At 37.5% G+C, this 72,089-nt stretch overlaps 1 protein-coding gene and 1 pseudogene across 1 annotated transcript; both read right to left on the bottom strand.

The window, feature by feature from the left end:
* Positions 1-17,387: 17,387 nt before the first annotated feature.
* LOC148210277 (uncharacterized) lies at positions 17,388-49,291 on the bottom strand (annotated as a pseudogene).
* A 4,820-nt stretch (positions 49,292-54,111) lies between these two features.
* LOC111025464 (F-box protein CPR1-like) lies at positions 54,112-55,328 on the bottom strand. The gene has a single exon (XM_022303326.2). The coding sequence runs from the start codon at positions 55,326-55,328 to the stop codon at positions 54,132-54,134; it is 1,197 nt and encodes a 398-aa protein (XP_022159018.1). The 3' UTR covers positions 54,112-54,131.
* Positions 55,329-72,089: the final 16,761 nt, after the last annotated feature.

The raw sequence follows: 72,089 nt of genomic DNA, 5'->3' as shown, positions 1-72,089 counted from the left end.
GTCATATCTGTGGATACTAAAATATTCTACAGTGAAAAAAGTTCAAATGCGGGTTTTTAGTAGAGTAACTCGTAGTTAACATATTTTGATTAAGGTGGTTAATGAGTTTAACCAATTAATCTCGCAACGTTGGAGATTATGATCTATAGGTCCATTAGGTCCCCTTGCTAGCTGCTAAAGGGTAGTTAAGATCATTAAATATTTGAAGGAATTTGAATTGTTCAAATTAAACGGAATTTTAGTTAATTGTGTATGACACAATTTAATATAATGCATGATGATACATTATAAAATTATATATTATGACAGTTTAATATGAATTAGGTTCATATTAAATACTATATGTTAAAGGTTAATGTGAATTAGATCCATATTAAATACTATAGGTTAAAGTTTAATGTAAATTATGTGAATTAGATTCTTATTAAATACTATAAGTTAGGAGGGAAATGTAAATTTGAATATGATTCAAATATTTATTGGTTTAATTAAATATTATTTATTTAATTAATTAATTAAATAATATTTAATTAATTAAATAAGATTTAATTAATTATTTATTAAATTAAGATGGTTTTAATTTAATTAATTATTTAATTTATTTATTAAATTAAATTAAATTAATATGTTTTTGTTAATTATGGTTTTTACAATAATTAACAAACCCACCACTTCACAATATTTTTGTTGGGAAATGATGAGGTGGAGCTCTTTCCTTCCCCTCATTGCTTTTAAAAACACAGGGATTTCCTTTTCTTGGGGTTGGTTGTTCAATTTCCGTGTACATCAAATCTCTCTCGCTCTCTCAATCTCAAGTTTAATTCCCTTTTTTGTTTTCGTTCTTGATCCTGGAGTTTAGCAAGGTTGCTAAGTGGCAATGTCTAACATTTGGTTCATGTGTTTTGGTCCATTGTTTTGTGCCAAAACAAATTTCATGCACGAGGAAGGAGGGTTGTCAACAATATACAAATGTAAGTTGTTTTATTCTTCCTCCCAAGAGACTTAACCTCCATTTGTAATAGAATCGTTCTGTTATTGAAAACTGGTATTGTATCTTTTATAAACCGAGTTGAATCACAAGCTATCAACCGCTTCCGCTGGGGATTTGATCCCTTTAATTACTATCAGCCAAATCGTAACTCAATTTCGTTTAGGACAAAACGATACTAGTTTTTGGTGGGTTAATTTGATGCATTTGATGTATGTTGGTTTGCTAGTAGACGGTTTCGGTTTTTCGCATTTAGATTTACAATTCATGTTCGTATGATCAATGTAAGGCCCTGTTGTTTTGAGCATTTTGTTGTAAATTGAGTATGTACTGATACGAATCCATTTGTGACCAATTACATATATCAAAGGAGCAATTATTACAAGAAAGGCAAGGAAGATTCAAGAGGCTTTCACACTGCACCTTCAAAAGCTTGTTAATGCACAAGAACCAACAAAGAGTTTTGAGCCCGAATTTATTCATAATGTTACTTCAATTAGTCAAGAAGAGAATGGAGCAAAGATGGCACGGGGAAAGTTGTCTATTTTGAGAGATGGCACGAGGACAAAAAAAGTGTGCAGATTCGTGAACAGGTGCCTTTGCAGATTGCACCTCTTTGGAGCTTGTGAAGTCAAAAGTTGTCAAACCATATCCAAATGTGAAGCGCCTCCTACAACACATAGATAAGACCATTTGAAGCATGACTACGTTTTCTGATCCGCATTTAAGTGTCTAGAATGATGTGCAATCAAGTTTTAATTTGCATGTCTTATTTTCTACAATTTGCATTAAGTAGTATTTTGAAAAACTTTTGGTGTTCTTATGTTGAACGACCATTTGGCCTATTTAAAGGCTTGTACTGCTCTTGTTATGGATAACTTGAGACTAAAACATATTGAAATTCAAGAACTTTTGTTCCTTAACACTTTTGGTGTTGCTTCTTTCAAATCTTGCTTTAGGTTTGATGTTAAACCGATTCTGATATGAACCAAAGTGTCTTAGTCTTCAAAGAGTTAAAGAAAGTTGTTGGAGAATCCTATGTCCAAGTTGACAACAAATTGGAGTTGCATTAAATGCACCTCCACCATAAAACCAAGAGTTTGTAACCCTTCAAGAGTGAATGAACTGGAGTTTGAACTACTTTCAAGTACTTTGAAGTCTTGTTCATTTAATGCATCTTGAGTTCAACTTAGACTTCTATTAATGCAACTTGAGTTTGTAGTAAATGAAGTTGGACTTGTTCTTGACTTCATTCAATGCCACTTGAGGTTGCCATAAATGACACTAGAGTTCATTTAATGCAACTCCAATTTGTTGTCAACTTGGACATAGGATTCTCCAACAACTTCCTTTAACTCTTTGAAGACTAAGACACTTTGGTTCATATCATCCTCCCTTTCTTCAAAAGGATTCGTCCTCGAATCAAAAGGATCTCCTATATCAAATGGACGAAAATCAGCAGCATTGAATATGTAATCTTCATCAAACTCGCCGTGTAGAGCACTCTTAAAATCATCAAAAGTCAAGTGTATATCTCTACATGAGTTCCTCCTCAACTTCTTGCCAACAAAAAATCGATCCTTCCAATAGTGTTTCCAAACCCAATAAGCCGGTTTGAACATTGTATGCTTCCTGCCATGAATGAATTTAGAAACAAATTTTGACTTTTGCTTCTCACGAGATGCTTCAGCCTTGTAAACCACATGTTGGCTGCCATTGTGTACTTTGGCAGCATTCTTTGGTTCAATCTTCTCAATGAGTGTTCTAGCCTCCTGTAAAAACTCAAGGGAAACACTAGACCAACATGGTTTAAGCTCTCCCGTTAGATAACAAACACCTTTGTACAAAAGATCAAGAATGTTTTGTTTGGAAAATGAAACATAGTTGACATGACAAACTTTTTCAAACAAGCTTACATTCTTGGCTTTTCTCTCATTTTTCTCTTTAGGCCATAGACTAATCTCATGCTTTTCTCTCACACAAGATTCTTTTTCAAACAATTCACATGCTTTTGTCTCGACCTCATTCGCCTTTTTCCTTAACTCACACACAACATCATATACATCTTGAGGAGTAGGTGTTACAATAGTAGAAGTGTTACAATCAAACAATTCATTGCAATCTAGTTGCCTACTAAATAAAACACTATCAGCATGTGGCACTAGGTCACAAACTATGTCTTCTTGAATTGGATCACTTTCTACCTCAACAATAGGCTTAACGTTAGTTGGTAAACTAAAATTCTCTAAACATAAATGAATCTTAGAAAATGGTTTAGGTTTAGTATACCTTGTAGACTTCCTTTGGAGATGTTTCTCAATCTTTATGGCTATTTGCACCATCCCTTCTAAATCCTCATAAAATTGAAGATCAAGTCGTTTGGCAATTTCCTTCTTGAGTCCTCTTAAGAAACGAGCCATTGTAACTTCCTCATCCTCATAAAGATCAAGCTCCTCAAGCAACATTTGCATCTCCATGTAGTAAGCCTCCACACTATTGCTACCTTGTCTCAAAGATCTCAACTTATAGAAACACTTGGGAACAAAATGCTCTCTCATTAAATGCTTGAGAACATACCATGAGTTTATTGGACACTCAAAGTTCTTCCTCCTACTCAAAAACAATTTATCCCACCAAGTAATTGCATAATCTCGAAGTTGAGCAACAATGAGTTTTACCTTTACTTCCTCACTTAATGGGTAGTAATCAAAGACACGTTCAACTTGCTGTTCCCATTGAATGTATTCCTTCGGGTTTGTACTTCCATGGAACATAGGAAGTTTAGCCTTGATGCTTCTCAATATAGGATCAACTTTATGAACTCCTCCTAGATTTCTCCTTTGGACAGCATTGCAACATCCACCATGTTCCCTTCCTTCGACCTCCAAATACTCCTTATGGTGCATTGACTTATTCCTCCTCTTTTGCTTCAGATGGGTTGGTTGTCTTTCAATAGATTTGAGTCTCGAGGCCAACCTTTGAAACGTCTTTGTCAAATGCTCCATGTTGTGGAAAAATTTTGCATAATTCTCTTGCTGAGACATGGCTGCAAAAGAAAGCAAAGTAACAAAGAAAAATGGACCTCACAAGCACTCCCTCACGTGTTTACACTCGTAAAGGTATAGTCACTCGTGCTTACACGCAAAAACATCACTCTCAAGAAACTCACAATCTCATTCACATATGCCAATGAGCAAAGTTTGCAACTCAAGTGGTTAGACATAACACACAAAGAAACACTCAAATAACTTGACTATGGAGTAAATTCAAAACTCAAATTAGCAACAAGCTAAAGAAGAAAGTGACAGAATTGGAACATGATCATTAAGATGGAACAAGAAGTTCAAAAGACCAGAAAATGTAACTCTTGAACAATTACGCTATTTTGAGAATTTATGGAGTTTAATTTAGCCTTGACAACAGATATGAGTTACCCAAGAAAAACATCATGAGAATTGAAAAACAAATTGCTGGAAATTAATTGAGACAATTGTAACCGCCAAAAATTTAATGAGTAACGGTTAGTTGTGGAAATAAATCAAAACACAATTGATATGATTTATTACCAACAGCTAGATTAACAAAAATAGGCAATTTCAACAGCACAATTCAGATCTAGCATGATTTGGAAGTAAAAATGAAAAGAACAAAGAATAACACATGCTCTCGGGTATAGCAGTTTTCCAGAATAGAATGTCAATTTTTGAAGTTTTCACCCAGAAGCAAATTGAATCACAAGATATGAAATAAGACAAAGTTGTAGATAAGACAGAGATCTACAAACTTATAGAAGACAACACGACGAAAAGAAGAATGGAAATGACACTTTTTTGTATTTTAGATACGTGGACAGAATGTAACGAGATGAACAATAAGAACAAAAATTTCAAAACAAAGAACAAGAAGAGCAATACGAAAACGGAAACATATATCCGATCTAGAGCCTAGTGCTCTGATACCAAATGATAAGAAAACAATAGCCAATTGGATCTAAGAACCCTTATGGTTATGCAAACCCCTAGATCACAAGTGCTAAAACCCGCAAATCAAGATGATGTCAACCCAAGGAAGAAGTTAGAACGGATTTACCTTGATGATCAATATCAAGAGTAGAGAAAACTTGTTTCTAAACTCAAGATTCGAACCACTCCACAAGATAGCTTGATCAAGGCTACTTGAATGATTCTAGCATGCAATTCTAAAACACAAGAAATGCAAAGGAAAAGCTCATGGCTCAATAAGCTTAAATTTCATTATCTCAAAACTCAAATCTCAAATCTCTCTCTTTTCCAAGGGAACAAGCTAGGCTATTTATAGCCTCCAAAACAACCCTTCAAGTAACCTAAAAGAATTGTAAAGGTTGTAACTCCCTACTACATCAATACCATAACCACCACTAACACAAATAAAACTTAAAACACATAAATGAAATGTTTAAAACTGAAAATACAATTAAACATGCTTTAAATCCGAGAATGAAACTCCTCCACCATAAAACCAAGAGTTTGTAACCCTTCAAGAGTGAATGAACTGGAGTTTGAACTACTTTCAAGTACTTTGAAGTCTTGTTCATTTAATGCATCTTGAGTTCAACATAGACTTCTATTAATGCAACTTGAGTTTGTAGTAAATGAAGTTGGACTTGTTCTTGACTTCATTCAATGCCACTTGAGGATGCCATAAATGACACTAGAGTGCATTTAATGCAACTCCAATTTGTTGTCAACTTGGACATAGGATTCTCCAACAACTTCCTTTAACTCTTTGAAGACTAAGACTGATATGAACCAAGAAGCTACCTTTGTTATGCCTCATGGACCGATTACAAGACCGAGAGCTAGGAAACTTCAACAAGCTTTGCTACTTCGTGTCCAAGCGTTCTTGAACTCGACAAGAGAAAAAAAGGAAGATGTGCAAGAAGTTGGAACTATGCACTTCAATTTGGTGCAAGTTATGCATTTTTAAGTGTTTTTTTAAGGCAAGTCAAAGTCCACTTGGTTAAGGTCAAAGTCAACTCCATCAAGACAAGTCAAAGTCAACTCATTCAATTCAAAAACCAAGTCAAACACTCACATCCATCATTATGGACGAGATTGCACTTATTTTGGTTGGCTTTCCATGTTCTTGACCTTTTCATTTCTTGTAAGTTATGTCTTTTCATTTACAAGTATTTTCATTTCTTGTAAGTTACAAGTCTTTTCATTTGCTTAAGACTTTTCATATGGCTTGCTAGGATGGCTATATATAGCCTTGAGATGTCTTGTTGTAAACACAATTTGAAGTTGAATGAAAAGTGAGTTTTCTCATTAGCTTGGTTGAGAGCTTTATCTCCCATTTCTTGTGCAATTTCTTGTGTCTTTAGAATTTGCATGTTAGGATCATTCAAGCGGTGTTGATCATACCTCTTGTGGAGTGATTCGAATCACGAGTTTAGAAACAAGTTTTCTCTACTCTTGATATTGATCATCAAGGTAATCCGTTCTAAAACTTTTCCTTGGGTTGATTCCATACTTGTTTTCGGGGTTTTTGGGATTGAGTTCTATGGGTCTTGTTCGTTAGCAAGGTTCTTAGATCCAACTCTCAAGGGTTTCTTAACAAAGACACTTTGGTTCATATCATCACTTGTTCTTGACTTCATTCAATGCCACTTGAGGTTGCCATAAATGACACTAGAGTGCATTTAATGCAACTCCAATTTGTTGTCAACTTGGACATAGGATTCTCCAACAACTTCCTTTAACTCTTTGAAGACTAAGACACTTTGGTTCATATCAGATTCATTGGATTAGTCTCGATCAAGCTAATTCTGGAGTGAGTCGTCTTAGGATCTAGGAGTGTCTATCGTAGATTCTAAGTCCGATCTAAGAGTGATTCATCTTCTAACCTTACTCTTGGTTGGAATCATTCGGTAAGTTAGTCGTTTTTGTGAATGTTTGCAAGGATCCTAGAAGGACCTCTAGCTTTGTAAACACGAGCAACCTTGGTGCTTATCATGTACGATCCAGGTCGTTCGTGGAAAACATCGATGCGAAGAAGGACTTGAATTCGAAGCTTTTTGGAGCTTTCACTCTGTTGGAGAATGAAACAGAGCAGTAGACCCGCGTCGGGAGCGCCATGGCAGTATGCTGCAGTGCTGCGACATTGTCCCTGGCGTTTTTCGACCCCCGTTCGTGCGTTATAGGCTACGTACAAATTTTTTTGTTTTTTTTTAATTAAAGTAAAATTAGTTTATATTCATTTAATTGTAACATAGGATACCAAAAACCGGTCTACTTAGCTATTTATTTTATTGCATTATGAATGTAGTTATTTTATGAATTATATGTTGCATAAAGTATGCCATATAGTTTTAAAATCCTACCATAGGTTAAGCATGATCATGCATCATATGTATATAATAGTTATAATGTATGATATCATGTTTTATTTTCATAATTGATTAATATAAATGTTTTATTAATTAGATGATAATAAAGTTTCATTCAACATGACATTACTTTGGTTAATATAATTGTTATATTAATGCATTATTATAAGTTTAATTTCTTGAATTTTATAAGAGTTATTAAATTTTGGTGGAAAGGAATTAAAATCTATAATAAAAAAATTGCATGCAAACATATGGTCTAAGTTAATTAATTTTAAGGAGGTTTAAAATGAATTAGATCTTATGTTATATATTCTAATATGATTAGGGGTAGTCTTTTATTTTCTATTAACTAGGTTTAAAATGAAATAATAAAAGACTGAATCTAAAATATTGCATATAAAGGAAACCCTATCTAAGGAAGGTTCTGTCTAGGTTGAGGTATTTAAGCTGACCGTTAGAGAATGTCTCCACCTAGGAACCGAACTAGGTGGTTGAGTCAATCAATGTTTTATATGCATGCAATAATGTCACTAGTTTATTAAAATGTTTGATAAACTAAAACATTAATGTACAACTTCCAATATAAATAGTTAATTTCGGCCAACTAAAAATCCACTTAGTTAATTTCACTTAGCTGGATTTTACCTAAGTAATATACCCTACTCGTATAATACTAAGTGCGAGCAAAAAAGAATGTGTAATATACCATGTATATTTTTTTATATATACTAGGTATATATAACATGTTTTTTCTCTCACATTTATCCTTAATATTCACTTCGTGAGTTCCATGCTCGGCCTAGTGTCGCCTTGGGCGCGGCCTCCCTACAGAAGATGTTTGCATTGTTCAATATCGAGGTGAATGGAGATAATATTCATATTAAGTGGGAGAAAGATGTGTGACAACACATCCTTCGGTCTCCATCATTAGTTTGCACCGTGAGATTTCATACATGACATGTATGTCATCCTGGTGCGATCATCCCTATGAGGGTCCATTCTTAGGTTTTGCTCCAATATTTTCCTTCCTTACGGCGGGATTATTGGAGCAGGTTTTGAGATCTGAAAATGGTGGGTCGACTTTCCTGACCCAACAAACCGTGACTAAAGATTATAGGAATAAGTATTATTCTAGTGTAAGATTTAGGTGAGAACGTCTCAATTTAGTGACGAAATAGTTGTCTGCCATACGGTGGCTATTGCTATAAATCACTGAAACATCGTGGCAAAACAGTTTTGTTAGGGTGCTTAATTATTTTGCTAAATATTGATTGGGTTTAAAGGTTAATGCATGAAACTTATATAGGTATGTTTTTTCTTCTCAGCATATCAATTTCTATAATTGCTTTGTTTGCCGCTGAAAAACTTAACGGCGAGAACTACAAACAATGGAAATCGAAAGCATGATACTGGTGATAGATAATATTAGGTTTGTTTTGCAAGAGGATTGTCCTCAAGCTTTTGAGCCTAACGCCACTCTAGAGATGCGCAATGTTTATGACCGATGGATCATGGTCAATGAAAAGGCTAAGGTCTACATCTTGGCGAGCATATCTGATGTGCTTGCTAAGAAGCACGAGGACACGGTTACCGCTAAGGAGATCATGGACTCGCTGCAGAGCATGATTGGACAACCGTCCTCACCGGCTCGACATAAAGCTCGAAGTTCATTTACAACTCCTGCATGAAGGAGGGTTCCTCAGTGCGAGAACACGTTTTCAACCCGGTGGTTTACTTCAACGTGGCAGAGTTAAACGGGATCGTCATAATAGAGCAGAGTTAGATCAGCTTCATTATGGAATCTATTCCGAAGAGATTCCTGCCATTCCACAGCAATGAGGTTATGAATAAGCTGGAATACACTCTTACCACGCTTTTAAATGAGCAGCAGACGTATCAGTCTCTTACGAAAAATAATGAAGGGGAGGCAAACGTTGCCAACTCTAAGAGCTTCTACCAAGGTTTATCCTCTGGAACCAAGTCTGCACCATCTTCTTCTGAAAGTAATACTTTGAAGAAGAAGAAGGCTGCTAGTAAGGGGCCTAAACCTGATTTCGTTGTTGTTGTTGCAAAGAAAGGCAAGGCCATTGTTGCAGATAAAAGAAAGTGTTTTCACTGCAACGTGGACGGACATTGGAAGCGCAGTTGCCCGAAATATCTAGCCGAGAAGAAGAAAGCCAACGACGGCAAATATGATTTACTTGTTTTGTTAACATGTTTAGTGGAGAACGATGACTCTGCCTGGATATTAGATTCAGGAGTCACTAATCACGTTTGTTCTTCGTTTCAGAGAATTAGTTCATGGAGGCAGCTTGAAGCCGTAGAGATGACTCTCATGGTTGGAATGGGAGAGATCGTCTCAGCTGTGGGCGAGCCCAAGTTGTTTACCAACAATAATTTGTATATATTATTAGATAATGTGTACGTAGTTCCAAAAATCAAAAGAAACTTAATTTTAATTTCTTGTTTGTTGGAACATATGTATTCCATTTTCTTTAAATTGAATGAAGCGTTCATTTATAGAAATGATGTGAATATTTGTTCTACTAAACTTAAAAACAACTTGTACGTGCTAAGACCAACAATTATCACAACAGTTTTAAATATTGAGTTGTTTAAAAAATGCTAAAACACAAACAAAAAGGCGAAAAGTTTCTCCTCAATAAAATATCTATCTTTAGCACTTAAGATTAGGTCACATTAATCTCAATAGGATTGGGAGGTTGGTTAGGAATGACCTTCTAAGCGAGTTAGAAGATGACTCTTTACCACCATGTGAACCTTGTCTTGAAGACAAGATGGCTAAAAGACCTTTTACTGGAAAATGTTACAGAGTGAAAGAGCCCTTAGAACTTATACATTCACACCTTTGTTGTCTGATGAATGTTAAAGCTAGATGAGGGTATGAGTACTTCATCTCTTTTATAGATAATTATTAAGGGTATGGTTATCTATACCTAATGTAACACAACTATGAATTCCTTGAAAAGTTCAAGGCGTACAAGATTGGAGTTGAAAATCAATTTGGTAAAACCATTAAAACACTTCGATCTGGTCGGGGTGGAGAGTGTATGGACTTGAGATTCCAAGACTATATGATAGAAAATGAAATCATGTAGCAACTCTAAGCCCCTGGTACACCTCAACAAAACGATGTATCAAAAATGAGAAACACAACCCTTTAGACATGGTTCGATAACTGATGAGCTATGCTCAGTTGCCTAACTAGTTTTAGGGTTATGTAGTGGAGGTTGCGGTTTACATTTTTAACGTAGTTCCATTGAAGAGTGTTTCTGAAACACCCTTTGAACCAGGGATGAGTCGTAAAGCTAGTTTACGTCACTTTTGCATTTAAGGATGTCTAGCACACGTGCCTATGATAACCGAAATAAATTGGAGCATCGTTCAAAAGTATGCCTATGAGTAGGGTACCCAAATGAGAAGCGGTCCTCAAGAAAACAAAGTGTTTGTATCGATAAATGCCGTGTTCTTGGAAAAATACCACGTTGAGATCATAAACTACAAAGTAAGATAGTTTTAAACGAGATTTCCGAGGAGGCTACAAACACGTCAACAGGAGTTATTGATCAAGCTGGCACTTCAACGAGAGTTATTGATGAAGCTAGTACATTACGTCAGTCACATCCACCTCAAGAATTGAGGGTGCCTCGACGTAATGGGAGAATTGTGTCACAACTTAACCGTGATGTGGGTTTAACTGAAACCTAAGTTGTCATACCTGATGACAGCGTCGAGGATCCATTGACCTACAAACCGGCAATAGAATATGCTGACAAGGACAAATGGGACAAATCCATGGACCTGAAATGGAGTATATGCACTTCAATTTTGTTTGGGAACTTGTTAAACAACCCGGCGGGGTAAGACCCATAGTATGCAACTAAATCTATAAGAAAAAACGAGACGCTGAAGGAAAGCTAAAGACCGATAACGCGAAGCTTGTGGCAAAAGGCTACACACAAAGGGGAATGGTGGACTATGAACAAACTTTTTCCCCTGTAGCTATGCTCAAGTCTATAAGAATACTTTTGTCCATTGCCACATATTATGACTGTGAGATTTGGCAAATGGACGTTAAGGCTGCCTTTCTAAATGGCAATCTTGAAGAAAGTATTTATATGTCTCAACCTGAACGGTTCATAGCACAAGGTCAATAGCAAAAGGTTTGCAAGCTTAAACGGTTCATAGATAGACTGAAACAAGCATCACAATCTTCAAACATAAGGTTCGATACTACAATCAAATCTTATGGTTTTTATCAAAATGTTGATGAGGCTTGTGTATACAAGAATATCGTTAACAACACAATAACCTTCTTATTACTGTATGTCGATGATATCCTACTCATTGGGAATGATGTAAGATACCTCACTGACATAAAGAAGTGGCTAGCTATTGAGTTCCAAATGAAAGATATGGGGGAAGCTCAGTATGTTCTTGGCATCCAATCTAAAGGATCGCAAGAACAAAATGCTAGCCTTGTCTCAAGCAACTTATATCGACAAGATGCTTATTCGATATTCGATACAGAATTACAAGAAAAAGTTATTGCCTTTCAAGCATGCAATTGAACTATATAAGAAACAATGTCCTAAGACACCTCAAGAAGTTGACGATATGAGACGTATACCCTATGCTTTAGTAGTGGGCAGCCTGATGTACGCTATGCTTTGTACCAGGCCTGACATTTGCGATGCAGTAGGGATGGTCGGTAGGTATCAATCCAACCAAGCATATGATCACTAGACTGCTGTTAATGGAATCCTCAAGTATATGAGGAGAACAAGAGACTACAATATCGTGTATGTCTCCAAGGATTTGATCCTTACAGGATACACTGACTTTGACTTCCAAACAAACAAGGATTGTAGGAAATTGCCGTCGGGGTCAATATTCACTCTTAACGAGGGAGCAATAGTTCGGTGAAGCATGAAACAAGAATGCATCGCTGACTCCACCATGGAGGCAGAGTACATTGTAGCTTGTGAAACAGCAAAAGAAGTGGTCTGGCTTAGGAAGTTCTTGATCGATTTGGAAGTCGTTCCAACATGAACTTGCCCATCACTCATTATTTTGATAACAGTGGTGATGTAGCAAATTATAAACAACCTCGAAGCCACTAGAGAAACAAGGAAGTACCACCTAATACGGGAGATAGTGCAACAAGAAAATGTGATCGTCATGAATATCGCTTCGGAGCACAACATTTGATAAGCGCCAAGGTTGCTCGGGTTTACAAAGCTAGAGGTCCTTCTAGGATCCTTGCAAACATTCACAAAAACGACTAACTTACCGAATGATTCCAACCAAGAGTAAGGTTAGAAGATGAATCACTCTTAGATCGGACTTAGAATCTACGATGGTCACTCCTAGATCCTAAGACGACTCACTCCAGAATTAGCTTGATCGAGACTAATCCAATGAATCGGTTTAACATCAAACCTAAAGCAAGATTTGAAAGAAACAACACCAAAAGTGTTAAGGAACAAAAGTTCTTGAATTTCAATATGTTTTTTTAATATTTCAAAACAAGGTGATTACAAGCCTTTAAATAGGCCAAAGGGTCGTTCAACATGAGGAACACCAAAAGTCTTTCAAATCCTATTTAATGCAAATTGTAGAAAATAAGACATGCAAATTAAAACATGATTGCACATCAAACTAGACAACTAAATGTGAATCCAAAAACGTAAAATTGCTTTAAATTGTCTTGGAAATCACATGTAGGAGGCGCTTTACGTTTGGATGAGATTTGACAAGCTTTGACATCACAAACTCCCAAGAGGTGCAATCTGCAAAGGCACCTGTTCACCAATCTGCACACTTTTTTTGTCCTCCGTGCCATCTCTCAAAATAGACAACTTTTCCCGTGCCATCTTTGCTCCATTCTCTTCTTGACTCATTAAATTAACATTGTAAAGAATTTTTGCCTCAGAAATCTTTGTCTCCTCATGTGCATTAGCTAGCCTTTGAAGATGTATTATGAAAACCTCTTGAATCTTCTTTGCTTTGCTTCTTGTAATTGGTCCCCCGGGTACAGTCAATGGATCCGTGGTTGGATTTGCATCAACATTTCTGATCCTTTTACAAAGGCACTCATGGCTAGAGTGTTTGAGGGCCATCTAGAGAGTCTAGGTGTACGAGCATTGTACGATTAGTCTAAGGCAAATGGGAGAAATATAAACGGTATAGTGTATGCCCTAGTTTATTTTATTTTCCATTTGCTTTATGATTATGTACACCCCACTCGAGTTTAGTTCAAGTAGGAGTTTGTTGGGTGTGTTACCCTGATCACGTAGGTTGTATTTATGTATAAACAATTTTATATTCAATAAAGTTATATTCAATAAATTTGTTGTTGAATTCACACCATTGCATTGTCGAAATCCAATAAACTAAACATTCAATGTTATTATCATGTAACAGGGACATTATATATACTAGGTATATATTTGATATACCCTCGATATACAAGTGGATAATGTCTCGGGAATAACAAAAAGGGTCTATGGTATATGGGTAAGATTGAGTACTTTACCCTGGAAACATTTTGGATACGGCCCACTTTGTAAAGTTACAGACGAGCCGATCCAGGTCATTAATATGGAGACATGCGAGTGGGGGTATCCAATACAATGAGTTTGTATAAGGTTGGACCACGAAATAGCTAATCTTTAAATGTAACATCGTTGACTAACCGAATACTATTTCATAGGATGACCAGGCAATTTATTCTCAATCCTGAGTGAGTTGTGGACTCCTGCCCGTGAGGGCTCGTCCTTTGATCTGTATGGGTGAGTGTGGATCGAGTCGCCGACTCAACATTCCCACCATTTTGGGGACGAGACCGAGTGGGAAGCTAGGAACATAACTACACAAGATGAAATTCACTCATCTCCAACTTTAGGGGACTTGATGAGTGTTCCCTTTAGTGCTGACTCTAGGACTTGAATAAGGAGCCTTACCCTCTCACTGGCCCGAGAAGGACTTCTAGTTATTGGTCTGACTACAACCGAACTATTCATTAGAGGACAATGATATTTAAGGATTAAAATGTAACTCGGGGATAAAAAAATAATTTGAGACAGCTTGAGTTACGAGCACTCGTGAAGGATTGAGTTGCCATTAATGGTTGTGTATCCGTGTACACACAAATATTATGCATTGAGAAGAGTGCAAATGCGGGTCTTTAGTGGAGTCACCCGTAGTTAACAAACGTTAATTAACTCGTTCAATGAGTTTGACCGATTATTCTCATATCGTTGAAGCTTATGATCTGTAGGTCCATTAGGTCCTCTTGCTAGCTCACAATGGGTAAAAGGAGGATCGAGAATTATGAAATGATTTAAAATGTTCAAATTTTATAAGGGAATATATATACAATATATTGATACATTATATATAAGTATGATTTTGGATGAAGATTCAAAACTAATACTATATATTATGAGAGAAATATTTGAATAGGATTCAAATAATGAATATGAATTGGATTCATATTAAAACTATGGGTTATATAAGATAGAGTTTTTTTAATATGATTCAAATATATAGTTTTAATTAAATATGTGATATTTAATTAGAAAATAGATAATTAATTGTTAATTATTTATGTATTTATCTAATTAATATTTGAATTTTATTAATTTATTATTAATTAGATTAATAATTAGTAATCAAATGTAGGGAACCCTGTCTATGGAAGGTTTTGTCTAGGTTGACGTACTTAAGCTGACCGTAAAGGAACATCTCTAACTGGGAACCAACCTGGGGGTTGAATGAGTCCATATTGTATGCATGCAATAACGTCATTAGTTTATTAAAATGTTTGATTAATTAAAACTATATTGTACAACTTCAATTATAAATAGTTATATTGGACCGACTAAAAATTCACTTAGTTAATTTCACTTAGCAGAGATTTAACTAAGTAATATACCATAGTCTTAAAATACTAAGTGGAAGAAAAAGAGAATGTGCTATATACCACGTATATTTTTTATATACAAGGTATATATGACATTTTTTTCCTCCCCCGTTTCTCCTTAATGTTCACACTGTGAGTTACATGCTCAGCCTCGTGTCGCCCTACGTACCAAGATGAATGGAGATAATATTCATAGTAAGTAGGAGAAGGACGTGTGACAACATATCCTACAGTCTTCACCATCGGTTTGCACCGTCATATTTAATGCATGACATGCATGTTGTCCTAATGCGGCCATCCCTACGGAGGGTCTAATGTATGGAATCAAAACCAAAGAAAACTCCATAAATGTATAAGGATTTCTTCAGTTTTTGCTCTAATGTTTTCCTTCCCTACGGCGGGATTAGTGGAGCGGATCTCTAAGGTCCGAAAATGGTGGGTCACACTTATGGGGAGTTGTTAAGCTAGTTAACAATTCCCTGACCGAATAAACGATGACTAAAGATATAGGAATACGAGTTATTCTGGTGTAAGATTTAGTTGAGAACGTCTCAATTCAATGAAGGGTAGCTGTCTGCCCTACGGTAATTGTTGCTATAAACCACTCAAACATCATTGCAAAACAATTTTGTTAGAGTGTTGAATTACTTTTGCTAAAATTTGATTGGGTTAAAATGATAATGCATGAAACTAATATAGGTTTGTTTTTATTTTTAGCATGCTTACTTTTATTATGGCCTTATTAGCCGCATAAAAACTTAATGGCAAAAACTACAAACAATGAAAATCGAACCTAAACATTATACTAGTGATATATCATCTTACGTTCGTCTTGCAAGAAGATTGTCCTCAAGCTCCTGCGTCTAACGCCACTGTGGTGGTGCGCAACGTCTATGATCGATGGATCAAGGTTAATGACAAGGCCAAGGTCTACATCTTGGCGAGCATTTCTGATGTGCTTACTTAGAAGGACGAGGACACGGTCACCGCTAAGGATATCATGGACTCGCTGCAGAGCATGTTTGGACAATCGTCCTCACGGCTCGGCATGAAGACCTTAAGTTCATTTTTAACCCTTTCATGAAGGAGGGCTCCTCAGTGCGAGAACACGTTCTCAACCTGATGGTACACTTCAACGTGGCAAAGTCAAACGGGGCCGTCATAGACGAACAAAGTTAGGTCAGCTTCATTCTGGAATCTCTTCCGAAGAGTTTCCTACCATTCCGTAGCAATGCAGTTATGAATAAGCTGGAATAAACTGTTACCACGCTCTTAAACGAGCTGCAGACATACCAATCTCCTATGACAAATAAGGGACAATAAGAGGAGGCAACGTTGCCACCTCAAAGAGGTTCCACCGAGGTTCATCCTCTGGAACGAAGTCTGCTCCATCTTCTTTTGGAAGTTAGACTTTAGGCTGCTGATAATGGGTCTAAACCGGACTCCATTGCTTCCGCTGCCAAGAAAGGCAAGGCCAAGACTACAGACAAAGGAAAATGTTTCCATTGCAACGTTGACGGGCATTGGAAGCACAATTGCTCGAAATACCTGATCGAGAAGAAGAAAGCAAACGAAGGTAAATATGATTTACTTGTTGTGGAAATATATTTAGTGGAGAATGATGACTTCGCTTGTATATTAGATTCAAGAGCCACTAATCATGTTTGTTCTTCATTTCAGGAATTAATTATTGGAGGTAGCTTGAAGCCGAAAAGATGGCTCTCGAGGTCAGAACGAGAGAGGTCGTCTCAGCTGTGGCGGTAGGGGAGCTCAAGTTGTTTACGAATAAGAATTTGTATATATTATTAGATAATGTGTACGTAGTTCCAAAAATCAAAAGGAAGTGAATTTCAATTTCTTGTTTGTTATAACATTTGTATTCAATTTTCTTTCAATTAAATGAAGCGTTCATTTCTAAAAATGCTATAAAAATTTGTTACGCTAAGCTTGAAAACAACTTGTATGTGCTAAGACCAACCATAACTAAAGCAGTTTTGAATACCGAGTTGTTTAAAAATGTTAAAACTCAAAATAAAGTGATAAGAAAACAATAGCCAATTGGATCTAAGAACCCTTATGGTTATGCAAACCCCTAGATCACAAATGCTAAAACCCCCAAATCGAGATGATGTCAACCCAAGGAAGAAGTTAGAACAGATTTACCTTGATGATCAATATCAAGAGTAGAGAAAACTTGTTTCTAAACTCAAGATTCGAACCACTCCACAAATAGCTTGATCAAGACTACTTGAATGATTCTAGCATGCAAATCTAACACTCAAGAATTGCAAAGAAAAACAAGCTCTAGGCTTTTTGAAGCAAAAGAGCAACTTCATTCAATCATCAAAATCTGTCTTTCAAAGGAAACAAGCTAGGCTATTTATAGCCTCCAAAACAACCCTAAAAGTAACCTAAAGGCATTTGAAAGGTTGTAACTCCCAATTACATGATGGCCATAACATCCACTAGCTAAAATGTAACTTAAAACACATAAATGAAATGTTTAAAACTGAAAATATAATAAAAAGAGGTTTAAATCCGAGAATTGAAGTCTTGGTCACCCTTCAAAGTCTTTGTAACCTCCCAATTATAAATGAAGCTTCACTTGAAGTAGTTTGAAGTGTAGTTCCATTAATTGATGGATGACTTGCAATAAATGAAGCTTGAGATGCACTTAAGTTCATTTAATGCAACTTGAGTTCCTTGAATTGAACTTGGCTTTATTGAATGCAACTTGAGTTAAACTCCACTTCAACTTCAGCTCCTTTAAATGAACTTAGAGTTCATTTAATGCAACGCCTCCCTTAAGCTCTACTTGGAAGATATTGACTTGAAAAGTTCCATCTCTCTCTTGATCATCCCTAGCCGAGCTCACCAAGTATTGAACATGAGAAAGTAAAGCTTGTTGTAGCTTCTTGGCTCTTGATCTCGTTATGGGTCCTTGAGGCATGACAATGGTGCTTCCTTGGTTCACATCATCCTCCCTCTCTTGAGAAGGATTCGTCCTCGAATCATAGCCATCACCTACATCAAAAGGACTCAAATCAGCAACATTAAAGGTTGCACTAACACCATACTCACCTGGTAAATCAATTTTATAAGCATTGTCGTTGATGCGCTCGAGAACTTGAAATGGACCATCTCCTCTAGGATTGAGCTTAGAATGTCGTTGGACGGGAAATCTCTCCTTTCAAAAGTGCACCCACACCCAATCTCCTGGGTTGAATATAAGATGCCTTCGTCCCTTATTAATTTTGGAAGCAATATTGGCATTTTGCTTCTCAATCCTCTCCTTGACCTCCTTGTGTAGCTTATGAACGTATTCAACCTTAGCATTAGCATCAAAATTCACAAATTCAGTAGGTGGCAATGGTAGAAAATCAAGAGGTGTTATAAGATTAAAGCCATAAACAATTTCAAAAGGAGTGCACTTAGTAGTACTATGAACAGCCCTATTGTAAGCAAATTCAACAAATGGCAAACAATCCTCCCAAGATTTGATACTTTTATCAATAACAGCCCTAAGCATAGTAATCAATGTTCTATTTACTACCTCAGTTTGACCATCTGTTTGAGGGTGACATGTAGTAGAATAGACTAGCTTAGTACCTAACTTCCCCATAAGACACGCCAAAAATGACTCAAGAATGTTACATCCCGATCACTAACAATGCTGTAAGGAATGCCATGCAATCGAACAATCTCTCTAAAGAACAAATCCGCAATGTTTTTAGCATCATCAGTTTTGTGACATGGAATAAAATGAGCCATTTTACTAAATCTATCAACAACCACAAATATACTATCTCTACCTTTCCTAGTCCTTGGTAAACCTAAGACAAAGTCCATTGATATATCCAACAAAGGAGCAATTGGAACGGGCAAAGGAGAATATAAGCCATGCGGTTTAAGTCTAGATTTAGCTTACCTACATGAAATGCAATGCTCACAAACTTTATGAACGTCATGTCTCATCCTAGGCCAATAAAAATGTTCAGAAAGCATGTCACATGTTTTTTCTACTCCAAAATGCCCCATTAATCCTCCTTCATGAGCTTCTTTAACAAGCAATTCACGAATAGAGCAATTTGGAATGCACAACTTACCTTTCCTAAAAAGAAATCCATCAAACAAGTTGTACCCATCCAAAACAATACCATTTTCAAGAGAATCAAAAATAGAACCAAAAGAAGTATCATCATGGTACAAGGTTTTAATATGCTCAAATCCAAGTAGTTTAGCATTCAAAGTGTTAAAAAGAGCATACCTTCGAGACAAAGCATCAGCAACCACATTCTCTTTACCTTGTTTATACTTAATGACATAAGGAAATGTCTCAATGAACTCCACCCACTTAGCATGGCGACGATTGAGCTTATCTTGACCTCTCAAGTGTTTTAAACTTTCATGATCAGTATGGATAACAAACTCTTTAGGCCAAAGATAATGTTGCCATGTTTGTAATGCACGAACCAAAGCATAAAGTTCTTTGTCATAAGTGGGATACTTCAAAGAAGAACCATTCAACTTCTCACTAAAGAACATTAATGGTCTTTGATTTTGCATTAAAACAGCACCTATACCTACCCCACTAGCATCACATTCAATTTCAAAAGTTCAAAATTAGGCAATGCAAGTAGTGGAGCGGAACTCAATTTTTCTTTCAAAGTGGTAAAAGCACGTTCTTGGTCCTCTCCCCACACAAAAGTAACATGTTTCTTAACAAGTTCATTCAAAGGTGAAGCAATTGTACTAAAGTCTTTTATGAACCTACGATAGAAACCCGCAAGTCCATGAAAACTTCTTACCTCACTTACACTTTTAGGTGTAGGCCAATCCCTTATAGCCTTTACCTTTTCCTCATCAACCTCAACACCTTTAGATGAAACTACAAAACCAAGAAAGTTAACTTTTTCCATACAAAAGCTACATTTCTTTAAGTTTGCATACAAACACTCCTTTTTTAAAGTATTCAAAACAGAACGTACATGCTCAACATGCTCATTTAATGACTTAGAGTAAACAAGAATATCATCAAAATATACAACCACAAACTTCCCTAAGTATTCACGCAAGACATGATTCATTAACCTCATGAATGTACTAGGTGCATTAGTCAATCCAAAAGGCATAACTAACCATTCATAAAGACCATACTTAGTTTTGAAAGTAGTTTTCCATTCATCCCCAATATGCATGCGAATTTGATGATAACCCGATTTCAAATCAATCTTAGTAAAGAGACTACATCCATGCAACTCATCAAGCATATCATCTAATCTAGGAATTGGATGCCTATACTTAATAGTTATCTTGTTTATAGCCCTACAATCAACACACATATGCCATGACCCATCTTTCTTAGGTACAAGAATAACCGGAACAGAACATGGACTCAAACTCTCGCGTACATACCCTTTGGCAAGGAGGTCATTCACTTGCCTTTGTATCTCTTCGGCCTCGCTAGGATTAGTCCTATAAGCTGGACGGTTTGGAATGGTTGCTCCCGGAATGAAGTCAATCTTGTGCTCGATCCCCCTAAGTGGTGGCAATCCACTTGGCATCTCCTCGGGAAATAATTCCTCAAATTCCTGCAAAAGGGCAACAAAAACACTAGGCAAAGAAGGGTTAAGCTCGTTAGTAAGGAAACAAGATCCTTTGTACAGAAGTACAAGGATATTTCGTTTTGCAATCAAAGCATTACTAACCTCACCCATTCTAGCACACAAGCTCACACATTTGGCTTTTCTCTCATTTTTCTCACTAGGTCGATTGCTACTTTCTTGCTTTTCACTCAAACTCTTTTTTTCTCTCAATTCTTTTTCTTTCATTTCTTTTGCTTTTGCATCGACCTCTTGCCTTTTCGTTTCAAGTTTACATTGGTCAACATATACATCTTTTGGAGACAAAGGTACAAGAGTAGTTTTCCTACCATTATGAGTAAAATGATAACGATTAGCATATCCATCATACATTACCCGACGATCAAATTGCCATGGTCTCCCTAACAAAATATCTCCGGCATGCATTGAGACAACATCACACAAAACATCATCAGCATACTTTCCAATGGTAAAAGAAACAAGAACTTGCTTATTCACCCTTACCTCCCCACAATCACTCAACCATTGAAGCTTATACGGTCTAGGATGTGGTTTAGTCTCTAAATTAAGTCTCTTGACCAGAATTGAACTCACAACATTGGTGCAACTACCGCTGTCGATCACCATACTACAAGGTACAGATTGAACAAGGCACCTAGTGTGAAATAAATTCTCTCTTTGGTCTAAGCTATCCTCCTTAACTTGGGTGCTTAAAGCTCTCCTAGTGACTAAGGACATATGTGTAGGGTCCTCTTCACTATACTCCTCACTATCACAATCCTCATTTTCTTTCTCTATTACCTCATCTTCCTCCTCATCGTCCGTCACCAACTCTCCCTCCCTAAGGACCATAGTTCTCCTATTAGGGCAATCTCTACTATAGTGACCAACCCTTTGACATTTCCAACACTTAATGTCTCTATTTCTTTCCTTAGTCTCATAAACCTTTTCTTTCCCCTTATAAGAAGTCTCTCCCTTATCCTTAGGTTTCTCACTTAACTCTCGGGTCTTAGACTTATATTCAGCATGCTTACTATCCCTTTTCCTTGTAGAAGTACTTGAAGAAGGTTTAGTAGAATACCTTTGGGACTTTCGTTGGAGTTGCTTCTCGATCTTTATGGCAATATGCAACATCTCCTCTATGTTATAGTAAGGTTGTAGATCTGATACGAATCCATTTGTGACCAATTACATATATCAAAGGAGCAATTAATACAAGAAAGGCAAGGAAGATTCAAGAGGCTTTCACACTGCACCTTCAAAAGCTTGTTAATGCACAAGAACCAACAAAGAGTTTTGAGCCCGAATTTATTCATAATGTTACTTCAATGAGTCAAGAAGAGAATGGAGCAAAGATGGCACGGGAAAAGTTGTCTATTTTGAGAGATGGCACGGAGGACAAAAAAAGTGTGCAGATTCGTGAACAGGTGCCTTTGCAGATTGCACCTCTTTGGAGTTTGTGAAGTCAAAAGTTGTCAAACCATATTCAAATGTGAAGCGCCTCCTACAGCACATAGATAAGACCATTTGAAGCATGACTACGTTTTCTGATCCGCATTTAAGTGTCTAGAATGATGTGCAATCAAGTTTTAGTTTGCATGTCTTATTTTCTACAATTTGCATTAAGTAGTATTTTGAAAAACTTTTGGTGTTCTTATGTTGAACGACCATTTGGCCTATTTAAAGGCTTGTAATGCTCTTGTTATGGAGAACTTGAGATTAAAACATATTGAAATTCAAGAACTTTTGTTCCTTAACACTTTTGGTGTTGCTTCTTTCAAATCTTGCTTTAGGTTTGATGTTAAACCGATTCATTGGATTAGTCTCGATCAAGCTAATTCTGGAGTGAGTCGTCTTAGGATCTAGGAGTGTCTATCGTAGATTCTAAGTCCGATCTAAGAGTGATTCATCTTCTAACCTTACTCTTGGTTGGAATCATTCGGTAAGTTAGTCGTTTTTGTGAATGTTTGCAAGGATCCTAGAAGGACCTCTAGCTTTGTAAACACGAGCAACCTTGGTGCTTATCATTTGGTATCAAAGCATTGGTCGACATCCTTTGGCCGGCTCTAGAGGTGAAATATCTTTACTTTGTCTAATTTTATATTCTGTCATTTTTTCTTTTTTCGAAAGTAGTTCTTACAAAGTGTAACAAGACATACTACAACTTGCCTTGAAATTCTTGTATTTTTGCTCTCGGATTATTAGCAAAGAAAAAAAAATAGAAGCAAAAAGAGAAAAAAAAAACAGAAGCAAAAGAAACAAAAATCAGTAGCAAAAGAAAGAAAACAGTAGCACAAAAAAAAAGCATTCGAAGATCCGAGGCACATGAAAAGTTCTTTTCATTATGTTGTGTTTTGTTTAAATTATCAAGTTTTTTATCCTAAGATTGAGTTGCTGTAGTCTTAGTTTGTGAGAGTTGATCATTGAATTAGTTATATCAAGCTTTAAGCAAGATTGCACCAAAATTTAAGCCAACCCTTACATCTTTGACCTAGTACCAAAAGCCTACCCTCGAGTGATAAACACGAGTGTCCTTGAGTGAAATCCTAGTGAGAGGAGTGAAAAGGTCCTTATTTTGTTATTTTATTTTTCTAACAAAATGTCACAGGGAGTACCGCAAGATCCTACTATGGCCATTCTTCAATCAATTCAAGGTATGGTGGAAATGATGAGGGAAGATAGGCAGGAAAGAAGGGTGCAACAACGAAGAGAAGAACGAGTCTTACAGGAAGATGAAGGTATGTTTGACTTCGATGTCCAAGAAAGAGAAGTTGGAGGAAGAGGAAGGAATAACTTTGCCAACATTATGCAACCGAGGAGATTGGAAAGAGTTCATGAAAATAGAGATGGCAGAGTTAAACTCAAAATTCCAGCGTTTCGTGGAACAGTGGACCCCGAGGCTTACTTACAATGGGAAAGGAAGATAGAGCACGTGTTTGATGGCTATACATATAGTGAGAATAAGAAGATGAGACTTGTCATTACCGAATTCATTAATCATGCTAATGCATGGTATCAACATCTCAAATCCGAGAAAAGAAGGAAAGAGGAGTTTCCAATAGAAACTTGGGAAGAACTCAAAGAAGCCATGAGAAAGAGGTATGCTCCCAAACATTATAAAAATGATTTAAAAACTAAACTGCAAGCTTTGAGGCAGGGAACAAAAAGTGTTGATGAGTATTATCAAGAGATGGTGATTTTAATGGAAAAAGCACACATTCGAGAAGAAGAGGAAGAACCCATGTCTAGATTCCTTGGAGGTTTGAATCTGGAAATTGTTCATCATATTGATAGAAATCCACCACCTTACTTGGAAGATATGTATCACCATGCTATCAAAACTGAAGATTAAAACATATTGAAATTCAAGAACTTTTGTTCCTTAACACTTTTGGTGTTGCTTCTTTCAAATCTTGCTTTAGGTTTGATGTTAAACCGATTCATTGGATTAGTCTCGATCAAGCTAATTCTGGAGTGAGTCGTCTTAGGATCTAGGAGTGACCATCGTAGATTCTAAGTCCGATCTAAGAGTGATTCATCTTCTAACCCTACTTTTGGTTGGAATCATTCGGTAAGTTAGTCGTTTTTGTGAATGTTTGCAAGGATCCTAGAAGGACCTCTAGCTTTGTAAACCCGAGCAACCTTGGCGCTTATCAAGATCAACCTTATCAGCAATCTCCTTGTTTAAGCCATTCAGAAATCGTGCCATGAGATTCTCCATATCCTCTTCAAGATCAAGTCGATCCATCAACAAATCCATCTCCTTGTAATAGTCCTCCACGGACTTGCTACCTTGTCTCAACACTTGTAGCTTTTGCGCCGTGTCCTTTTGGAAATGTCTAGGAACAAACCGCCTTCTCATCAACTCCTTGAATTCATACCATGAATCGATTGGCGCCTCAAGATTTCGTCTCCTACTTGACATCAATTTGTCCCACCATGTTATTGCATAATCTTTAAATTGAGCAATACATAGTTTTACCTTCTTTTCTTTGCTAAAATTGTGGCAGTCAAATACATACTCCACTTGCTTCTCCCACTGAATGTAAGCCTCCAGATCAGTCTTACCATAGAACTTTGGAAGCTTCAATTTGATATTGCCCAAGTTTCGGTCAACTTGAGCATCCTCCCGTGGAGCCCTCCGTTGGAGATTATGGTAGCCTCTTCCTTGGCCTCGCCCTCGATCTAAGCCACGACCAACATGTCTCTCTCCCCGTCTTGGAGCCGCCAAGACTGTAACTTGATCGTCCTCCCAATGATCAGATCCATCACCTTCATAATCATCCTCATCTAGAACACGTGGTGGTGGAATTCGCTCCGGAGCTTCACTTGAAGTAGTTTGAAGTGTAGTTCCATTAATTGATGGATAACTTGCAATAAATGAAGCTTGAGATGCACTTAAGTTCATTTAATGCAACTTGAGTTCCTTGAATTGAACTTGGCTTTATTGAATGCAACTTGAGTTAAACTCCACTTCAACTTCAGCTCCTTTAAATGAACTTAGAGTTCATTTAATGCAACGCCTCCCTTAAGCTCTACTTGGAAGATATTGACTTGAAAAGTTCCATCTCTCTCTTGATCATCCCTAGCCGAGCTCACCAAGTATTGAACATGAGAAAGTAAAGCTTGTTGTAGCTTCTTGGCTCTTGATCTCGTTATGGGTCCTTGAGTCATGACAATGGTGCTTCCTTGGTTCACATCATAAAGGGCAAAAAGTATCTCCTAAAAAAATACCTATCTTTGGCACTTAACATTAGGTCACATTAAGCTTAATAAGATTAGGAAATTGGTTAAGAATGGTCTTATAAGCGAGTTAGAAAACAGCTCTTTACGATACTGTGAGTCTTGTCTTGAACGCAAGATGACAAAAATACATTTTACTGGAAAAGGTTATAGAGCCAAAGAGCCCTTAGAACTTATACATTCAGACCTTTATGGTCCAATGAATGTTAAAGTTCGAGGAGGGTATGGATATTTCATCTATTTTATAGGTGATTAATCAATGTATGGTTATCTATACCTGATGCAACATAAGTCTGAAGCCTTTGAAAAGTTCAAGGAGTACAAGACCGAAGTTGAAAATCAATTAGGTAAAACCATTAAAACAGTTCGATCTGATCGAGGAGGAGAGTATATGGACTTTATATTCAAGGACTATATGATAGAACATGGAATCATGTTTCAACTCTCACCCCTAGTACACCACAACAGACGGTGTATCAGAGAGGAGAAAATGAACTCTGTTAGACATGGTTCATTCAATGATGAGCTATGGTCAGTTGCCTAACTCACTTTAGGGTTACGCGGTGGAGATTGCGGTTTATATTTTGAACGTAGTTCCATCGAATAGTGTTTTTGAAGCATCCTTATAAATATAGAAGGGTCGTCAAGCTAGTTTACGTCACTTCCGCATTTGGTAATGTCTTGTACACGTGCTCGTGACTAACCTAAACAAATTGGAACCTCATTCAAAAGTATGTCTATTCGTAGGTTACCCTAAAGAGACGAGATGTGGTCTCTTCTTCAATCCTCAAGAGTAATAGTGTGTTTGTATCAACAAAAACCACCTACTTGGAAGAAGACCATGTTCGAGATCATAAACCACGAAGTAAAGTAATGATAAACGAGATTTCCAAAGAGGCTATAAATACATTAACAAGAGTTGTTGATTAAGCTGACACTTTAACAATAGTTGTTGATGAAGCCAGCATGTCACGTCAGTCACATCCACCTCAATAATGGAGGATGCCTCAATATAGTGGGAAGATTGTGTCACAATCTGACCGCTATGTGGATTTAACAAAAACCCAAGTTGTCATGCCTGATGACGGCATCGATGATCCATTGACCTACAAACAAGCAATGGAAGAAGTGGACAATGATAAATGGGTCAAAACTATAGACTTGGAAATGAAGTCAATGTACTTCAATTTGATTTGGGAACTTGTAGACCAATCTGACAGGGTAAGACCCATAGACTACAAATGGATCTACAAGAAAATACGAGACGCCGAAGTAAAGGTACAAACGTACAAGGCGAGGCTTGTAGCGAAAGGCTACACATAAAGGGAAGGGGTGGACTATGAAAAACCTTCTCCCTTGTAGCTATGATCAAGTCCATAAGAATACTTTTGTCAATTGCCACATATTATGACTATGAGATTTGGCAAATGGACGTCAAGACTGTCTTTCTAAATGGCAATGTTGAAGAAAGTAATTATATGTCTCAACCCGAAGGGTTCATAGCACAAGGTCAAGAGCAAAAGGTTTGCAAGCTTAAACGTTCCATATATGGACTGAAACAAGCATCTCCATCTTGGAACATAAGGTTCGATACTACAATCAAATCTTATGGTTTTGATCAAAATGTTGATGAGCCTTGTGTATACACGCAGATCATTAACAACACAATAGCCTTCTTAATATTGTATGTGGATGATATCCGACTCATTGGGTGTTGGGTGTGTTGCCATAAACTCGTAGTTTGTATTTATGTAAAAACAAATTTATATTGAATAAAGTTTTATTCAATCAATTTGTTGTTGAATTCATAGCATTGCATTGTCTAAATCCAATAAACTAAACATCTAATTTTATTATAATGTAACCGAGACAGTGGATATTTGATATGCTCTTGTTATAAAAGTGGATAATGTCTCGGGAATAACCTAAAGGGTCTATAGTATGTGTATAAAGTTGGGTACCTTATCCTGGCAACACTATGGATACGGCTCACTTTGTAAATGTTATAGACGACCCGATCCAGGTCGTTCATGTGGAGACATGCGAGTGGGGGTATCATATACAATGAGTTCATATAAGACCAGACCACGAAATAGCCGATCTTTAGATGTAATCCTGTTGACTAATAGATTGCTATTTCATAGGATGACCAGTCAACTCATTCTCAATTCTGCGTGAGTTATGGACTCCTGCCCGTTACGACTCGTCTTTTGATCTATATGAGTGAGAGCGGCCCGAGTCGGCGACTCAATATTTCTACGTCACACACTGTCGAAACACCGCAAACACAACAGATTTACCGGACGGCCTTGTTTGGGGCATAAATCTTTGTCGGTGGCTAAGCTCGGGCCACCGTGGGTTTCCGGAGATCGTGAAGAAGACGTTGAATTTGCGTCAGGTTGCAGGCACTACCGTGGAGTCATCGTTGTTCGATTGGGGAGAGTCGCGCTGCTGTTCGACGTCGGATCTAAGCTCGAGCCATTGTGGAGATTCTACAAGGGAATGAAGTCGTGCCGGCATGGGGACTGCTCCAGATCAACGTCAGAGTTGGGCAAGAAGTGGCCGGCTGGAAAACAAGGGGTGGGGCGACTGTGATTGTTGGGAAGATGAAGAAGAAGAAGAAGAGAGAAAAAAAGAGGGACTAAGGTTTGTTGTTTTGTTTTAATGGGTTTTATTTTCCTTCTTTATGTTTTCTTTTAACAAAATAGTTAAACTCCAAAAATGGCTAAAGATCGTAGAAAAATAAGAATAACAGTTTTGCTAACGTTTTCCCAAAATTAATAATCCAATAAAAAAACTAAAAAAAATGGGAAAGAATTTAAGAGAATAACTTAATTTTAAAAACCCAAGAATAAAATCCAAAAGGAAAATTAAATTTCCATATCCTCGAATTAAAATTTAATTACAAGTCTCTTCCAAATTTCAAAAACTTAATTTATCTTCATCCTACAAAAAAAAATTAACTCTAATTTAAATTCTAATTTATCCAAAAGTAGAACTTTGAATTTAGAAGGTCCAAGAATTTAAATTATCAGCTTAGGGGAAAAAAATCCAAAGGCACAAATTAAATCTTAAGATAAACTAGTCAGAGAACGCGGGGAGTTACAGACTACCCCACCTTATAAAAACTTTCATCCTCGAAAGTTGACTGGTCGCACAACTCTAAACGTCGGGGCGTTACAACTAGAGTTTAGTTCAAGTTGGAGGTTGTTGGGTTTCATGCCCTAAACTCATGGTTTGTCTAAAACAAATAATTTATTCAATCAAGTTTTTTTTTATATATATATTTTTTAAGGTTTTGAACTGTATTGACCCAAATCCAATAAACTAATATCTATGGTTATTTAATGTAACTGGAACAGTATATACTTGATATACACGGTATATATTTGATATACATGGTATATAGTGGATATATAATCAGATCATGTTCTTGTGATAACCTAAATGGTCTATAGTATATTGATATGGTTGGATACTTCATTCGGGAGACACTATGGATATGACCTATTATGTAAAAGTTACAAATGACTCGATCCAAGTCGTTCATGTGGGGATATGCGAGTGAGGGTATCATATACATTGAGTTTGTATAAGATCGGACCACGATATAAATCTTTAATTGTAACACCGTTAACTAATTAAATCAATATTTCACAAGATAACCATGTAACTCAAACTAAGTGAGTACGAACTCTTGCTTATAAGGAATTGTCCTTTGATATGAATGGGTTAGATAAACCCGAGACACCGACTAAATATACCTAGTATATCGGGACGAGTCCTAGTGGGGAGTTGGTAACTAACTTCGTGAGATGGAGTTCACTTATTCTCGACTTTAGGGAAGTAGATGAGTTGTTTCCTTAAGTTTTTATTTCGGGCCTTGAACAAGAGGCCCAACTCTCTCACTGGCCTAAGAGGGACTTTGTTTTATGGTAGGACCATAAACGATTGTTCATTAGAGGGCCAGTGGCACTTAAGGAGCAAGAAGTAACTACGGGAGTAAGATGGTAATTTGATATAGTTGTAGTTATGTACTACTCATGAAAGATTTACTTATTCATTATAGTTATATCCATGGACGAAAAATATTCTACAGTGCGAAGAGTGCAATTGTGGATCTTTAGCGAAGTGACCCACAATTAATGAATGTTTATTAATTTTGTTAAGTAGTTTAATTAATAAATAATGTATCATTGGAGCTTCTAATATGTAAGTCCATTAGGTCCCCTTGCTAGCTCACAACAAGTAAAATGAGGATAAAAAATTTGAAAGAATTTGACATGTTAAAATTTAATAAGGGAATGTATATAACGTATACACCATTTATATAATGTATATATTGATCAGTTATATAATTAATTTTGAACAAGAATTCAAAATTAATACTATATTTGTAACGCCCCGAGTCCCTCAGGTTAGTTAGTCTCGAATCGGGAGATTTTTCATTTAATTTTCAAAGTGAATGTTAATTGAATTTATTTATATTTATCGGGCTCTAACATCCAATTAAATTAATATTTACCGGATCCCGTGTGGTGGGTCTTCTTTAGGAGGGGGGTAGATTTCTTATCTTTGGGTTTGGACTTATTGGGCCTCCTTTGGGTTATTTTGTTTTTAAAACAAAGGGAAAAAAAAGGAAGAAAAACAAAAACAAAACCCTAGCCCATTCCTTCATTTCTTCTTCTTTTTTTTCCTCCCTTTTCTTCTTCCCCATTCCTAGCCCTAGCCGACAGCCCCCCTCCCCAAAACTTCTTCTTCTTCTTGGAGCAGTCCACGCCGGCGGCCCCTTCTTCTCCGGCAAAGCGGTACAACAACAGCAGCATCTCCACGCCGGCGGCCCGACTAATCCCGGTGGCGTTAACCTGCGGCGAGTTCCGTGCGACAGCGTGACGAGCAGCGGTGTTGAATCGCGACGGCGGCGCGACATTTCCCCCACGGATTTGCAGCAGTGTGACGTCTCCTTGCACGACCCACGACGCGGTGGCTCTCCGACGACCCTCCACAACCGGCCGGCAAGCTCCACAAACCACGAACGGCGGCGGCACTGAACAGCCACCGGAATCCGACGCCCTGCAGCACTCCCTTCGACGTGAACAGTAGCCTTCCAGTGAAGTTCGACGCTGTCTCACACGCAATCGAAGCCCAATCTATTTACCCACTCTTTTCGGCATGGGTTCGGCGTTGACCCACCTCTAATTGGACCCAAATCAGCATTACCCATCACTTTTAGACATCGGGACAGCAAGCTTAAGGCCTTTTGAACTCAGATTGGGAGCCCGAACCCCTTCGACGTCAACCCACTCCTAACCCAAGTTGTTCTAGTGTGAGTTAGTAGGTAACGACTCTACCTAAACTCGGTTTCGTTTATAACTAAATGTTTCTAATTGGTTACTAACCTCGAGATCATGCTCTTTTGTAGTAGGAAGTGTTCAACGAGCTTAGGAGCTTTAGGACAAGTGTTAGTAAGTAGCACGGGGGCGGGTGCGAGCGTTGATGTTTGTTATTTGGTTGCCGATGTGCTCTTTATGATGCTTAATATTGGTTCTGATACGTGGTTGTGTAGTGTAACTCTTGTTTATGTTGTTTTGTATACCTGGTTAGTGTTGAATGTCCAACGGTGATAATAGTGGGAACTTTGTATTGTTCAACTGCTGAGATCTGTTGTAAAATGATGTATGATTGTAGGGAATGTTCGTTAAAGTGAATTTATTTTGGAAATGTTTGTTCTCTGAATTTGTATGAGGTGTTTGGCGTGTCTCATGAGTTTTTTTTATTATATCTAGCAGTGCTTATTGAATATGAACGTCGGATATTAAGTGTTTGGATGAATTGTGTTGGGCTCCAATCGTTTGCAATTTGTTGACTATGCTCTGTTATGACTAAACTCACTGTGGCGCTGTTGTTAAGATTTGGTATGTTGTGAAAGCATGTTTGGTTTATTGTTTTGCTATTAGAATGATGTTTATGTTGTGGAAGCATGCTGAATTGTGTTGGTGAGCTGAGAGATGCATTGAAATCATACTAGTGGTGGTGTTGTTGATGGGTGTTGTGGTGGTTGGTGCTATTAGGGAAGTAGTACTGAAATCTCGGTTGGAGGCTAGAAATGTTATGTGGAATTATGAAAGTTATGAAGTGAATTGGTGAGTGTCAGGGCCTCGGGTATAAATGGTCGGGGGCTGATACGTCACTAATTGGGTATCAAGGCCTCGGGTATAAATGGTCGGGGGTCGATACGCCAATATTGGATAAAGATGAGCGTCGGGGCCTCGGGTATAAATGGTCGGGGGTCGATGCGAGGAGTCTTTCGAAAGGAGAACTATTGGGGCCTTGGGTATAAATGGTAAAGGGCCAATAGATTGTAAGACATCGAGGCCTCAAGTATAAATGGTCGAGGGTCGATGCACTAGTGTCGGGGGATCTGGGTATAAATGGTCAGGGACCGACACTACCAATAGAATGGTTTTCGAAGAGCTTGAATAGCTGAGGTGAACATAGATGTATTTGAGGTGCTAGGGAGCCAAGTGGACAGTAATTGTTTTCATATGATTGTGGTTAGCATCGGGTCTTATAGAGCATGTTTATGGATGAATGTATAATGTAATAGTAGAGCACGTCTATGGTTATTCGCGTACTGTAATGATAGAGCATGACGATGTATGTTTCCTTTATGGTTATGAGCATGATGTTTGTGTGTGCTTGGTGAGGGCTACTTATGGAGTATATTTTATATACTCACCCCCCCCCCCCTCTACAATGATTGTTTCAGGAGAAGGACTCGTGGGTGACCATGGTGATGGGGCGGAGGAGACCTGACGTGATGTGAACCAAGGAAGCACCATTGTCATGCCTCAAGGACCCATAACGAGATCAAGAGCCAAGAAGCTACAACAAGCTTTACTTTCTCATGTTCAATACTTGGTGAGCTCGGCTAGGGATGATCAAGAGAGAGATGGAACTTTTCAAGTCAATATCTTCCAAGTAGAGCTTAAGGGAGGCGTTGCATTAAATGAACTCTAAGTTCATTTAAAGGAGCTGAAGTTGAAGTGGAGTTTAACTCAAGTTGCATTCAATAAAGCCAAGTTCAATTCAATGAACTCAAGTTGCATTAAATGAACTTAAGTGCATCTCAAACTTCATTTATTGCAAGTTATCCATCAATTAATGGAACTACACTTCAAACTACTTCAAGTGAAGCTTCATTTATAATTGGGAGGTTACAAAGACTTTGAAGGGTGACCAAGACTTCAATTCTCGGATTTAAACCTCTTTTTATTATATTTTCAGTTTTAAACATTTCATTTATGTGTTTTAAGTTACATTTTAGCTAGTGGATGTTATGGCCATCATGTAATTGGGAGTTACAACCTTTCAAATGCCTTTAGGTTACTTTTAGGGTTGTTTTGGAGGCTATAAATAGCCTAGCTTGTTTCCTTTAAAAGACAGATTTTGATGATTGAATAAAGTTGATATTTTGCTTCAAAAAGCCTAGAGCTTGTTTTTCTTTGCAATTCTTGAGTGTTAGATTTGCATGCTAGAATCATTCAAGTAGTCTTGATCAAGCTATTTGTGGAGTGGTTCGAATCTTGAGTTTAGAAACAAGTTTTCTCTACTCTTGATATTGATCATCAAGGTAAATCCGTTCTAACTTCTTCCTTGGTTTGACATCATCTCGATTTGGGGGTTTTAGCATTTGTGATCTAGGGGTTTGCATAACCATAAGGGTTCTTAGATCCAATTGGCTATTGTTTTCTTATCATGACGGGCGAGGACCATAGGCTGCTTAGTTTTTCTGTTTAGTTTAAATCATTGGTTAGGGCCTTATGTTGTGGCCAATAAACGGTTTATTTGCATTTGAATAATTGAGAGATTTTTCCCCTGTTGTTAGTTGTGCTTCGGGATAGGTGCCTATTTGGGTTTTATTTCATTTGTTTAGATTCATATAGATTGGATAATAAACTCGTCCCGCGAAGTGGTTCACGAATGTTGTTGAATGCTATTCCATGAGATTGATTTATCGTTAAATCGATGAGGATTGGAGCTTGATTTTATAAGTTTATGTGCATAGGAAGTTGGCAGGATGTAGCCGGGGTTAAATTTGATTAGTTGAGTAGTTAATGTGACCTAGAGGTGTGCGGAAAATTCTGGGTCGTTACAATATTGTTGTGAGAGAGATTCAAATTAATGTGGATGAGTTACAGATTAAAACTATAGGTTGGAGAGAAATACATTTGAATTTGATTCAAATTTATGATATTCATTAATTATTGGTTTTTCAGTTAATTAATTATATTATTTAATAATTAAAATTATTTAATAATTATTTATTTAATTATCAATTAACCCGCCCTCTTCCAAAATAGATGAGGTGGGTAACTACCCACGTCATCATTATAATGTAGAAGAGTTATGCAATTTGTTATGCTGTCAATGTTCGATTGGTCTACTGTGAATAAAAGGTTATTCAAAGGTAACTTAAAGTCTTATGTTTTTAGTTCTCTGTGTGACTTAATTCAATCGAAAAATTCAAGCAAAGCATTCACGTGCTTCCGCTGGGGGTTCAATCCTTTCGAGTTTATGCGCTCTTGTTTAAGCGAAATCCTATGTTAATTTCGTAATACTTTACTAGACATAACCTTTTCAATATTAGACTTAAGTGTTGAGCTAAACTTACGAGCGACCAACTTAAGAAATCACTTAAGACGAATGTTGAGGAATTAGCCTTGAAATGCACCAAGTGCTACCTGGGTTTTTTTGTCTTAGGTTAAAATTAAAAGATTTTTCGAATGCATTTCACAAATAAGTTGAAAACTAAATTAGTGCATAATTAAAGAACAAAAAATACTCAAGGAAATAAGAAAAATACCTTCCATTTAGTGAGATTAAAGAATAATAAAGGTACAACGAGCCATATCTTAACCTTTTTCTCTTTAGAGCTCAAATGGTTTGGAGTTGGTTACTGGGTACCGTGGTTGACCCTTTAAGTAAGGTTTCAACAATTGACTTGGTATGGTAAGGAAATATTCGGTTTCAACAAAATCCCAACAATTTTCCCGTATTTTGGCGTGAGGTTTCAACAAACTCCAAGCCTGTATAATGGGGATAGGGCTCTTTTTGTTATAACTACAGCTATGGTCTTTCTTCTCGATCAACCAACTACGGTCTTTCTTCTTAAGTCCCCTCTGCACCACCACCATATACATGTGCTACCTCACTACTTGCAAAACCTGTATGGGAAAAAGAAGGGGTGAGTACAACCACGGTACCCAGTAAGCAACCCTTACTTAAAGAGTCATACACAAATAACATGCTTACACAACGACAACACATCATGCTCGTTATTAATATCGTGTTTTACATTAAACTAAACAGATTGTGCAAATGATTTACCTAAATGCAACCTATGGACCCAAGTCTCACTTCACAACTCACTAGTTCTCTTTCTTATTCCTCCAAGACTTATTCCTTCGAGTCGTATCGACCCCTGACCTTTGTACCCAAGGCCTCGACATTTCTCAACTGCGCTTGGAATTCGATCCTTGACCTTTGTACCCAAGGGCTCGAACTATTACGCCGACCCCTGACCACGCATAGCCAAGGCCTTGACACTTCTCTAAACTCATTAATTCTCTTTCCTATTCCTCCAAGACTTATTCCTTCGAGTCGTATTGACCACTGACCTTTGTACCCAGGGTCTCGACACTTCTCTGTAGCGTTTAGCGTTTAATCCTTGACCTTTGTACCTAAGGCCTTGAACTGTTGCATCGACCCCTAACCACGTATAGCTAAGGCATCGATCACTTTGCAACATATTGGCTCTTGTCCTTTCCTCTCAAGGTCCCAATACTTGCCTTCATCTAAGACTCATCGCATCGACCCTCGACCTTTATTCCCGAAGCCTCGACACTCATCTTTGTCAACCGTTTGGCGTATCGATCCCTAACCTTTGTACCTAGAGCCTCGATACCCAACTAGTGACATATCAGCCACCTGACCCTGATACTCACTATTCACTTCGTAACATCTCATTACTCTCACTAGAGCCCTACTACATGCTTTTTAAGTCATGACCCATACAACATTCAACTCACAATTAATCCAGCATGCTTCTTAAACCACTTGCCAACAATAGAACAATAGTACCAATATGCTTCCACAACATAATAATTTTTAACAACAACATGTCTTATAGTGACAATCTGATTCAAACAATTATAAACAAATAGAACCAATCATAGTCATCAAGAACATCTAACATTCGTAAAGAAACATCTAGCACAACATCCAACAAGCATTAAGAGATAAAGCACACAAATTAAAACATGCAAATCGTACATAAGCACACAACAAACATCCCTCTAAGTAAGAACTACTTACAGAAAAGTCCTAACGCATCACAAACACTTGAATACTTGCTACCAAAACAAAAGAGACCAAACTTTGCTTATATTCCAAATGGAAACACTTAAATCCAACTGGAAAGAAGGTTTTAGGTGAGTCATTACCTACTAAACCTTGCCGAAACAATTTGGGTCTTTCTTGGATCGATGTCGATGGATTCGACACAGCAAATCTGAGTTCGAAAAGGCTCAAACTTGCTGGTCATACACCGAAAAGGTATGGGTAACTCAAATCGACCTTCACTTGCGAGTAGGTAAGCACCGAATATATGTTGAACAGGTGGGCTGAAGGGATTGGATCCCGCAGCGGAAGCGCGCGAACACGTGTGCTTGATCTTATTTTAGAATTACAACGAAGAAAAGACATAAGCATGATTAAACGAAAGTTAGTGAAACGTACCTTTGAAGGCACCTCTTCAATGTAGACACCAACGCCACCAAAAGACCTTCCTCGCTATCCTCTGGATGTTAAGAACTCGGTTTGTGGGAACCATCTTGTAATTGAGGGGGAGATCGAGAGACATATTTTCTCGTTAGAGTCTCAGAAACTCAACAACCGAGAACCGAGGGTACGACCAGAAGCAAAAGGGGAGAACCTCCCTTTTATAGGGAATAAGGAGTGAGGGGGAAGTCACCACTTCCCCAAATGGTCGGAAGTGGGAAAACCTCCCCCACTTCCCATCATTTGGGAGGTTTTCCTCCTACTTCTGCCCCTTTCCCTTTTCTTTTTTTCCCTTTTATTTTAATTAAAATAATAATCTAATTTAATTAATTACAAACAATAATTATTAATTTAATTAAACTAAATCTAATTTAATGGAACCAAATTACTATATCACATTAATCTAATGAAATCATGTTTAATTAAATTAAACTTAAATTAATCAACCATATAAGAATCAAATTATAATATCCATCTCTCCCATAATTTTATTTTATAATGTATCATCATACATTATACTAATTGCATATCATATAATTAACCTTAATTCCCTTTAACAAATTTGAATAATTCAAATTCTTTTCAAGACTAAATGTTCTTAACTATCATTTACGAGCTAGCAATGGGACCTAATGGACCTACAGATCGGAAGCTCCAACGATACGAGATTAATTGATTAAACTCATTAACCATATTAATCAACATTCGTTAACTGTCGGTCACTCCACAGTTGTACTCTTCTTACTGTAGAATATTATGCGTTCACGGATTTTGACCATTAACGTCAATTCAATCCTTCACGAGCGTTCGTAACCACAGTTGGGTCAAATTACCGTTTTACCCATGTGTTACATATTGGACGTTAAGTACCGCTGATCCTCTAATGAACAACCCGGTTATGACCCGACCAATAACCGAAAGTCCCTCTCGGACCAGTGAGAGGGTGGGGCCCCTTATTTAAGTCCTGGAGTCAGCATTCAAGTGAACACTCATCTACTTACCCTAAAGTCGAGAATGAGTGAATTCCATCTTGTGTAGTTATGTTTACAGCTCCCCACTCGGTCTCGCCCCCACTTGTTCTCACCCATACAAATCAAAGGACGAGCCCTAATAGGCAGGAATCCATAACTCACTCAGGATTGAGATTGAGTTACCTGATCATCTTATTGAAATATTAATTTATTAGCTAGCAGTGTTATAGCTAAAGATTAATTATTTCGTGGTCCGGTCTTATACAAACTCATTGTATAGAATACCCCCACTCGCATGTCTCCACACGAATGACCTGGATCAAGTCATTTGTAACTATGAAAAAGCGAGTCGTATCCATAGTGTTACCAGGATAAGGTACCCAACTTTATCTATGTACTATAGACCCTTTAGGTTACTATTGAAACACTATCCACATGTTTATTGAATATATACTGTATATATATACACTATATATCAAATATATACTTTGTATATTAAATATATACTATAGACCTGTTATATACTGTTCTAGTTACATGACATAACTTTAGAGGTTTGTTTATTGGATTTGAGTTAATGCAATTCTAAAAGAAACATCAATAACAACTCTATTGAATGAATATTTGTTTTATGTTTACAAACCATGAGTTTGGGGCATAAAACACAACAAGTATCACAGATCGGCTTCGAACAAGGGTGGGTTAACTCTGAATGTTGCCGGAATGAAGAAAAACAAACGAAACTCATTGGGCTTGATGGATCTTGGTTGTTCGAGGTCGTTGGAGTTGGAGAGCATTGACAAACTTCTCTGTTCGTTGAGCACCATCGTGGGTCGTTAGCCACCGCCACAGATCGACGTCGATCGGGAGTTCCAACTGCTACAGGTTGCGTCGCCGCACCGTTTTGCTGAGGATCTCACTGGATTTGTCAACTGCTACCAATGTTGTCGAGTATTGAAGGAACCGCGCTGCCGTGGATATCTGTGGGGGACGTCACGCCAGCTTGCGTATTCACGAACCATATCGCAACACTGCTTGCAAAATTAGTCGCGTCGACAATCGTTCGAGTCGTGGGTCTTCTCGTCGTGCAACTGCTGGTAGATGTGAGGTTGCACCGCTATTGCTATGGGTTCATCGGAGAGAGAAACTGTCGGTCGCCGGTGTCTATGGTGGGCAGAGGGACGCCGATGCTGGAAAAGGAGGTTGGGGTGTGGGTGGCGACTGGAAGGAGCGGGGATAAGATGTTAGGGTTTTTTATTTGTTTTCCTTTTTTTATTTAATTCAATTTCTTTAGTTTGCTTTAAAACTAAAAAAGCCAACATTCCCAATCTTAAATAAAACCCTTCTTTTAAGTTGTTTTAAAACTAAAAACCCCAACTCCTAATTAAGCCAAGAAACTAAAATTCTATTTTCAAAGAAATCTAACCGCCCAAAACCCAAAATGACAAAATGTTAATGGCCTTAAAAAGGGGAAAAACCCTAATCCTTTTCCATAAAAGAAAACGTATTTCAAATATGTTGGGAAATTTATTTTATGGATTAACTAAATTTTAGAACCCAGGAATAAAAATCAAAAGGGAGAAAATCAAATTTCCAAAACTTTGAATTAAGATTTAAGTAAAATCTATTTCCAAAATTATAAATCTTAATTTACCTAAATCCAACAAAAATAAACTTGATTATGATTTACACAAAATTAAAACTCCAAGATAAGAAGTTCCAAGAATTTCACTTAATGAAAAAGGGAGAAATCAAAAGTCACAAATTAAATCATAAAATAAAACTAACGCAAGAACGCGGGGTGTTACAGACTACCCACCTTAAAAAAACTTTCATCCTTTGAAAGTTGACTGGTCGCACTACTCTAAACGTCAGGGCGTTACAAATCCACTCTGTATTTATGCATAATTATTAAACCTTTCTCTCTCTTCAACAATATGTAAACACATTTAACAAAATATTAAAGGAAGATGTTGTTTTCATACCCAAACATGCTAAAAAATAAGCTTTTTACCCTGAAATGTCAAATTCTTCACACTCTCGAACTTAGCTATTTGCTTATCCCAAGCAAAAACAACAACTGAACTCTAATAAAAAAATGCTAAACGGATGAATGAATCACAATCCATATGGTCTAAGCCAATGATTTATATTTCTTTCAAGAAGCTAAATTTTCTAACCTTAATCTAAAGCCAAAGCCAAGTTGTGATAAACCATATTTGTTTTGCAAATAAAATTATTTCCAAACCTCCTTTTTTAAACCAAAAGCTTTTTACAATACTAAGGAATTTGCAACAATATATATAGCATGCGTCACGAGGTTATACTAGGTTGTAAAGCTAGTACCTCAAGATTGCTTTGCCACTCAACCTAAACTACATGAATATATATTGGGACTCACAATAAATTTAGGTGCATTTTCTTGCTGCACAATTTTCCTACTACTGTTTTATTCTCTCACTTAATTATCTTTTCTCCGTTCTTACTTTCTCACTAGCAAGCGATGAATCTTCTTATTTATTTTTTATAGGACTATTTTTTTTTATCTCTTTTGTTTCTTTTGCAAATAACTCCATTTTAACAAGACTCTTATTCTTCATTTTCTTTTGACTGTTTTCTCAAAAAGTAAAAAAAAAAATGGCATGATTTTTTTGGATTTAAATAGCATTTTCTTTCTAAATAAGAAAGAAAAACACTAACCTCCCCAAACTTGGAAACAGTGTCGTCGCTGGGAAAATATTTTTTAGAGATGCACAAATTTTTCAACAAAATGGAAAAGGACTTCGTACAATATTTAACAAAACATAAAAACATTTCATTAACAAAACAAAATAGAAAATGAAGTATCTTGATCATATGACTAAGAAATCTAATTAATGCACATCCTTAATTTCCTTCATCTACATGAGACACATACAAAAAAACAAAAAGAAAGGGATCATTCAAATGATAAGCATGCTTTTCTTTACCATATTGCCATTGTAGAAATAAGGGATATGACACACTTGATGCACATGGCAATTAGACAGACTAAGGCTTACACAATCATCTTCAACATACATGCATCTTAAAACAAAGACAAACCTAACTAAGTTAAAAAAAAAAAAAATAAAACAATCCTAATAATAAAAAAAAGGCTAACCTACTCATAATTTTCCATATTTTCCATAAGAGAGTGTTTTGTGGTATAATTTGGGTAATTATGGTGTGCAAATGTAAGAATCCTTGATAAAATAGAAAGAAAATAAAATAAGTTAGTGAAGTAAGAGCCCGAGCTATTTAGAATCCTACATATCCTTAATTTGAATGCAGTTCAGCTTATTATCTGGTTATTTCGACATGAATTGCATAATTAAGGATGTTTAAGCTGATGGTTACGAAGGCTGTTAAAGAGTTGTTAGAGCCTGAGAGAGAGTTTCTATGTTGGATCCTACCGGATGCTCTCGTATATATGACTATGCAGTAACTTATTGCCTGAGACTTAACCATGTCCGTACAACTTTCAAGTGTTGCCCTAAATTTAAGGGCCCGATGTAAAAAGGAAATTGTGCCCAGCCAAAAAAAACATGCGAGACAGGATAGAGAGTCCTTTTCATCATCAAAATCATAGAACATTCCTTACCAATTTTCAATAATAAAGCTGATAAAGAGAAAGCTGAACCTTGGGTCATCATTGAGTTGGGGGATTTTCCACCATTACTGAATCTTATTTACTCGATGGGCTCCATTTTTTGTTTCTACCTACTATCTCATTAACTTTTAACACCAACTAAATCCTACCTTCGAAGGGGATGAACTTGATGTAGCTTCCGATTACTTGTGTTTTAGTAGCTCTTTTTGCTGATTTAATAGAGGTGTTTCAATTCTTTCATCTTACTGATTTTGTTTGGCCTGCATGATTAGTTTGATAGCTCGTTTCAGACATGAAAAAGTCTTCTTCATGCATGTATTCCTCTATTTGTGTTAGATTCCTCTCTTTGAAGTACGATGGTGAGTACTCGAGGATGAGGCTCACCCTTTCGTGCCTATAAATTGTGTGTAATGCTTGTTTAATATACCGTGTAAGTTGAGTTTAAGCATGTTTCGGTATCTCGAGACAGAGCCATGACTGTTTGGGCATTCAACATTATGAGTTTGCTAAAACATTAGTTAGTCGTGAGTGAAATAATTTGAGTGATTCCTCCTCGATTTACATTTATATCGCATCATATAACGCATTTCTATTTCTTTTTCTATTTTGGATGCTGTAGCACAAATTCGCATATCATTTATATTTTTGCTCATTTACAATTTTATCATTTATTGTTATAGAGTTTCCCTTACCTTAATCCAAATATTTTTACATTTCTTGTGGGTATTTTGTTTGACTGAATCAAAGTATAACCTTAGTTCTTCTAGATATGACCTTGTTTTATACAACAACTCAGCATTTTGTGTACACTTGGACCAGCTTTCAAGTTAGTTATGGATAAACAACACCTACCAAAACTATTTTAAACTTAAAAAAAGAACTAAAAACAACAAATAAGGAGAAAGGGGACTCCCTTAGTTATCTTCAGAACTAGTTTCATAAAATTTAGATTATCTTCATCCGAACAGCATGTTGTTAGGCTATTTCAAGTTCACCTTCTTCTTCAGGTTCGATGGCAATAGAGTGGGATGCATTACCTCTCATAGGGCTGGTATATTTATTGCTTCATAAGAGCATGCATATGCAACATGTGTTCTCAACCTAGTGGAAGTAGTATCCAGTTTTTAAGCTTTCTTTTTTCCCTTTTTCAATTTATTTGCTAGATCAACTAGGCATATACCATCCTCCAAGTTTTCTACCATAGGCAAATTTTGTTCAAATGCAATAAAAACTCGAAATTGATGGGCACAAACCATTGTGTGGTAAAGTAGCAGTGGCGAAAGGATTCTTTGGGCACATCCACAAAACTGGATAGCTCCTCTCCAATGGGCGAACTAGTTGGCACGACCCGTCCCAAAACACCTACTAGTCCTGGAACAAGTTGCACCAACCATAGACCCCGACTAACTACGAAGTCAATGGTCAACTTCTTCTTATCTTTGACCTGAACTTTGACTAGCAAACTCTGAATGGATGCACGATAAAAAAAATAATCCCAAAAGAACGATCATTCTTACATCCCTTTTATACATTCTTTTCCTACCAACAGGGTGTAGATAAAATTTTTTACAAACCAACTAAATTACATACAAAGTGATATGCAACTCTTGAACTATCCTGAGTGGCAGAAGCTGAACTAAATTCTTCTTGAAACTCAAAAACTCAGATACTCAGGTACAATATGAGGGGAAAAAACAAAACATAAACAGTGAGCTGGGAAGCTCAGTGAGTGGTAAGTTAATAAGAAAATAATTTCGTAAAACTTTCTTTCAAAAACAATTGAAATTCCGCTCTTTAAAACAAACTGAAGTAATAACATTCTCATTTAAATCTCATAAAACTTGAGCAAATAAGATCTCAGTAAACTTTCGCAAACAACACTTTTCTTTCTACGCAAACTGAAAAGACAACGCTCCCAAGTCCAGGATTCGGCATCCGGATTTGGCCCTTATCGCCCCGGCATTCCCCTGCGTCCCCTGCGACCTAGTTACGCCAACTTCTCAACCTGCTATCAAACACATTCTAGATCATATTAAACATTCTTCTTCCAAACATAAAACAGATCGATAAAACTCAACACCACATATGTATCCGTATTCTATTCTGGTCTACTGGCATAGAGTAATCTCAATACACACAGCAGAATAATTCTGGTTTACTAACATAGAGTAATCTCAATACGCATAGCAGAATAATTCTCTCAACACGTGGAGTAAAATGGTCCCAAAGACCTTCTAATTCTGGGTATACTAGAGAAACACATTCACATAGTATACAGGTAATCACCTGGATACAATAACATAGTGGTTTGAAAACTTCTTTCTCAATCTCATAAACTGTTCTAAAATTCTTTCATTCTTCTTTCTAAGAACTTTTCTTTCTTTCTCAAATCATTTCTGAAATATTTCTTTGTAAACACATTTCATGAAATTCTAATATCATTTTTCTGAATTCTCAGAAACATTTCTAATTTCTCGAACAAACATATTTTCTTTCATTCTCAGCAGAAATGCTAAATTATACGTAATATATATAATTTCTCATAAATTGTATAATCAATAGATATCCAAAAACATTTAATAAAATAACCACTCACAAATCCTTCAAACTCGGTCGTCCTCTGTTCCAATTTCTGCCCGACTAGAAATATCGATTCAATACCAAATTAATTCATGCTTTAATCCAATTTGATTTCAATATATTCTTGTTTCCAATTGAAATTACATTATCTTCCAAATTAATCCACATAAATCCAATTTTTATAACTCATTCTCTCTATTTATCAACAACCCACATTTTCGTCTCTCATACTATTTACAAGTGGGACCCACATCCCATAATCAATTCTCTTTCTTCACCACCTTCTCACGTGAATAGCCCAAATTTCCAACATTTTCTTTTTCTTTTATTTAATTAAAAACCATTCTCTCTCTCCTCTACTATTGACCATCTTCTTCCTCTTCTTCTTCTTCTTCTTCTCTCTTCTCCAATCAAACCCACGAGTTCTTCCTTCTTCTTCCTCCCTAAATTCTCAAATTTTCTTTCTTTCTTTTTATTCTCTGCAATTTCTTCTAGCCCACACGTTTTCCCTTAATTTGTACCCAAAAGATCAAAGATTAATACTTAATTTCTCTCTATTTATCTACTCTTCTTCTCCATCTTCAAACTCTCTCATCTTTGTCCATTTTTGTTAGCCATTTACAGTCATTATTTTCCCTACAATAAACCTAAAGAAAACCCACAAAGCAGAATTTTATCCTCTTCAAACGATTGGGAGAGTTGCTGTTAGGGTTGACTTTTTACTGCAGAAACATGTGTTGGTAGCTCTGTTTGACCACGTTTTTTACCCATTTCCCATTATTATTTGCCAAAAAGGACCACATATTCTTAAAGTAGAACATACATAGATTATTTCTGCATAAAAGTCAAACTATGGTACTTTAGGAAAAATATGAGATAAATGCGGTCAAAGTTGGAAGAAAATAACAACATTCTGTTTTTTTTTTTTTTCAGAATTGCGCCTGACGCATTTTTGGAGGGCAATTTGTCAAAACGCACGTTTTGATTAATGAAGGGCAAGGAGGACATTTCCCACATGTTTAAAACCGTGAGTCCAAGTCCAAGTGAGGTGGTTAGGTGAATCTCAACCCTTTTCCACCTAAGATGGAGGGGAGTTTCAACCAACCTATGATGCTATAAAAGGAAGTCATCCATCCCTCAGCAAATCATCCCTTCCAAGCTTCATTTCATCTTCTTCTAGATGCTCTCTAGTTGTAGAATACGTTTTTAGGGTTTATGTTCATGTTCTAGTTGTTCATTTCTTTGTTTTTCACGCTTTTACCTTTCGTAGTGCTTTTAATTCGAGTTCTTACTTCCGTTCTTTGTTCATTCTGTTCTTTTAAAGTTCTTTAGCGAGTTTCAACTCCCCTCACGCTCGAGAGAGAAGAGAGTTAAGCTAGAACTTCTTGTACGACTCGTTTATTCATTTAAATTCAATGAAAAATACTTTCTTTATGTTTTCGTGCATTTACTTTCATTTAATTATGTTCAAAATTAGTTATCAACCTCCGTGTGGAATGCCTTAGTCAAAAGATTTGATTTTCAACACGCTCGGGATTTTGGCCAGATTGCGCCTGGCACTTTTTTGGGTTGGTTTCTAAAAACTTCTCTTTACATCTTTTTTCCATTTGGCCAGTGGGAACTTGATTTTTACACCAAAGCCCGACCTTGGGAAAGGTGAGTTAGGTAAAATAATAGGAAACCAATATGGGATGTGACTTAGGAATAAGCGCATAAAATATGGTCCTAGGAATAGGCCCTCTGACCCATAATGCAAATGAGTTGGTGGATATTCTCTAGGATTGTAATTACACATAGGAATATGATTGTAGGTTACCCTAGTCTCTGCAGCAACCAAAAGCGGTAGTGAAAGAGTAGAACTCAAATCCCAAGAAAAGTCAGGAATTGCGCCTGGTGCATTTTCCCAACATAGTGTGTTTTCCATGTTTTGCATCAAAACTAAGGTAGGAGACAAGGGAGGTTGAGTTGCATTAAATTGCCTTATAGTTAAAACCCCAAACAACAACATTTCACCGTTATTTTCTTCCTAAATCACAATTGCATATTTGAACTATTTCACTGCATTACTTGATTTTGAAAAGCAACAAGTCCCTGAGGATTCGACCTTGGATTACTTCCGAGTATTACTTGTGACCGTGTGCGCTTGCACGAGTCTCTAATCTTTTTAGAGGTAGAGAAAATCCCAACAGTTGCAAATACACAATTTCCTCTTAACAGTTCCTTAAACATAACAATAACCACCCATGAATACACAACTTTAAAGAGAAGAAAACTCATAGAGACGTTTCAACATCTAACTTCTTCCTTATTTATTTCCAAAACTTCCTTAATCACAAACATAGAATACTTACTAAATTTGAAACCCAAGTCTTAGCTCTCAAGCACATGAATTTTCCTCCTCTCCCCAACCTTCAAAGCCATGAGGAAGCAAACCATTTTTTTCCGTTTTTCTTTTCCTTCTTTCGTTCCCTTTCTTCTCTGTTTCCTTTTCTTTTTCTTTTTCGTTCTTTCTCTCTGTACTCCTTTCTTTTCTTCCTTCTTTCTTCTTTTCTTTTCTTTCATTTTCTTTTTTTTTCTAAAACACATGTCACACACATCATAACCCACACCATACACACGTGTCACCTAAAAACCAACCCAACTTTCTTTTCTTTTCTTCTTTTCTTTTCCTTTTTTTTTTTAAACTCCAAACGGTCCTTACACTAGTAATATTATGTTCAAAATAAGAAAGAGGAGCAAGTAGTTGTTGGTCAACAGCTGCCTCCTCATCACGGGTCAATGTACCATCTCCATTTTGTTCTCATGATTTCTATCATCCGTTAGACTTGTTATTTGAACTTCCGCAGCATCAAAACTTGATGGTGTACTGAACGAAACAGTGCCAATCACTACTAATCATTTAATTCCTTTATGTATTAGAATCCGAATGGGTCAGCCATTCTGTGTCATGTTCAGAATGTTCATCATCTTCTTATGCTCCCACAACACACTAATTTACATTAAGGAATGGGGAAAGGTGGAATGGGAAATGAAATAGGCTCGGTTTGGGATGTAATTTGGAAGGTCTCTAATTGTGGACCTCTCTTAAGTTCCTCTTATAACGACCTTTCCACTATGGCTTGCCACTCTTTAGTCACCTCATTAGTGTCCTCAATACTATACCTCTTTATTTACCCATCAAACAAACATTCTACCCCAGTTTTTCTTGTACATTTACCCCTCTATAATAATTCATACCGTCCACATTCTCCATCGACACAGATTTCTCTAAGGCACTCGATTGACTAGGTGTCGGGCATGCAACATCCTTTTTTGTAATTTCTAGCATTTGAATAATCGAATGGAGGTGAGGATCTTTGGAAGGGGACTTACTCCTTAAAAGTTGTGGTGGCTCTAATGGGACCAATCCGGGTGGTGTAGGCGACGGTGGATGGGTGGACGTTTTCCTTCCGTCATTTCATTTTTTATGAAGATAATACACCCTCCATTTGTTTTCTTTTAAAAAACGCACGATGAGGGAAATAAATCTGAGGTTTCTTGTTGGATAAAATAGGATTTGGAGGAGAAGATCATGAGATCTTGCTTTTGGAAGATATATTTGGGGATGAGTTATTGATTTGGGAAAGAAATAGCAAAAGCTAGGGTTTTGAGTGTGGGTTTAAGGAAGGTTTGGGTATTTATAGGTTGTGTTTTCCCATATTCCCACCAGAAATTTTATAAAAACAAGCACAATAAATTTTCTAATCAAAATCTTGGATTTCTTCGTTAAAATGTTATAATAACTTTATTAAACACCCAAATTTCTTGGTCCTACAGAAAATCTAAACTCACAATAATAATTAGAAATAACGTCAGCATCCAAAAGTCTAACTTAAAATACAAAAATCCAGCAAAAATAAACCCTAAAATTTTCAATTTTTTTGCTTCCAAAAGCGTCAGGCGTAATCTTAAAAATACCCATAATCCTTGCTTTTTTAAAATAAGAAAAATGAACTAAATCATAGAAACAACGAATTAATTGAAAAGGATAACTAAAAAATACAAAATCCAGAAAAAGTGAAAAATATATATTTTACACAAAAAATCCCTTGAATGCGAGCAAACTACGATTTTCTTTCATGATTAGGCATACTTAACAAAAAGATAGCTGATTCATCGGCACAACAGAGGACATGACATGAGTTAAGAAGCATACGGTATATGTATTGCAAAGCATTATATATGTGATTCATATTACATCTCAGCATGCAGTCCAACTAATAAAAAAAAATTATTAAATCTTACTACACTGTTCTCAATGACTAAGATGTCATCCACGTAAAGAACAAAAAAACTACTACACAATCAATTATATTATGGTATATACAAGTCATAATAACATTTAATCAAAGTCATATGATCCCTTCCAAACTCATTTTCAGCTTCATTTTATTTCTTCTTAATTATATAACTCGTTTTCATGCTTTCGATTTATGTTTTAGTTGTTATTTTCTTGTATTTTCATACGTTTGCTTACCGTGTCGCTTTTAATTCAAGTGATACCTTTTGTTCATTATTTATTCTGTTCTTCTTTAGTTCTTAAGTGAGTTTACACTCCCGTCACGTCCGAAAGAGAAGAGAGTCAAGCTAGAACTCCTTGTACGGCTTATTTATTCGTTTTAATTCAATGAAAATTACTTCTTTTTTGTTTTCATGCACTTTATTTCCTTCAACCATGCACTAGATTAGTTATCAAACTCTTTGTGGAATGCCTTAGTCAAAATGATTTGATTTTCAACATGCTCGGGATTTTACCTAGATTGCAACTGACACTTTTTTTGGTTGGTTTGTAAAAACTTCTCGTTACATCTTTTTTCCATTTGGCCAGTGGGAACTTGATTTATACAGTAAAGCCCAACCCTAAGAAGGGTGAGTTAGGTAAAATAAAATGAAACCAATATGAGATGTGACTTAGACATAAGCGCATAAAACATGGTCCTAGACATAGGCCCTCTGACCCATAATGCAAATGAGTTGATAATTATTCTCTAGGATTGTAATCACACATAGACATATGATTGTAGGTTATCTTAGCCTCTACAAAAATCAAAAGCGATAGTGAAAATGATGTGATCATATTTGACCCAAAGCTCCAAAATGCCATCTATACCAATAATGAAGAGAAGCTTGAAGAAAGACCACCCAAACGAAGAAAACTTCATTGGACCCATCAACAAATTTTTACCATATTGAAAGCCAATGAAGAACCTACTAGGGTCAAGAGGAAGCTTGGAAAGGAAGAGAAGCCAAGTGAGTGGCCCGATTTCAAGGACAAGCTCATTGAAAGGCCACTCGCCGCACGTACAGTTAGACGCAAGCCCCTACGCGCGCGCCTCTATCGAGCACACTACCTTGCCGTGCGAACCTCACAGCAGGCCTCCTACCGCACGCGTCTCTGCCTCAAAAACATCATACTGCATGGCCCATGCGCGCGCTGCATGCCCAAGCGTGCCTCGTCCGCCGCCCACGCCTACACGTCCATGCTTGTCACAGTGCCCCGATGCACCCCTGACTGTCGCACACGCCCGCGCGCCCACACCAGCCCCAGCACTCATGCACACCCTCACCTGCCGCATACGCTCGCGCACCCCTTGTCGGTTCGCAGGCACCTCACTCTGCCAGTGCCTGCGCACCTCTGCACACCCGTCAGCGCTCCTTCACGCACCCGCCGCACGCCCATCAGCGCCCAAAGCCAGCCACACTAGCCAGTGCCCTGCACCATGCCCGGTGCCAACTTTTCTTCGACGCGCCTACCAGCCTCTCATCTTGCCTTGCCCCCATGCCTCTCATCCTCCCTCTTCAGCAGCTCGGCCTTGGCTTCCACCTCGGCCTTTAGAATATCCACTTTAGAGCGAGCCTTCAGTAGCTCGCCCTTCATAGTGGTGGCAGCTTCCAGGGCAGCAAAGGAATTCTCCTTCTCCCTGGAGGCTAAAACTTCTCTTCCGTCCAGCTCGGCCTTCATCACCACGGCCAAATAAATGGAAGCGATAAATGCCTGCGAACACAAATCACGCAAAGGTCAGACCAAGCCACAAGTTGGGAAAACGAAAGTACTGAAGGAAGCAGGTCTAACCTCAGTGGCGTGGTCAATGGTCATTTGCAGTACGGACCCAGGATCACTTACAAACTTGGATGCCCTGCGAAGGCAGCGATCCAAGCACGATGCCGAGATGCGGGACACTTGGTCCTTCACCCCAGAGCTTGACGGTTCAATCCGGAACCGCATGGGCACATCAGACGTTCCCCCCATCTGAGCTTCGGGGTCGTCTACCAAGTCAGCGTGGCTCGTCGGCAAGATCCCACGAGGTCCGATTTCCAAGGAGGAAGTGGTCTTCTTCTTCTTCCTTCTCTTCTTCAAAGGAGACTCTCCCCTCACCTCGTTCAGGGGAGATACGTCCAGCGCCTCGGACTCGTCCCTTGGGCGCTCTTCTCCCCGGAGTGATCCCCAGTAAAGTCTAGCCCGATCACGGGAGTGGGAACTTCAGAAGATGGCCCAGCGTTGCCTTGGTCCGTAGGACGAGCCATAGCAGGGGTTGCAGGCTCAGTACCATCCACGGACTTAAGGGCGTGAGCACGACCCTTGGACTTGCGCTTCACGCTGTTAGTAAATCCACACACCATTGCTGCAAAGCAAATAAAGCAAAAAGTTAGAAATGAAAGTTAAAATACAAAATTGAAGTAAGGCCGAGCTCGACTTACCGAGTTCGGAGTTTGGCCTTGAAGCTTCAACCGGGCGCACCAAGGGGTTGTAGTCTAACAACCCCGACTCCAGAAGTAGCTTGTCAGTCACCAAAGTTCCGACCTTCCAGCCCCTTGGGAAGTGATCCTTGTAGTACTTGAGGGTGTCGAATGTGGCTTGAGTGAGCTCGGGAATCGGTTTGATTGATACTGCACAAGGCAAACGGAGGTTCGAGTTAGATATGAGAAGCAAAGGGTTAAAAGGATTAGAGCTACATAATAAAAGAAAAAGAAGCAAGAACGACTCCATACCTACGTTCCAAAACCTAGTGGGAACGTCAAAGAAGGTACTACCTGACTCGTCCTTTGCCAGCCATTCCCCAGAGGCAAAGAACCACTTCCCCACCCATCCTTTGATGGAGGTCGGCCCTTTGACTATACCACCCGCGCCTTTCCTTGCGCATATAATACTGACCTGGCTTCTTAGCTATTCTCTTGGCTTCGAAGCACCCAAGAAGCTGCTCGACACTTAGCAGTTCGGCCTCGTCCTCATCCCGAGCTCGCAACCAAAAAAGAATGGTCAGGGCAAAAATGACACTCCATCCATTGGGGGCCACTTGAGCAGGAGCCAGACCAGTTCGATTCAGGAACTCCTGGGCAAAGGGTTGAAGAGGAAGTCTGAGGCCGTACTGAAACATTTTCAAGTAAAGAGTGACCCACCCCTCTGGGGGGTTGTCAGCTCTTTCCCCTTCCTCCGGAATTCTAAGGAGGATGTCGTTTGGAATTTTAAACCCCCTATGGCGGGGTTCGAGATAGTGCTCGGACATTTTTGAAGGGTATTCCAAACCTTGGCCCGAGGTGGAAGTGTCACTATCCTCCCCATCGTCCGAAAATCTAAAGTTCTCTACCTCTTCCAGCTCGGACTCTAACCTAAGAGCTAAGTCCTCCCCAGAGTCACTTGGTTTGGGGGGCGAACTGCTTATTGTCCGACCTGCGCTTCCTAGGCTATCACTACTAGAAGGGGAAGACAAGAAAACCACCATATTTGAAAAGAAGAGTAAAACAAGAATGACTGACCTACGGAAGGTTCGAGCTGGTTTCAAATCGAACTCGAAGAATTCAGGGAACGTAAGATTTGACCTGAAATCTCGGAGCTATTTATAGCTAATCGGAAAAACCTCTACGCCGTACACGTATTGTTAAGAAACCCTTGAGAGTTGGATCTAAGAACCTTGCTAACGAACAAGACCCATAGAACTCAATCCCAAAAACCCGAAAACAAGTATGGAATCAACCCAAGGAAATGTTTAAGAACAGATTACCTTGATGATCAATATCAAGAGTAGAGAAAACTCGTTTCTAAACTCGTGATTCGAATCACTCCACAAGAGGTATGATCAACACCGCTTGAATGATCCTAACATGAAAATTCTAAAGACACAAGAAATTGCACAAGAAATGGGAGATAAAGCTCTCAACCAAGCTAATGAGAAAACTCACTTTTCATTAAACTTCAAATTGTGTTTACAACAAGACATCTCAAGGCTATATATAGCCATCCTAGCAAGCCATATGGAAAGTCTTAAGCAAATAAAAAGACTTGTAACTTACAAGAAATGAAAAGACTTGTAAATGAAAAGACATAACTTACAATAAATGAAAAGACAAGCAAATGAGAAAAGGTTAAGAACATGGAAAGCCAACCAAAATAAGTGCAATCCTGTCCATAATGAGGGATGTGAGTGTTTGACTTGGTTTTTGAATTGAATGAGTTGACTTTGACTTGTCTTGATGAAGTTGGCTTTGACCTTGACCAAGTGGACTTTAACTTGCCTTAAAAATACTTAAAAATGCATAACTTGCACCAAATTGAAGTGAATTGTTCCAACATCTTGCACATCTTCCTTTAATTCTCGTGTCGAGTTCACGAACGCTTGGACACGAAGTAGTAAGGCTTGTTGAAGTTTCCGAGCTCTTGATCTTGTAATCGGTCCATGAGGCATGACAAAGGGAGCTCATTGGTTCATATCACATGTAATGAACGAGTGGCCAGGATCATCTCGAAATACCTTGGACACGTGGAGGACGTTTATTGGCGTTCAAGAATTAAAATATCCCAGGTCCATCTCGAACCTGCCGAAGAAGTCGGGTTCGCCCATTGGGAAAAGGCTAAGTATACATGCCAAAGTCCGATCTGATTGGGGTTCGATCTGCTCGGAACCCGACAGGTCCGACATGAGAAAAAACATGTAACCGCCAGTCGTGAGTACTGTCGGATCCACCACCTCTAAATAGAGGACCTCATTTCACGCTCAAGTATCGAATCTCACCTCGAACTAAATACTGAGTCCGACCTATACTAACTTGAGCGTCGAAGTGTTTACCCTCTTGTGCAGGTCCACTCTTGTGTTCAGGTCGAGCCGATGATTGGGTTCGAGCTTGGTTTGTAAAGCATCGTTGTGCAGACCTTTGCATAAACACGACCTATTTTATGTGATACTCACACTTGCATAACTATGGGTATATATTTAAGATAAAATTAGTTGTAACTTATACAAATTAGCTAATACCAACAATCACCAATAGAAATCCGGACTTCAACTACAATTAAAAATTATCATTAATATAATTAATGAAAATTATATAATTCTCATGGAATAAGGCATCAAGGAAAAGGAGAAAATAACAATTTTGAAATATTGTCATTAATGCATTTACAACTACATTTATAATTTGCCACCGGTAGATCTTTCGTCACAATTAAAAAATGTCACAAAATTCATTTGATAATAATTTTTAATTGTCATTGAAAAAATAAAAAATTCTCTTGTGAATAAACTTAATGACGACAGTTTATAAATGTCACGAAATATTTTTTAACGACAGATTATAATTGTCATGAAATGTTTTTTAACGACTGTTCAAAATGGAAATGAAATATTTTTTAACGACTGTTGATAAACATCAAGAAAAATGTAAACTTATATAGTGATAGTTTAAAACGGTCAACATTGGAAGTTTTGACTGTCATGAAAAGTTTTATTTTGATAATTATTAATTGACATGAATACCTTTATGTTTACAATTTTAAAACTGTCGCTGATTTAACAATTTTTTTCAATTTTTTGACAGTTATAAAGTGTCATAAATCGTTAAAAAATATGTGAATCAACGTGGTTTTCCCTCCCAATTCACGTCTGTGACATCCATGACATTATTTTTTTTAATTTTTAATTCAATCTTTGCTACTCTTCATAACCGTCATAGAAGTCCAATTTTCTACTGCTGAATGTTAAAAAACAGGGCATGCAAAGTTATGTTTTATATTCTAAAGACTATTTAAATTATTTATGTTTTATAAATGAAGTTGTCAGGACAACTTCATTTATACAAGATTATATTAGTAAGTTATGACTGTTGTGAAATTAATAATAAATATTGCACATGAGTAAACAATAAAATATTAAATTGATTGGTCCGCATACTTATTATAATAATGCTTTAGTCCCTAAATTTTAGTTTTTAATAATCTAGTCCATCTACTTTCCACTTCGTAACAATTTAATACTTGCTTTAGGATGTAACAATTTATTCATTGCAATCTAGAATTTGTAACTACTGGGAAAAATGATAAGATAAAAGATTATGTTTTTTACATATGTAGATCGATACACTTAGTAGGACCAAATGTGTTTACAAATTATAAAGACTGCAGTCAAATCTAATTGAAAACTCAAATTATATGGTTTGGGAGGCAACTTGAATATCAAACTTACTTCCACTCTTGATAGACAATAGAGTTTTGACAAAATTTGTAGCTTCGAACCTTTCTGGATGGCCTTTAATTGGAAGTTGCTTCAGATGTTGGGTGTTCATGTTGTACGAAACCACGCGTCCATCCTTTGCTTCCATAAGAAGTTCATCACAGTTGTGCACAAACAACAATGGTATTTCGACACCTGAAATAGGACCAATTCTCATTAACATGGACCATGAAACCTCACCCTTTTGATTATTCTCCATCGCCCACATGTCAAACATTTTCTCCTCCCCATCTACTGGATAATGTAAAATAACAATTGACCCCTTCCAAACACCAAGGCTTCTATAATCATCATCGAATCTCCTAAAAGTATCTGGCACTGGAATCAGTTGGAAGACCTCTTGACTCATGTCGAAGGTTTGGATAACTTCACTATTCTCCATTCTGTACGAATGCTCAGCCCACCAATAATATATGCCTTCGTAAAACGTCTCAAATGAAGGAGCCCAATATACAGAAACACTTTGATGACTTTTTACTTCTCTCCAATGCCCTGTGCTCAAACTGTACACTTCTGCTTTAGAAGGGTAGCAAAAAGGGCCTTCCCAATAATCCACAACTCTTACCACCTTGAAATCCATCGACACTGAATCGTATCCAAACCCCACCGCATTCGTAGAAGAATCAAATCCATCTGGCTCTAGTGGTCTTTCTTTTAGAAGAATAATCGATGGTGGAAGTTGATAAAACTCCCTTGTAGCTGGATTGCACAAGAAGATTTCGGTGCGGTTTTCAGACAAACATACTATGCCGTGAGAATGACCCTTGAAATCCATAGCTACAGAGTTCTCAAACAATGGTACATCAATGTCCACAGTAGATCCACTGTCATCAACATCGTTGTTGGAAAGTGTGAGAAAGGACAATATGTTTTGTTTCGTCTCAGAGTCCCTCGACACTAGACTCTTTAAAAGAACAGTGGGGGGTGCATTGGGAAGGTTTTGTTGTTGCACAGAAAACATCAAGTGTTTGACTGCAAATTCAGGATCCTCGATGAGATCATACCACGACTTGCTAACAGCTTTGAATCGCATGAGACACTCCGGTGAGAGCCGCAATAAAATCTCAATCATCACTTCGTCCGGTAGACAACCCAACGTAATATAATCCATTATAGACTTCCTTGATGGTTCGCTATTTCCTCAACATTAATTTATCTCTTCTCACTTTCTAACTCTTTACACATTTTTCTCCCTGCTACACTATAATTATCCACAACTTTCTCTCGCTTTGTTCTCCCCACAACTCTCACATTTCTCTCCCTCTTTATCGTGATTGAAAACTATTTTTATCTTTTAGTTTAACTTATTATTGGTATGTTTATACATTGGCTAAAAATATATCAAATAATCTATGATATTTTATTTAATTCTCAATTTTATCATTGTTCTTATAAAATTCTAAACTTCATACGTAATGTATCGAGCATTCTTAATTATGTCATGGTGCTAACAAAAATGATAGGCAACATCTTCTTAAATAATAAATTATTAAAAATATTATTTAATTATTATTTTTTTTAAATAAAACGCATTAGTTTCAATTGTTTATTCTTCTTTACATTATTTTTTAGTAATTAATTTTACATTAATGTATGAGAAGACTTCTCGTACAAATTTTACCAAAGCGAGAATAGTTCAGCGGTAATTGACACATACCTCCAACCAAGAGGTTGTGAGTTTGAAAAAACTTTCCGTCAATGAATACTATGCTTTACGAATGCTGTACATAATATTTATTTTGTATTTTCTTTTATATTTAATGCTTTGTCTAATTTTTTAATATTTTTGTTTGTTACATTTTAAATATATATGAAAACTTTACATTTAAATATATATGAAAACTTTACATTTAAATATATATATATATATATATATATATATATTACACTCCATCTCCATCTATCATAATATAGTTTGTATTATAATTATAATTTAAATTCATCAATTATTAATAAATTAATTATAAAATTTAAGATTGAAATAATATAATATAATACCTTTTAAGAGGAAAAAAAACGCAGTTTCATTCAAACATTTACCTCTTACATCTTCAGCCCATCTTATTTTATTATATATTGACTATGATGTGACTGGCAAAATATTAAATGATAGTATACAAATCACAATTGAAATTTTGCAAAATTATTATATTCTTTATGTTGAGAAACAAAAATAAATTAATAAATATAATAAAAAGAAAAACAGGATGAATAAATTGCTGCTTTTTAAAATTTTAAAGCTAGCCACAATAATCAGCCATTCATATTCTTCTCGTCAAACTTCAATCGCCGAAAACTTTAGATTTTGGACTCATTAAAACTCGAGCAACCCAACGATCATTCACTTTTGGTTGAAATCATGGTGTCAAACTTCAGTGTACGAAAGCTTTAGGTTTTGGACTCAGTCAAACTCGAGCGACCAATGATGGTTCAATTTTGGTTAAAATCATGGAGTCAAACTCGAGTGGACAAAAACTTTTGGTTTTGGACTCATTAAAATTCGAGAAACTCAAAGATGGATAAAGTTTGGTTCAAATAATGGCGTCAAACTCGAGTGGACGAAAACTTTCGATTTTGGACTCATTAAAATTCGAGTAACCCAAAGATGGTTCAATTATGGTTAAAATCATGGCATCAAACTCTAGTGGACAAAAACTTTTGGTTTTGGACTCATTAACAATCGAGCAACCAAAAGGTGGTACAACTATGGTTCAAATCATGTTGTCAACTCTAGTGGACGAAAAGTTTTGGTTTTTGCACTCATTAACACTCGAGAAACACAAAGATGGTTCAACTTTGGTTAAAATCATGGCATCAAACTTTATTGGACGAAAACTTTGGGTTTGGACTCATTAAAACTCAAGAAACCCAAATGTGGTTCAATGTTGGTTAAAATCACAGTGTCGAACTAAAATGGACAAAAAAATTTAGTTTTGGATTCATTAAATAAGGAGAACCCAAAGATGGTTCACTTTTGGTTCAAATCATGGTGTCAAACTTCAGCAGACCAAAACATTCGGTTTAGTGCTCGTTAAAACTCTAGCAACCCAAATGTGGTACAAGTAGAGTTCAAATCATGGCGTCAAACTCAAGTGGATGAAATTTTTTTGTTTTGGACTCATTAACACTCGAGGAACCCAAACATGGTTTACTTTTGGTTAAAACCAGGGTGTCAAACTTGATTGGATGAAAACTTCAGGGGTTGGACAAATTAAAGTTCGAGCAACCCAAAGATTGTTCAATTTTGGTCAAAATCATGGCGTCGAACTTTAGTGGACGAAAACTTGTTGTTTTGGACTCATTCAAACTCGAGTAGCCAATAGATGGTTCAATTATGGATCAAATCATGACGTCAAACTCTAGTGGACGAAAACATTTGGTTTTAGACTCGTTAACACTCGAGTAACTAAAAGATGGTTCACTTTTGGTTCAAACCATGGCGTTAAACATCCTAAACCAACATCAACACTCGAGCAACCTAAAGATGATTCACTTTTGCTTAAAATCGTGACTTAAAACTTTCATGGATGAAAACTTTAAGTTTTGAACTCATTAAAACTTGAGGAACCCAAAGTGGTTCAATCTTGGTTAAAATCATGGTGCCAAACTTCAATGAACAAAACCTTTTTGTTTTGGACAGGTTTAAACTCTAAGCAACCCAGAGATTGTTCAATTTTGGTTCAAATCATGGCGTCAAACTTGAGTGGACAAAATTTTTTGGTTTTAGACTAGTTAAAACTCGAGCATCCCAAAAATGGTTAAATTATTTTTCAAATCACGGAGTCAAATTCTAGTGGACGAACTTTTGGTTTTTGACTCATTGACACTCAAGCAACCCAAAGGTGGTATAATCATGGTTCAAATCACGGCGTCAAACTCTGGTGGATGAAAACTTTTGGGTTTGGACTTACTAACACTCCAGCAACCCAAAGATAATTCACTTTTTGTTAAAATCATGACGTCAAACATTTTTGGGTGAAAACTTTCGGTTTCGGAGTCATTCAAACTAGAGCCACCTAAATCTGGTTCAATTTTGGTTAAAATCAGAGTGTCAAAGTTCAGTGAATCAAAAGGTTTGGTTTTGGAATCATTAAATCACGAGAAACCCAAAGATGGTTCAATTTTGTTTCAAATCATAGCGTCAAACTTGAGTAAACGAAAACTTTTTGTTTTGGACTCCTTAAAACTCATGCAACCAAAAAATGGTTCAGTTATGGTTAAAATCATGGCGTCAAACTCTAGTGGATGAAAACCGTTTGTCTTGGACTCATTACCACTCAAGCATTCAACGGACGGTTCACTTTTGATTCAAATCATGGAGTCAAACTTTAGAAGACGAAACTTTTGGTTTCGGACTCGTTAAAACTCGAGCAACCAAAAGGTGGTACAATTATGGTTCAAATCATGGCGTCAAACTTTAGTGGACGAAAACTTTTCTTTTTGGACTCATTACAACTCATGCAACCAAAAGATGGTTAAATTATTTTTGAAATCCTGGCGTCAAATTCAAGTGGACGAAAACATTTTGTTTTGGACTCATTAACACTGGAGCAAACCAAAAGTGGTACAATTATGATTCATATCACGACATCAAACTCTAGTGGACAAAAACGTTGGGTTTTAGACTCATTAACACTAGAGCAACCCAAAGGTGGTTCAAGTTTTGTTAAAATCATGGTGTCAAACTTTAGTGGACGAAAACGTTTGATTTTGGACTCATTAAATCATGGGAAACGCAAAGATAGTTCAATTTTGGTTCAAATCATGACATTAGACTTTAGTGGACGAACACATTTTGTTTGGAACTCATCAAAACTCGAGCAACCGAAAGATGGTTCAATTCATAACTCTAGTGGACGAAAACTTGTTGTCTTGGACTGATTAACACTCGAGCAACCAAGAGATGGTTCAGTTTTCGTTCAAATAATGACGTCAAACTTTAGTTGAAGAAAACTTTTGGGTTTTGGACGTATTTACACTAGAGCAACCCAAAGGCGGTTCAAGTTTGGTTAAAATCATGGTGTCAAACTTCAGTGGACAAAAATGATTGGTATTGGGCTCATTAAATCATCGGACACCCAAAGATGGTTCAATTTTGGTTCAAATCATGGCATTAAACTTGAGTCAACGAAAACATTTTGTTTTGACACATTAAAACTCGAGCAACCCAAAGATGGTTCAATTATGGTTCAATTCTAACTCTAGAGGACAAAAACCTTTTTTCTTGGACTCATTAATATTCGAGCAATTAAAAGATGGTTCAGTTTTTGTTCAAATCATGACGTCAAACATTGGTGGATGAAAACTTTTTGTTTTAGACTCATTAAAACTAGAGCAACTCAAACATTGTTTAATTATGGTTAAATCCATGGCGTCAAACTCTAGTGGACGAAAACTTTTTTTCTTGGACTCATTAACACTCGGTAACCAACAGATGTTTCACTTTTGGTTCAAATCATGGTGTCCAACTTCAGTGTACAAAAACTTTTGGTTTAGGACTTGTTAAAACTCGAGCAACCCAAAGGTGGTACAATTATGGCCCAAATCATGGCGGCAGATTGTAGTGGACAAAAACGATTTGTTTTAGGCTCATTAATGATTACGCTTGTTTACATGCGTAAAAAGAAGGTTTTAGATGCTGTTTTTACTATGTTTCAGCTTTGTTTCGGATTTTTCTCGGTCGTTTGAGTTCCAATTCATGCAAAATTCATATATTATGGTTTGTGGTTGGCTTATATTATATTTATGACATTTTAGGACCATTTGGGAGTGGAAATTAATCAAAAGACGAAAAAACATCATGGGAGGCGCCAGGCGCCTGGGAAGCCTGCAGAAAAACTGGTTTTCTTCCAACTTTGCCCTTAATGAAACGCGTCTTCCAATGCGTTTTGGTGGTTCCAATCGATGCATACGTGTAGAAGAAGTGTTCCACTATCAGTTTGAGCACGATTTGGTCAGTCAAAAGAGTTGGAAATGGGTGATTCACCATCGTTTTAGGACCTACCTAACCAATTCTGCACAGCTATAAATTCCAGCAACTTCTCCACCAAATTCATCAAGCCTTGCCTCCTTCTCTTGATCATTTTTAGTGTTTCTTTATTGCTTTCTAAGTACTTTTGAGTTGCTTTCATTAGTTGCTTTTGGTTTTTAAATCCCGAGCACTTTACATTCCTTTATTGAGCTTTGTTTTGTTTCCATTTGTACTTAGTCATTTTCTACTTATTCAAATATACAAAAATCCAGCACTTTGCTTATCTTCCCTTTGCCTTTACTTTATTTTTAGTTAAGAGAGTTGTGTTTTTGGAGGAAAGAGCACGTGACACGCCCCCTTGCTTGAAAGAGAAGGGCGAAGCTCTCAATCCCGATTAAAAACTCTCCGTTAGTTAACTTTTCTTTTTCACACATGCATTCCACATTCAACCATTTTACTTGCTGTATTTTCTTCAACATGTCTTTCTAAATTCCCGTCTCTAGCCCAGTTATGGATAGTTAGCCTTTATTTTCTAAAAAGGGTTGCTAAGAAGTAGTGTTTTTGCTTTCCATTCATCGCTCAACATGTTTTCCCAAAAAGTTAGGATTTAGAGAAGGCCACTGTAAGTCTTAACAAGTCAATACTGAAAAGGTTGCTTATTTGCATTGTTGAGTGGTTAAACCGAGGAGAGGAGCGCCTTAGACATAAGGGTTCCGCTTAAGTAGCCTAGACATAGGACCTTAACCCGAGGTTGCGACTATTTCCATCCTAAAACTAAGATATCTCTCATAATAGACATATTGGGGAATGTCTTAGGACTTTGAACTTGCTTAGACATAAGTCAAGTGAGAAGCGTAGTCGTTGGTTTCTAAAGTAAAATGCATATTGTCCTTAGCATGTCCTTGATTCTTTGTTGGCTAACTTGAAGTAATTCGGGCTAGGTTTTATCATTATAAGTCCAAATCCCAAATCCAAAACCATTATTTGTGACCACTTCCCATTTTACAAGAATCACTCATTTCAACATTCACTATTCTTTAAAACTTTAGAGTTTGGAAATTATTTAGAAGTCCTTGAGGATCGATACTTGGATACTCCATCCATTTTATATTACTCTGACAGGTGTGCGCTTGCATCTATATAATTGTTACCACGCTTAGTGCGTGCGTTCAGCATAAACGCCCAGTCAATTAACACTCTAAGAACCCAAAGATGGTTCACTTTTGGTTAAAATCAGATCGACAAACTTTAGTGGATGAAAACTTTAGGTTTTGAATTCAATAAAACTCGAGAAACTAAAATGTTCAGCAGTGGGCAGCCTGATGTATGCCATGTTGTGTACTAGGCCAAATATTTGATATGCAGTAGGGATTGTCAGTAGGTATCAATCCAATCCAAGATATGATCACTGGACTGTCGTTAAGGGTATCCTCAAGTATCTTAGGTGAACGAGGAACTATATACTTGTGTACGATGCTAAGGATTTGATCCCTACAGGATACACTAACTCTGATTTCCAAAGTGATAAGGATTCGAGGAAATCCACTTGGAGATCAGTGTTCACTCTTAATGAAGGAGCTGTAGTATGGCAGAGCATCAAACAGGGATGCATCGCAGACTCTACAATGGAGGCCGAATATGTTGCCGCTTGTGAACGAGCAAAAGAGGCGGTGTGGCTTAGAAAGTTCTTAATTGATTTGGAACTTGTTCCAATCATGACTTTGCCCATCACACTTTATTTTGATAACAGTGATGCAGTGGCAAATTCTAAAGAACCTCGAAGTCACAAAAGAGGCAAGCACATCGAGAGGAAGTATCACTTGATACTAGAAATAGTGCAACGACGAGACGTGATAGTCACGAATATCGCTTTGGAGCATAACATTGTTGATTCGTTTACAAAGGCTCTTACGGCTAAAGTGTTCGAGGGCCATCTAGATAGTCTAGTCCTACGATATATATACAATATAGTCTAGGGCAATAGGAGACTTGTAACGGGTGTAGTGTATGGCCTAGTTTATTGTATTTATACTTTATTGTACAAGTCACGATTGCTTTTAGCTTTTGTACACGCGACTAGAGTTTAGTTCAAGTGGGAGTTTGTTAGATTTTATGCCCTAAATTCGTGGTTTGTAAACATAAAAGAAACATTCATTGATAGAATTGCATTAACCTAAATCCAATAAACTAACATCCTAAGTCATGTGATATAACTGAAACAGTATATAACAGATATACAACGTATATATTTAATATACAACGTACATATGTTATATACAGCGTATATATATACAGTATATATACGATATACAGGTGGATAATGTTCCAGTAGTAACCTAAAGGGTCTGTAGTATATGGATAAGGTTTGGTACCTTATCCTGGTAACGCTATGGATACGGCCCACTTTGTAATAGTTACAAATGACTTGATCCAGATCATTTGTGTGGTGACATGCGAGTAGGGGTATCCTATATAACGAGTTTCTATAAGATCGGACCACGAAATAATTGATCTTTAGCTGTAACGCCGTTAGCTAATAGATTAATATTTCAATAGGATGACCAAGTAACTCAATCTCAATCCTAAGTGAGTTATGGACTCTTGCCTGTTAGGGCTCGTCTTTTAATTTCTACGGGTAAGAGTGGCCCGAGTCGTCGACTCAATATTCCTACCATTTTGGGGACGAGACCGAGTGAGGAGCTGAGAACATAACTACACAAGATGGAATTCACTCCATCCCGACCTTAGGGTAAGTAGATGGGTGTTCTCTTAAATGCTGACTCCGGGATATGAACAAGGGGCCTCACCTTCTCATTGGCCCGAGAGAGACTTCCGGTTATTGGTTGGACCATAACTGGGTTGTTCATTAGAGGATCAACGGTACTTAAGGTACATGATGTAACACAGGGGTAAAATGGTAATTTGACCTAACTGTGGTTACGAACACTCGTGAAGGATTGACTTACTATTAATGGTCAAAATCCATAGACGCAAAATATTCTACAGTGAGAAGAGTGCAACTGTGGGTCTTTAGTGGAGTGATCGACAGTTAACGAATGTTGGTTAATATGGTTAATGAGTTTAATCAATTAATCTCATATCGTTGGAGCTTCCAATATGTAGGTCCATTAGGTCCCCTTGCTAGCTCGTAAAGGATAGTTGGAAACAGTTAGTCTTGAAAAGAATTTGAATTGTTCAAATTAGTTAAAGGGAATTAAGGTTAGTTGTATGAGATGAAATTAATATAATGTATGTTGATACATTATAATATAAGATTAATTTTTGAATTGGATTCAAAAATATGAGAGAGATGTATATTGGAATTTGATTCTAAGATGGTTAATTAATTTAAGTTTAATTTGATTAAATATGATTGAATTAAATTAATTAAACTAGTGGTATATGTTGATTAATTTAATTAAATATGATTGGATTAAATTAATGACTAATGTTAAGTTGGTTAAGTTAAATTTGATTTAATTTAATTAAATTAATAATTATTTTTTAGTAATTAATTAAATATGATTTAATTAATTATTAATTTAATTAAAATGGTCTTGATTAAATTTAAATAAAAAGAATAAGAAAAAATGGAAAATGAAAATGAGAGGAAAAACCATCCACTTTCCACCATGGGGAGGGTTTCCCACTTCCCACCATTGATGTGGGAAGTGAGGAAGTGGTGAGTGGGGTAGTTGTGACTTCCCCACCACTCTTCCTCCCTTATAAAAGAGAGACTCTCCCCTTCCGTTTTAGCTCCCGGTTCCGGTTCCCATAAACCGAGTTCTTAACGTCAAAAGATAGCAAGGAAGACATTGTGGTGCCGTTGACATCTACATTGAAGAGGTGTCTTCAAAGGTATGTATCACTATTTTCTTGTTATTCATGTTTATGTGTGTTTTCTTTGTTGTAATTCTAAAAAAAGATCGAAGCACACGCGTTCGCGCGCTTTCGCTGCAGGATCCGATCCCTTCATGTGTCACAACCTGACCGCCACGTGGGTTTAACTGAAACTCAAGTTGTCATACCTGATGACATTGTCGAGGATCCATTTACCTACAAACAGGCAATGAAAGATGTCGACAATGACAAATGGGTCAAAGCCATGAACCTATAAAGGGAGTTTATGTACTTCAATTCCTCTTGGGAACTTGTTGACCAACGTGACAGGGTAAGACCCATAGGGTGGAAATGGATCTACAAGAGAAAATGAGACACCGAAGGAAAGGTACAGATCTACAAGACGAGACTTGTGGTGAAAGGCTAAACACAAAAGGAAGTGGTGAACTATGAAGAAACCTTATCCCTTGTAGCTATACTCAAGTCCATAAGAATACTTCTGTCCATTGCCACATATTATGACTGTGAGATTGGACAAATGAACGTCAAGACTGCCTTTCCGAATGACAATCTTAAAGAAAGTATTAATGTGTCTCAACCCGAGGGGTTCATAGCTCAAGGTCAGGAGCAAAAGGTTTGCAAGCTTAAACGGTCTATATATGGATTGAGACAAGCATCTCGATCTTGGAACATAAGGTTTGATATTGCGATTAAATCTTATGGTTTTGACCAAAATGTTGATGAGCCTTGTGTATACAAAAAGATCATCAACAACACTGTAGCCTTCTTAGTATTGTATGTGGATGACATCCTATTCATTGGGAATGATGTAGGGTAGCTCACTAACATAAATAAGTGGCTAGCTACTGAGTTCCAAATGAAGGATTTGGGAAAAGCTCAGTACGTTATAGGCATCCAAATTTAAAGGAACCGCAAGAACAAAACGCTAGCTCTGTCTCAATCAACTTATGTCGACGATATGCTTGTTCGGTGGTCGATGTAGAATTCCAAGGAAGGCTTATTGCCCTTTAGGCATGGAATTCATCTGTCTAAGGAACAATGTCCTAAGACACCTCGAGAAGTTGAGGATATGAGACGCATACCCTATGCCTCAGTAGTGCGTAGCCTGATGTATGCTATGTTGTGCACTAGGCCTGACATTTTCTATGCATTAGGGATGGTCGGTAGGTAATCCAACCCAAGATATGATTATTGTACCGCTGTTAAGGGAATACTCAAGTATGTAAGGAGAACGAGGACTACAAGCTCATGTATGGCTATAAGGATTTGATCCTTATACGATACACTAATTATGACTTCCAAACAAACAATGGTTATAGGAAACCAACGTTGGGGTCATTCTTCACTCTTAATGAAGGAGTGGTAGTTTGGCGAAGCATCAAACAAGGATGCATAATAGACTGTAAGATGGAGTATGAGTACGTTGCAGATTGTGAAGCAGCAAAATAAGCAGTTCGGCTTAGGAAGTTCTTGACTGATTTTGAAGTCATTCCAAATATGAACTTGCCCATCACACTTTATTGTGATAACAGTGGTGATGTGACAAATTCTAATGAACCGCAAAGCCACAAGGGAGGCAATGACATAGAAAGGAAGTACCACCTAATACATGAGATAGTGCAATGAGGGATGTGATCATCACAAAGATCGCTTCGGACCAAGTGTTTGAGGGCCATGACTAAAGTGTTTGAGGGTCATCTAGAGAGTCTAAGTCTACGAGCCTTCTACGTTTATTATAGGGCAAGTAGGAGAAGTGTAACGGGTGTATGTCGTAGTTTATTATATTTTCCCTTTGTTTTAGGATTATGTACACCATACTCGAGTTCAGTTCAAGTGGGGTTTGTTGAGTGTGTTGTTCTAAACTCGTAGTTTGTATTTACATAGAAACAATTTTATTTTCGATAAAGTTTTATCCAATCAATTTGTTGTTAATTCATAGCAATGCATTGTCTAAATCCAATAAACTTAACATCAAAGGTTATTGTAATGTAACCGGGACATTATGTATACTGGGTATATATTTGATATCCTCTCGATATACAAGTTGATAATATCTCGGGAATAACCTAAAGAGTCTATAGTATATAGATAAGGATGGGTACCTTATCTTAGCAACACTATGAATATGACCCACTTTATAAATGTTACAGACGACCCGATCCAGGTTGTTCGTGTGGAGATATGCGAGTAGGGGTATCCTCTACAATGAGTTGTATAAGACCAGACCACAAAATAGCTGATCTTTAGATGTAACTGCGTTAAATAACACATTGCTATTTCATAACATTACCAGACTACTCATTATCAATCTTGAGTGAGTTATAAACTTCTGTCCGTGAGGGCACAACCATTGATCTGTATGGGTGAAAGTGGTCCGAGTTGCCGACTCAATATTCCTACAATTTTGGGGACGAGACCGAGTGGGGAGTTGAGAACATAACTTCATGAGATTGATTTCACTTATCCCCGACGTTCGGGGACTAGACAAGTATTCTCTTAAATGCTGACTCCGGGACTTGAACAAGGGACCCCACCCTCTCACTGGTCCGAGAAGGACTTTCGGATATTGGTCGAACCATAATTGGGTTGTTCATTAGAGGAATTGATAAAGGAACTAACTCAATTATGCATGAGAACTCCCTTATACAAGGTGAACCCCCACAACAATAATAAGAATAGCCACAATAGCAAGATGATGAATCAACCCCAAGAAAGCTAAACAGATTTGTGCTTGGAAAAGATGATCAATGATCAAGAATAAAGGAGAAATTGTTCCTATATTCAAGATTTCGAACTCTCCACAACCTAATGGATCAAACTAGATTGAAAGTTCTAAAAATATGCATTCTAACACAAGAATACAAAGAAAGCTTAAAAGCTCGAGAGAGACTAAACTCAATCTGAATTTTTCATTCATCAAAATGTTGTCCTTGAAAAGCAAATGTACATCCCTATTTATAGTAATTCAAAAGACACAACCCTTGGATGAAAAGACACAACCCTTGAAAAATACATAATAAATTAAATATGTGGATGAATCTGGATTTTTAGATTCATGAAATTTCTTGGATGACAAGATGTCTTTTCAAGCTTGAAAGGATGCAACTCTTCACCAAGTGTGAACATCTTAGCTTGGAAGTGACCATTCAACCCTTCTACAGTCTTTTAGCTCTAGCTCTTGTGATTGGACCTTGTGGCATAATGATTAGCTCATGATTGGGTTGACTTTGAGCATAAGCTTCATTTGAGCTGATTTGAGCTTCCTCCTCTTGTAGGCTTTCCCCGTGCACTCCGTGATCACTCATTTCTATATCACTGTGCTTTTCTTTATTTGAGTTATTAGCCACTGAGGCAAATATACGTTTCTAGAATTCGGTTGTGACGGAAACCCGACGGGTTTTCCGCTTTATGTTTCTTTAATGGAAAAAGGGTGAATAGTTATTATGGCAACGGTACCCCATTATTCGTAGTGAAATTGGGGGGCGTTACAAATTTTCTGTGTTGAACGTGAAGCAGGCTAAAGAACCCATGTAAGGCTCTTCCTCCTCTAAGCCTTGGGACAAAGAGAAGGGAAAGAGGAATGTGTTGTTGTCGCTACCAACGAAATCGGGTATGATTCCTCTTGAACATTCTATGATTTCTCATGAAAATCTAGTTTTTTATCCTACGTAACAAAGAAAAAATACGAGGAAGCTTTAAGAATGAACCCTATAAGGAATCTATCCAAAGGTGGTGCAAATTCTGAAAAAATCAATGTAGAATCACATGACGCTAGGGTTAAAAAAAAGAAGTTCACTGTGAGAAGAAATTAGGGGTAGTTTGTAAGGTCTATCTTTGAAAAAATCAATCTTTGGAGGAAAGAGGTGCAGCTTTAGATGAAAAAATAGCTAGGCTTAATGAGATAGCTGACATGGTAAATGAAAAAAAAATTGGATAAGGAGAATGAGGGCATTTGTGCTAAGAATGAAGAACTAAACATAAAATGGCAAGAATTTATGGAAAAGTGAAGGAGAGTGAGTTAATAGATTCAACTTGAATTAAATAGTATGAGTATGCATCGTAGGTTGAATTATGCTCAAGATAACCCCGTTTCAGCATCTTTAGAAGTATTTATCCTTCCTCATATTTCTGCTATTGTTGCTATGAATGTTGGAGCTCTTTGAGAGGTTAGTGGAGACTTATAACACGATACGGAGCCCTTAGAGCATTTAGATTCAGCCACGGTCGAATCCTCATGGACATGATACAAAAACAAAGAACAAAGGAAAGCATTTCATTAAAAAGATGAACATGTTGGTAGTTTAAAAAAGATGCATTAAACAAGCTGTGGACAAACTAGTAGCTAGAACAAGGAAGTTTTAACTTAATCATTTGCAAAAACACGACTTATATACTCATTCCTAGCAGCACAACATCCCAACAATTATCCTACAACTAAAACTAAGCCAAACAACCTAACAAACAATCTAAAAACACAAAACACAACCAACCTAAACAAACTAACATAACATACAAGACCAATATCCACACATTCAATATCAAAGCTAAAAGAGAAAGATACTCTCTTAATCATCATCATCCTCATCCGAGCAATCATCCCCGATAGGTCAGGAAGAAGATGGTAAATCTGCCATAAGCTCATCGGTGGAAGAAGGTGCTTCATCACCGTATAACTTCTTTAGGAACTCACATGTGGCATGTTAAGTAGCCAAAAGATGCTCGTACTTGTGCCTTAGCTCGTCATATTGCTCCCTAGTCACTACTCCTCCGGTCTCGGGATCCTCTACGGTAATGGGAGAGTCTTCCTCCCGAACAATCGAATACCCCAGACTCCCCTTAGGGATGTGACAGACTTTTTGGGCTTTACTACATCTGCATCATCGGCCTCCGTTCCCGCCTGCAAGCATGACTCAGTTATTATTCGAGGAAAAACAAGTGGACCTACCACTTTCTCCAAGCAACTCCGAATCTTGTTCCCTATGAGTTTGCCAAAATTGAACTCAATGCTCTTCATCAAGATGTACACCATCATCGCCCTATTGCGCTTAATAGAGAAATCGTGAGAAGTGGGGATCAACCTATTCATCACCACATCCGTCCAAACCGTTTATTTTCAATCATGTCAAGGGGCTTCAGGGAAAGCTTCCTCGTTGTTGAAACGATCCATGTTTTGTGTGGTTTACAAATAAGTATACGTGCCTCATCCACTTCCTCGTCACATGGATGCACCAAAACTTCATTACCTACGACATTAAATACATTCAACAAACCATAGTGAGTGTTAATAATGGAACGCAAAAATTTTACCATTTTACCCAGTACTTTCACTACCTCTCCACGGTTTGGGTTGACGATGGCATAAAATTCCTTCACCAAGGCCTCTGATACACGTGTAGGTGGGGCAAACAACGTCTCCCAACGATTCTCCACAAGTCGTCTATTGACATATTCCAGGTCAGAATGTTGAGCTTCATCAAAGCCCTTCTCAAGTAGGATCTAACGTATTGACATATTCCAGGTCAGGCATTTTCAGTTCCAACCTCACCCTTTTTGCCTTGGATGGTATTTGATCGGTGGAAGCGGTCTCTTGTTCGTTGACCTCTTCAAGTGGCTCTTCTACATCTCCTAGCCCTCTAGCCCTCACGGCTTTTTTAGATGGGCTAGCCTAGACTTGTTTTATGCTGGCCGAACACGCTATAGCGGCATGGGTATGAGGCCTGGAAATTGCGCCAAGCGCAATTTCAACCAGATTTTTCTTCTTTCTCGTTTTCTTCACCACTTTGGTCAAGCACACCTCCTCCTCTGGGTCGGAAACATGCAAACTCGACAAATAAGTGGTCATACCTTTTGAGGAAGATGAAGATGATTTGTAACATCCCATGATTTTCAACATCCTAACGGGATCATTAATCAAAGCTACCTAAAAAGTGCCACTCGTACTAGAGAATTAAACCACTAGAAATACAAACTATGATAAATTCTCACCACGCTTTCATTGCGCTACTCTGATTAATAACACTTACAAAAGCTTGCAGTAAACAAACCAAACAACACTAAAGTTCTAACGAAACTAAAATTCTTCATAGTTAATAATTTAATAACAATCCAACCTTATAAAAGACTTCTCAATGAAATATTCACTAATCATAAATCATCCAATGAACAAATCTAACTTTCTCAAATAGCAACGAAGCAAAAGCTAACTCAAGTTCAACTTGAACAAATGTATTATACTGATAAATATCCTCAATAGGTTACACCACGATTCAAGTAGATAGAAAATTCATGTTCTCAAAAGAATAACGAACCGACAACCCTAAAACACCCTTTAAATATTTTTTTTTTGCAAAGGTAAATAAAATATATTAAAACAAGAAAAGCATAAGGAGGATCTCACAGCCCGAGATCAAGGCAACAAAACAAAAGGAAAAGAGAACAATCAAAATCACGAAAATAAGTCCCAAGCAGAGACAAGCATGGGCTCATAGCTCCTACAACAACTCCCTGGCCAAGTAGTGCAACGAAAATACACCTCAGCTTTAATGACCCTAAGGAGCACAGACGACGAGCGACCCTGACCACCATGAATACGAAGGTTCCACTCCCTCCAAAGGAGAGAGACAGTCAAAGTCCAAGCTAACCGCCATACATGCCGCCGCACAGACGATCCAGCACTAACATGACAAATCCAAGAAAGCTCTATAGACCAATATGAAACCTGATGAGACGAACCGGCCAACAAAATCATACCAGCCCAAACCGCTCTACTATAAGGCAATCAAAAAACAGATGATCCCTAGACTCCAAACCAGCACAAAAAACACAAGTAGCAGGCACCAATGCATTCCACTGGCGAAGACGATCATGCGTAGATAGGCGATCACGAATTGCCAACCAAGAAATAAACGAGTGTTTAGGGATATTCCCACCAAACCATAACAAGGAAAAATAAGGAACTGGGGGACGACGAGGACGAAGAAGCCCTTAAGCACTAGAGACCGAAAAAAGGCCAGACACCGCAGGAGTCCAGACAAGGCGATCCTCCTGACCAACCACGGCTTGCACCGACATCACCTTCGGGAGAAGCTCAATAAGATCCATCGAAACACGAGGCCACTGCCAGGAACCGTCAGGGAGCAAAAAGTCGGCAACCTTAGCCATAGAAGAGCTAGCAGCATCATAGATGACCCTATCCCCACACCTCGGGTGAATCGAACCCCCCGGCAACCAGGGATCGTGCCACACAAAACAAAGCCGACCATCCCCTAGAACAGTATGCACCAGAGGACGGAGTGAATCCCGGACACCCAGAATATCCCGCCAACACCAGGAAAACCGAGGCGAAGGACGGACAGTCCAAATACAAGAAACTAACTAACCTAATTTATATTGAAATTAACAAACTAATTTATTGATCTAATAATAGACTCAAGCTACAAATAAACAACTATAACTAACCTATTCAAACTGAAACTTAACAACATAACGTTAAATGGTCTCTCTAGTCAAGTTTTCTCCTCGCCATCACCATTGCAATAGTTAACTGGTTACCTACAAATATAGAGGGGAAAAAAGAGGGATGAGTACAACCATGGTACCCAGTAAACAGTCCATACCTGAAGGTCACGCAGAAACAACATGCTTATCACATAGAGGTTCAAACAACATGTTTATCAATTCATCATGCTTTACATAATAAGAAAATAAAGGCATATCTAAACATGCAACCTACATGCATGACCCCATCCTCGGATCTCAACTCACTAGTCCTATTTCCTGTTTCCCCAAGACTTACTCCTTCGAGTCGTACCGACCCCTGACTATGCATAGCTAAGGCATTGAGATTGTCTATGGTGCTCGGCGTTCGACGTTGACATTTATCCCCAGGGTCTTAACTACTACTTAACGCTTTGGTCCTTGGCCTCCGAGCTACTTCTAACCCATTGTACTATGTTACTCCTCCAAGTCTAACTCCTCAAATAGTATCGGTCCTTGCCATTTATCCGCAATGCCTCAACAATTACTCAATGTATTGGTCCT

Source organism: Momordica charantia (genome assembly GCF_013281855.1).
Source record: "Momordica charantia cultivar OHB3-1 chromosome 7 unlocalized genomic scaffold, Mcharantia_2.0 BLBB01000007.1, whole genome shotgun sequence".
Taxonomy (NCBI): Eukaryota; Viridiplantae; Streptophyta; class Magnoliopsida; order Cucurbitales; family Cucurbitaceae; genus Momordica; species Momordica charantia.
Note: the sequence above shows the minus strand (reverse complement) of the source record. Positions and strands in the feature narration are given on the sequence as shown.

Bases quoted from the DNA above. Each gene is read 5' to 3' on its own strand.
- LOC111025464 (XM_022303326.2), bottom strand. From the start codon at position 55,328: ATGGATTATATTACGTTGGGTTGTCTACCGGACGAAGTGATGATTGAG.